Source organism: Pipistrellus kuhlii, unplaced genomic scaffold (assembly GCF_014108245.1).
Source record: "Pipistrellus kuhlii isolate mPipKuh1 unplaced genomic scaffold, mPipKuh1.p scaffold_m20_p_14, whole genome shotgun sequence".
In the NCBI taxonomy this organism is placed as follows: Eukaryota; Metazoa; Chordata; class Mammalia; order Chiroptera; family Vespertilionidae; genus Pipistrellus; species Pipistrellus kuhlii.
The window spans coordinates 42,656,859-42,728,947 of record NW_023425449.1 but is presented as its reverse complement, the minus strand read 5'-3'; the positions used below and the strand labels follow the sequence as shown (position 1 = coordinate 42,728,947).

Sequence of the window (72,089 nt, the reverse complement as noted above, 5' to 3'; positions counted from 1 at the left end):
GGCTTTAAGCTTGAGCTGTATGTCTAAGTATGGGCTGCTAGGTTGGTGACGTTTTAGAGATCAGTGGCTGTGGCTTATTGACTTTTCTCTGTAGAATGCTCCAGAAACTTTCAGTTGAGAGCACCTGGCGTGTGGATATCAGCATTGGGAAGCCAATGCAGAGGTGAGCAGGGCAGGGCAGGGAGATCTGACGCCACTTGGACAATCACAAGCTGGCTTTTGGCTGCAGGAACCCATCGACTTCTGGGTGGATAGACAGTGCTGGCAACCCATCATCTCTCACCACCTGGCCACGCATATGTGGGTGTTCTGCAGGCTCCTTGGTAACCCCAAAGAAGCTGTTGTGGGCTGTTAGAGACACGTAGACACCATACATACCACACAGACACACAGATACACACAGACACACATAGACACACACACAGACAGATGAACACACAGACATACACAGACACACAGTGATACACACAGAGATACATGCACAGAGACATACACAGACACACAAAGCACACAGACATACATAGACACACAGACACACATAGACACACAGACAGACAGATGCACACACACAGACACACAGAGACACAAACACAAACTCACAGACAGACACACAGAGACACACACCCGCCTCAGGGTTTTCGTGGTTGGGTGGGTTCCTTTGGCCTTGCCTGAGCTCTGTCACCTTCTCTCACACAAACGGTGGTGACTAGACCCAGGGTTTCCTCCCCGTTCACCACCCAGCAGCTCCCAGCAGGTGTGCTTTCCGTGTCTGTTTACCCTGGGAACACCGTGGGCAGGCTTCACCACCCGGTGGATCACCTAGCGTTGCCGAGGACCTACTTCTATGGGAGAGGATCACGGCAACCTGTGCAGGACGTCAAACAAGTTCAAAGCTGCTGTAGACAAAGCCCCTGGACTGCAGCACCTGGGGAGGAAAGTGGGGTTTCCTGTTTAAAGGGAGGGAAGCGAGGCACAGGTGAAGTGACTTGATGGAGGTCTTGGCTCCACTGCAGGCAGGAACAGAAGCCTCCTCCAGCCTCTCCTCCCCCTTCCAGGCCCCGCCCTCTGCCTGGGGACAGCAGGGCTGATTTTGACTCAGAGTGGGTTTCCTGATGGAAGGATACCCAACAAGGAGAGTGCGCTCTCCCAAGCAGCCTGCTTCCCTTCCGCGCATTGGGGCTTTTGCAGAACCAATACAGGGGTTTGTATTGCTTCCTGATTCGGTCTTGGAAGGTGATGTGCTTCCAGAAATGCATCCGTTTCTTTTGGATTGTCGACTTTGTTGGCATGTCATTGCTCACAGTATGCTTCACTGAGTCTTTGTATTTCTGTGGTATTCGTTGTAACTTCTCCTTCATTCATGATTTTATTTATTTGGGCTCTCCTCTCTTTTTCTTGATGAGTTTGGCTAAAGTTTGTCCATTTTATTTATCTTTGCAAAGAAACAGCTTACTTTTATTGATCTTTTCTACTTTCCAAAATTTCTACTCTGATCCTAACTTTTTCTTTCCTTCTTACTTTGGGTTTTGTTTGTTCTTTTTTTTCCTGGTTCCTTTCAGTGTAGTTAGATTGCGTATTTGGGCTTTCCTTGTTTCCTGAGGTAAGCCTGTAAGCTAGGATCTTCCCTCTTAGAACTGTTTTGGCTGCATCTCATACATTTTAAAAAGTTGTGTTCTCCTTTTCAGGGTAGTTTTTGATTTCTTGTTTGATTTCCTCTTTGACCCATTGGTTGTTTATTAGGATGTTGTTTAATCTCACATTTGTATACTTTCCCATAGTTGATTATTAGTTTCATGCCATTGTGGTCTGAAAAGATGCTGGATATGATTTCAATTTTCTTGAGTATATTGAGGCTTGTTTTGTGGCCTAATGTGTGGTGTATCCTGAAAGAAGGAACAGAAGGAACGTGGATGTAAGACTGAACTGGGAAGCAATGCAAACCGCTATATTTGGTTTTGCAAAAGCCCCACTGCGAATAGTAAGGTGCTTCCAGGAGTCCATGTGCACTTGAAGAAAAAATGCATTCTGCAGTTTTTGGATGAAAAGTTCTACAAATGTCTACTAAGTTGATCTCATCTACTGTGACATTAAGGCCATTGTTTCATAATTTTCTGTTTGGATGATCTATGCATTGATGTGAGTGGGGTATTAAAATACCCTATTATTGTTGTATTACTGTGGGTTTCTCCCTTTATGTCCATTAATAATTGCTTTATATGCTTAGGTTCTTCTATTTTGGGTGAGCAGATATTTGTGATTGTTATATCCTCTTCTGGGGTTGACCCCTTTATAATTATGTAATGTCCTTTGTCTTTTCTCACATATTTGTTTTAAAGTCCATTTTGTCTCATGTGAATATTGCTACTCCAGCTTTCATTCACTTCTACTTGCATGAAATATCTTTTTTTTTTTTTTTTTTTTTTTTTAATCTCTGCACTTTCAGTCTGGGTGTGTGTTCTGATTTGAAATATCTCTGGGAAGCAGCATTTAGATGCTGCTTTTTAAGCCAGTTATCTACCTATGTCTTTGTTGTTAATCCTCACCTGAGGATATTTTCCCATGGATCTTTTAGAGAGAGTGGAAGAGAGAAACATCAGTGTGAGAGAAACACATCAATTGGTTGCCTCCTGCACATACCTCAACTAGAGCTGAGCAGGAGACGAGCCTGCAGCTAAGTTATGAGCCCTGACCAGAATCAAATCTGGGGCCCTTTAGTCTGCAGGCTGATGCTCTATCCACTAAGGTGGTTCTCAACCTTTCTAATGCCTCGACCCTTTAATACAGTTCCTCATGTTGTGGTGACCCCTAACCATAAAATTATTTTTGTTGCTACTTCCTATCTGTAATTTTGCTACTGTTAATGAATTGTAATGTAAATATCTTTGTTTTCCGATGGTCTTGGGCTCTACAGCAGTGGTTCTCAACCTGTGGGTGTGACAGGATTGCCTAAAACCATCGGAAAACACAGATATTTACATTATGATTCATAACAGTAGCAAAATTACAGATAGGAAGTAGCAACAAAAATAATTTTATGGTTGGGGGTCACCACAACATGAGGAACTGTATTAAAAGACTGCAGCACTAGAAAGGTTGAGAACCACTGCACTAATCCAAACTGGCCAACATTCCACCTATGTCTTTTTATTGGAGTATTTAACCCACTTATATTTAATGTAATTATTGGTAAGTATGTACTTATTGCCAGTTTGTTCACTGTTTTTGGTTATTTTTATACTTGTCCTCTGTTCCTTTCTTCTCTTGATCTCTTTTCTTGTGGTTTGCTGTTTAGTATCTTGTTTACTAGATACTAAATAGAGTGCTTGCTTTCTCTTGGTTCTTTGTGCATCTTTGTAGGTTTTTGCTTTGTGGTTTCCATAAGATTTATATATATAATTCTTTATTTTTGCAGTCGATTTGAAGCTGTGAAGCATTTAAGTTCAAATGTATTCTATAAGGATTACATTTTACCTCCTCCATGCTTTATGTTACTGATGTCAGATTTTAGATCTTTTTGCATTATGTATCTCCTAACTACTTACCATAGTTTAAGTTGAGTTTGATACTTTTTTCTTTTAATCTTCCTAGTAGCTTTGAGTATCTGACTTGTTGTATTTATCAAATATTTGGCTTTACGTGCAAGGCTTTTCTCTTTCTCCTGTTTTCTTATTTCTGGTTATGGCCTTTCCTTTTCTAGTGGAAGACCCTTCACCATCTCTTGTAAAGCTGGTTTAATGGTGATGACGGCTTTTAGTCTTTGCTTGTCTGAGAAGCCCTTTATCTCTTCTTGAATTGCTAGGTGAATTATTCTAGATTGTATTCAACTCTTTGAAGAGGTCATAACCACTCCCTTATGGCCTATAAAGTTGCTGCTGAGAAATCAGCTGGTAGCCCTATAGCGTCTCCTTTGAATGTAACTTGTTTTTCTCTTGCTTTACTCAAGACCATCTCTTTAACTTTTGCCACTTCAACTACAATATGTCCTGGTATGGGTATCTTTGGGCTCATCTTGTTTAGAATGCTATGCTTCTTGTACCTCAATGCCTGTTTCCTTTCCCAGGTTGGGAAAGTTTTCAGCCATTATTTTTTTAAAGTAAAATTTTTGTTCCTTTTAAAAAAATTCTTCTTCTCCTGGGATCCCTATAATGCAAATGTTTGAGTGCTTGGTGTTATTCCAGAAGTCCGTTATGCTCTATCCACTATTTTTGAAACTCTTTTTTCTTCCTGATTGGTTGATTTCACCAGTCTGTCTCCCAATCACTGCTCCGTTCTGTGTTAGCTAACTTACTGTTGATTTCTTATAATGTGTTTTTTATTTTAGTTATTGTATTCTTCAGGTCTGCTTGGTTCTTTTCTATACTTTCTGATTCTTTGTTGAAGTTCTCCCTAAGTTCTTTTATTCCACTCAAGTTTGGTGAGCCACCTTATGACTGATTCTTTGAATTCTTTATTAGGCAAGTTACTATTTCATTTTCCTTAATCTTCCCCACTCCTGGGAATTCTTGTCCCTTCATTTGAGAGATATTCTTCTGTTTTTCCATTTTGTTTGACATTTTGTTGTTTATTTGAATTAGACAAAATAGCTGTCTCTTCCAGTCCTGGAAAATGGTCTTGCATAGAAGCAGGCTGTGTGTAGACCATGTGCTGGGTGGTTTTGGCAGGCTGGTAGAAGCCAGGTGGGTACAATAAGGTGCCTGGGGCACTGGCCCACCCAGTGGAGCCAGAGCAGTGTCAGGTGGGGATAATACTGTCCTACTGATCCTGCCTGCTCCCTTTGTGGGGTTGGAATGGGCCCAGGCAATGTGCCCAGGAACACACTTCAGTGACCCTACAGGCAATCCCACACAACTGGACAGACCCCCCCCCCCCTTCCCCCACCCCGCCCTATGGAGGTGGAGGGGACCTAGCAACGCTGCTCACTACCTTCACAACAGGGATTTCCACAGCCACCAGCCTTCTCTCCCCAGTCTCCCTCCTCCTCTCCAGTGTCCATGTGGAAGCGAGCCCTGTGCCAGCTGTAAGTGCCGGGTGGCTATAGGTGCTGAGCCGAGCATGTGCTCAGGGCACAGGGCAGGGCCTTTGAGTGGGGAGTAGCTATTGGCAAGAAGACCGGGTGAGTGTGCTAACATCTGATGTTCCTGCTGCTCCCGTTGTTCAGAGGCCAAAGCTCCAGCCACGCTGCTGTGAACACAACCTGGTGATACTGCAGGTCGGCCGGAGCCCCCAGCACAGCTCCCACTGCCCCACTGCGGTGGAGGCAACCGTGAGCAATGGCCCAGGGAGTTCCCATGGCCCCGAGGAGCTCCCTCCGCTCCCCAGCCTTTCCCTGTTTGTTGTCAGAGCTGGCCATCCAGTGTTAGGTTGTCTTACAGGAGCAATTGCTACCTACATGTGTGTATTTTTCGTTTTGTTCACAGGAGGGGTGAGCTCAGCATCCCCCTACACTGCTGCCAGCTTGTACTCCCTGGACTTGAAATTTTAAGTTCATCTTCAACTCTTCTAGCAAGACTGTCAAGTCCAGTCCTTTCCTCTCTATGTCCAGAGCTCCCTCCCTGGTCCAACACTTGTAACTTTATGGGGAAATACTTCCATTTTCTAATTCATCCCAGGTGGACACAGCGTTTGGTGTGGTGTATTAGGTAGTGCATGGAAGAGTGAAGACACACTTCAAGGTGAAGGTTGTGGGCATGGGGGTCCTGGGCAGGAGGTATCACTGGTAGAAAAATGTCAGGTGTGATGTCAGTCACCTGGGTAGAGGTGGGTCTGCTGGTAAATGAGTGGAAATGAGGAAGAAGTTTCACTGACAAAGATGTCCTACAAGTTAGATGTCCACATCGCCTTTTTTTATAGACTGGTTTTGCCACCTGGTAAAGGGGAGGGAGTCAGGCAAGAGGCATGTAGGGACGGCAGCCGCCGGACGGAGGGAAGTGTAAAGAACAGGGCAGCCTCACTGTGAAAGCATCAGAGACTTGGGTTTTATTAGTCGGATTAGTTTTCTGAGTGCCCTTCCTGTGTTTCTACTTTATTCTCTTTTATGACTTAGTAAAGGCTTTACAGGTCCTGGCTGGTATCCGTGCTGCAAGGGGGCAGAGCAGACCTCCCTGAATCAGCATGGTGGCGGCCACGGATGGGCTCAAAGGGCAGGACCTGAGTCAGAGCAGCCCAAGAGCTTGGGAGGCAGTGGGGGGAAGTGAGGGAAGATCTGGCTGTTAGCTCAGCATCTGTTCCACCACGTACTACCCATGTGACCGCATCCAGTTACTGGACACCTCTGAGTCTCAGGTTCCTCATCCACAAAATAATAATGATGATAACCACTCACTGTGACAGGAAGATTAAATACAGGGTGGGCAAAAAAAGTAGGTTTGAGGTTGTTGGTTTGGAAAATAATGTCATAATTAATAAACAACAACAACAAGAATAACTGTTTCATGGACTCAAAACTGTAAATCTACTTTTGCCCCACCCTGTACATTAATATATGTCAAGTACTTAAAACAGTGCCAAGTATATAACAAATATTATACCACCCTCTCCTCTTCACCAGGAAACTCTACTTTTGGTACTACATTTTGGAGGTTCTGCCTTTTATTTTGTGAACATAAGTGATAACCTTTTATTCTTCGTGTCCTGAAAAATTTACTAACCTCCATTTGCCTCTCTGATGGAGATTTTCTAGTCTCTAAGCCATATATTGCATCTTATCATCACCAGAATACTTCTCCTCAGGACCCACTTTCACCATGACCTTGGCTGTATTGGCTGTGGAATGTCACCTTTTTACTTACCTCTCCTATGTTCAGGTTGGTCTCATCTACCATCCTTGTTCTCACCTCAGCTTTCAACCATTTTATGGGCCACCTCCATTAGGGGTTTCACCTGTTTCTTGAACTTGACGTAGTTACATCTGAGCTCTTTCTCCTTCACTCCTCTCATCATTATCTTGTATTTCCTATTAAGGTGAGGGCACCTAGTCATGACCCAATAGGAACCAAGAAATCTCAATAGAAATACATAATTGTTGACACTTCCCATCCCTTATATCCAGTATCAATTGGCTACCATGTGGTTTTGGTTCTACATCCTAAATCATTCCACATTCCATCTCTCTTATTAGCTTTTGTCTTGATTATTGAAATAGAGCCCCATTTCCTTGCGTTCTACTTCAAACCACCCTCCACCCAGAAATTATTATAAAATAATCTTACCAAAACACAGATGAAGTTGCCCTGGTCTCCTCTTCATATTTTAATGGCTTCCTATGTGTAAAGTCCCTCCCACTTGCCATTTGGCCCCTGCTACTCTGCTATTCTATCTCCCGTCATTGCTCAGTGTCTACCTTGTGCTTCAGCCATGAATGAACCACCACGCCTTCTGTTGACCCGGTGCCTTTGCATACTGAATTCCTTCTACCTGGGAAACCCTTCACCCATGGGTCTACTTGAAAAACACCCTTTTGGTGATGTCTCTTCCCATTCTCATGCTCATGCTAAGCATTATCTACCTACAAATAGTTCAATCTTCAAAGTAATAATATACTTACGTGTCTTTATACATTCCTATGCACACACATTACATTGAAAGTAAACCATTTGTTTACAGTCTGTGTCCCCTACCAGACTGAATTCCTCCTGGGTGGGATTGTGGGTTAGTTATTTTCCTCTTGCTTCACATGATATTCCAATGTTATAGGTGGTCCATTAATCTTGGCTGAATAAATGAATAAGCAGAATAAATCGTTCTCTTTACAATGAGAGTGCAAGGTCTGTGAGGACAAAACACAGGCCTTTTATACCCACTCTTGCACCTCACTCATAGTTGGAACTTAGGAAGTAATCAACGAATCCTTATTGACATTCTCTGTTGAACTCAGCCACAGAGAAGCAGAGTTTGTTTTATATTTACATTTAGAGTAAGGACACTATTTTATACATCACCAGCCCCACCGTGACTCTCGCAGTGCTGTTTAATGGATGCCTGTTGATTGAATAACCAGGTAGCAAAGTCTGGCTTGTTACCTTCAGCTTTTATGGCTTGCATTTCCTGGAACAGTCTCTGGGCTCTCCCATTAATGGTGCCTGGTGAGGATGTCGCTCAGGCCTCTAGGAACCACCTCCTTCATACCGCCCTGCCATGCTCTGCTGGGAACAGCATCTCTCGGTGTCTCAGGTAATACACCCGGAGAGCACCTGGCCATCCCGGTTCCCCAGGCAATGGCAGTGCTCGGGGCCTGATGGCGGGGCTGGCTCTGCGTCCAGTGAGCGTTGGGAGCCTGTTCACTGGGAGGCCACTTTCAGTTCTGCCCCAGATGGCAGGGCACCCCTTGTGTTTCCTTATCTGCCAACCAGGAATCATCATCGCCTCTTATCTACCCGGATGAGCTGTGAGGAGGGGAAGGTGCAGCGGCTGAAAAGTGCTCAAGCAGCATCAGTGCCGAGCAGAAGCCGAAGACACCTGTCACAGGGTTAGCACCTGCTGCACCGACGGCTGAGTGGTGAGAGTGGTGACCAGCTGGGAAGCGGAGATGTGTTCCACTAGATAAGGATAATGATAGAATTATGGATATGAAGCACATTTCTTTTTTTTTTTCTCTCGTCCGTTTTAATACATTTTAATCCAATGACAGTATGTGTCATCATGTATTTAATTAGTAACATCAAAGGAATGAGTAGTATTTTATGTCCATGTCTTTTATTTCTTAGATGAGGGGATGGGGGGTGCTTTCCTGTAAAACAATTGTAGGGTTAAAGCATTGTCAGCACATGTGATCAGACACTGCCCTCTGGTGGTTGGAGAGATGACAACACAGGTTTTGGTTGAGCAATTAGAAGGGCGAAAATGAAGATGAGGGAGCCTTGGGAGGGAATGCCGGGAGCTTTGCCGTGACCACGCTAAATGGAGGTGCCCCTTGTCCAAAACATACAAATGCAGATGGTGAGTGGTCAGCTGGCTCTACGAGACCGAAGTCCAGGCGATGAGTGCAGAGATGAAGGTTTGGGAGCTGTCCGTACGTAGAGGATGTTTATGTTTGGGGCGGTGATGGCCTGGGAAGGAAGATATCACGGAGAGGCCCTGGCTGGGTGGCTCAGTTGGTTGGAGTGTTGTCCTGTACACCAAAAGGTTGTGGGTTCAATTCCCAATCAGGGCACATACCTAGGTTGTGGGTTTGGTCCCCAGTCAGGATGCATATGGGAGGCGGCCCATCGTCTCTCTCTCTCAATCTCTCTCTATCAAAACAAACAAACAAACAAATAAATAAAATAAATCAATACAAACATGTCCTTAAATGAGGATTTAAAAAAAGAAAGAGACAAAGAACGATATCATAGAGGAGGCAGTCATCAGTTATGCCAAATAATGTCCAACAACATGAGGCCTGAGAATTCACTTGGACCCAGCAGCAGGAGGTCATGGGGAACCCGACAAGCCTCGTAAGTACAGCCCGGCGGTGGGCCGAGGCCTTGTTGGAGCTGGTTCACGAGAGACGAAGAGGAAAGACATGACAGTGAGGGAGACAAGGCTGCACAGCAGAATTGGGGAATGTGTCAGCAGTTGGTGGGAAAAATGCAATAGAATTTTTCTAAGGTGGAAGAAGTCATAGCATGTTTTAATGCCGGTGCTGTAGAAAGAAATATGAAATAGGAGGGAGTGGGGAGGATTCCTGGGGAGATCCATCTGGGCTGGTGAGAGGAGTTGGGCCTCGCGTAGAAATGACTCAGCCCTGACTACAGTGGAAAAGGAAACGGCGGCGCTGAGGTGTGAGGGGCGGGGGATGCGTTGCTGGGTCCAGGCACAGCGTGTCCTCAGCTGAGAGTGAGGGTGGGGAGGAGAGGTTGGGAGCTGAGGAGGTTTAAGAGAATACAGAGCACTCAGGCATGGTTGCTGGAAAATGTGAAGGCTTGCATGAGGTTTATGTTCATGAATTTAAAGGCGGGTCAGTCAGGAGAGCCGTGCTCCTCTGCAGGGGAACAGGCCTGAGCTCGATGGAGAGTTCGTTTAGTAGGTCATGGGTGTGGCTGATTGGAAACGGCACTGAGGGAGGCAGTTGTCTGGATACAGAAGAGAGATTGCAATGATTGCCCAGGGAAAAGAAGCTGGTAAGGTGGTGGTGGTCGTGGTGGGGTGATGACCTTGGAGGGAAGGGACACAAAAGGAACTACCCAGAGATTGGGGTCTTGAAGGACAGGTATTCGGCTGGAAAGAGGGGAGGTGGAGGCCAAAGAGGGGGTGCCTGGCATGGAGAGGGTGGAGGGATTGTGACTCCTGACAATGACACAGTCTAGGGCATAACCCGGAGTATGGCGGCTTAGAGAAAGCTGAGGGGGAGGCTCACTAGGGAGGGATGTCAGGGGACTCAGAGCAGAGCGTGGAGGCGGCCTCTGTGTGGTATGAAAGTGGCCAGTGGTCAGGACAGGGATGGGATGGAAGCAGGTAACAGTGACCGGGAACTACAAATTTCAGGAGACCTGGGGCTGGTAGTGACCTTAACAATGAAGAGAAGAGGTTGAGTCGTCTGGCAACATGGGAGTCCGGAGTGGGTGTTTCGGGCAGAGGGAGAATGATCTGGCCACTAAGAGCCAGGCAGAGACTCAGATTACAGCCGGGGCAGCCGTGTCCTGGGTTGCCATTGGGAACGGTGTTTTTGTTTTTAAATATATTTTATTGATTTTGTACAGAGAAGAAGGGAGAGAGATAGAGAGCCAGAAACATCGATGAGAGAGAGTCATCTATCAGCTGCCTCTTGCACACCCCCTACCGGGGATATGCCTACAGCCAAGGTACATGCCCTTGACCGGAATCGAACCCGGGACACTTCAGTCCCCAAGCCTATCCATTGAGCCAAACGGGTCTCGGCCGGAATGGTATTGTTGCCAGAGAGAACTGGAGGCTGAAAGGGGACAAGGTGCGCACAGTGCTCAGGACAGCGGTGTCTGCCAGTGAGTTCTCCCACACGACTTATTTTTTATTTATTTTTTCTCATTTTTTTATTAAGGTATTATATGTGTACATACCTTACCAATCCCCACCCCACCTCCACTCCCTTACATGCCCTCCCTCCCCAGAGTTTTTCGTCCATTGGTTATGCATATAAGCATGCATCCAAGCGACTTAAATCTGTTTTCCTTTGTGGTGAGGTGTTAGCAAGTTTTCCAGTTTTCACAGAAGTGTTGTTTTCTGATCGTCTAAACTGGTCCTTTGTAGGACTTAAAGCTGGATTTCCAATCATCTGAAACCAAGCAGACACTGTCGGACTACGGAGGAAGGAAGCCTGATGGAAACGAATATTTAAGAAGTGCCTACCGAGGCCAAGCCCTGCACTATGTATTTCTCAGTGGGCTGCATTAATTCATTTTGTTCCTGCATTGTGTGTGTGTGTATGTGTGTGTGTGTGTGTGTGTGTGTGTGTGTGTGTGTGTAACACTTGCTAAACACTAGGGATTCAACAATAAACTTAGAGACTCTGCCTTAGAGGAAGTAATGGTTAAATGAGAGAAACAGTAAGCAAGCAGGAAGGAAAGCGCAGTGTGGCCTGTGCTGATGGTGAATAACCGCTGGTTTCTCACCGCACACGGGTGCCTGTGAAGGTATCTAACCGCAGCTCTTCTCGGGCGTCACATGGACCCTTTCAGAGTAACGCTGTGTCACAACCACCTCAGGCCTCGGGGGCTCAGGACAACACACTTACTTTTCCTTTCCCGTTTCAGGCTGGTGCCAGCTGGGCATGGGGACAGCCTGGTGTTTGAGGGGTTCAGGCCACTCCCCCGTCCCAGCACCCCTGGGTGGCATGTCCTCGCGACAGGCTGGGAGGGGAAGCTGGCAAGCCGCTGCACATTTCTAGCCTCAACTCGGGTCAAGTCCACGGTCATTGCAGGGGTCAGTGTGTCCCGTGGCCACATCCTAGGGCCTCCTTTGAGGGGAGGTACTGCAGAGTCACATGGTGCGTGGAGAGTGAGGAGGTGAGAACACTGAGTCCAGCAACCACCCCCAACTTCCGGGTGAGGACATTTAAAGGACGTACGCACCTGCCCAGGGTCCGAAAGCTAGGCACCTTCACCTCCACCTTCATCACAGTCCTTGCCGCTTCCAGCATTTACAGTGCTTGGGAGCACGTCGGAGGGGTGGGTGGCTCACCAGCTGTGGGGTGGGAGAGGTTCAAGGAAGACTCTGAGGGCAGGTAGGACCTGGGGCTGATCTGAGTAGTATTGGCCAGATGGAGTTTCTATTTGGTTTAGCAGCAAAGAGGCCATTGGTACTGGTGGGAGTGGTTTCGCTGGAGACTGAGAGCAGAAACAGATGGTGGTAGGTGAAGGGGTGCATACGAGGTGAAGGAAGGGAAACAACTTCCAGAAGCTTGGTCCATATGGGTAGAAAAAAGACGGCAGTAGGACTGGAATAGGATAGTATATAGTATTTATTTTTCTTCGAAGACCTGAATGCTTGCTGCTAACCTGCAAGTTAGTAGGAAGGCCCACTGTTGGCTGTAGAAATGGCCTCTAAAATGTCCATTGTGCCCTGGCTGGATGTTCAGTGGGTTAGTGTTGTGTCCCAATACGCCAAGATTATGGGTTCAACCCCTAGTCAGGGCACATTCAAGAGTCAACCAATGATCATTGGTATATGTACAAAAATAATAATTTAATAAAAAAAATTAAAAAAAGAGTCAACCAATGAATGCATGAATAAGTGGGACAGTAAACTCATGTGTCTCTCTCCCTTCCTTTTTTTCTCTAAAAATAAAAAATATATATATATCCATCACATCCTTGTACCTTGGCACAGATGGACTCCACTGGACTGTAGGGGGCGAGGAAGAGAAGAGTTGGGTACGACTCAAGAAGAGGGAGAGAAGACAACTCAATGACCGTGTGTACCATTGCAGACTCACATGGTCCGGCTCACTGTCCGTCAGAGAGCTTGCAGAACCGAATTAATACATTTATTTAACTAGGATTTAGGGAGTGAGGTACCATACTTATCACAAGCAGGTCTGAAGAGACTTTGGGGGTACCAATGGATTTAAATGAAATATTCATAAACCTTGCTCCTACCTTGAATACACGAAGGGCCTGCGGGAGCCTCAGCCATGGGTGTGTCAGGGAATTATAACCCGCAGAGGTGGTTGACACCAACAAGCATAGGACGTTTTCTTTTTTACCCTTTTGTTTTCTTACCCTTGAAAATAATGCCTGTGACTCTAGTTACCACCAAAGCAAGCCAATCAGGAACGGATCGATATTCCAAAGAAGGGGGCATGGAGCTCACATTTTTAAGCATTTGCAGGGCTAGCTTTCCCCACAAAATACTCAAGGTGGAGACCAGATGGCCTCAACCTTCAACTTGGCTTGTTAGCACTGCCAAGGATGGCAGCCCAGCTTATTTTTTCCGTCAATCCACGGGGTTTCAATTATTCATGATTTCCTGCTGAACTGGACGCGGTTCCGCTGGTCCTGTAGGGCCATCTGGGCTGAGAGCAGGACCCGCTGTCCCATGTGGTTGGCAGTGCGGATGCTGCGGGAGGGCAGGGAGCCGCACTGTCACAGGCTGGGGAGGTGGCCTGGGGCCCAGGGAGTCTGAGGGGGTGCCCGGGACCTTCCAGGGCTTCTGAAAGGGGCTCTCACCCCCAGAATGATCCGTCCGAACCTGTGGTACTTCCATCCGTCCTGAAGGTGGTTAAGGGGACCAGATCAAACACAACTCCCACCGTGCAGGCCTGGCAGAGGGACCGAGAAGGGAGAGGGGCCGCCTGCTGCTCCCAAAGGGAAGGGAGCCAGGGCAGCACTGGCTTCCTCAAGCTCTCATTACCGTCTCTTCGCTCATTTATCGTTTGTTTATTTTAGATCCTTTTTGTGAGTTTGAGCCAAACTGACAGCATATGCTGGGAAGCAAGGTCTCCAGTGCTCCAGGTCTTTGCTGCTGAGACGGTCTAATCCACTGACCGTTTGCAGGTCTGGACTCTGGGCTCAGACCCGTGAAGGGGGCAAGAGAACAGACCAACCCTTTATTAGTTCACAGAACTCCGATTCTTTATTCATCACAGCTTGCTCACAATGACATACAGGAAAGAGCACTAATGAGGAGTAAATATGCAGGCAGCAACCTTTGGGAGTTGGGAGTTGGGGAGAAACGACTTCAAAACTGTGACCGGTACCGACGGGGGGATCTGGTGAGTCTCGGCTGGCACAGGGCCCTGCCAGCCCCTCACTGCGTCAGCCCCGCAGATGGAGTGAGATGTAGCTTTTTAACCGGCAGCATAGCCGCACACTGGGAAGAAAGACCAGCTTGTGTGAAAGTCCGCAGTGTTTCTGACTGTGTTTCTGACTGTGTGTGTGTGTGTGTGTGTGTGTGTGTGTGTGTGTGTGTATCTCAACGCAACGACCAGCTCACAGTTTCCAAGTGAAAACTATTCAGTAGCATCATGTACTTGTACTATAGGTAAGAGCTTAAAATGAACATCGTCCATCATGGCATCCACAAATAAGCCACCCGACACGTCAATTAATTCATTCCACCAACAGAACTTAAAGGAGAGAACTAAGCCCACTTCATGAAGAGCGATGTCACGGCTGCTGGAACCATTTAACACGTAGCGCTTTAAAGGGTCATTTTTTTTTTTTTGCTTCCACCCAGATTGATCTCAGGCCTGTCTTCTCATCCATCCCTTTCTAAAACCGAAGCACACAGCAGCCCACCATCCAGTAGAAGTGATGTCAGTGCTATGGTTGGGGGTTGTTCCTAGCCTGGCTTTGCTGCTTCTAGGCAGTCAGTAGGCTATGAATGAACAAATGTAGAGCTAGGAGTGGAGTCATAACACCTGTGGTCTAGGGCTGGGCTCAGTCAAGCTCAGGGATGACAGAGCAGTCTAGGTCATTAGGCAATGGTGGATCTCTAGCACCATAGGCTGTCTACTGACCTCGTTTTTCTGTTGGAATGAGAGAGGGAGGGAAGGTAGCCAGACGTGGGGAGCTTCGGAAAGAACAGACCCAGCGGTTTCATTTGCGTGGAAAGACACAACATCAAAAGCCTGTTACAGGACATGTAAGGTTATGAAATAACTTGCATAATGCAATACTTGTATTTTTTAACAAAAATGTAAGTATTTACAAAATAAGAACCAAGGTATTTTTTTAAACATCAAGCAAAACATTCTGCAAAGAGACCGCATTGACTTTTTTTTTTATTTTTGATTCTGTTTCTGTGTGTGTGTTTTTTTTAAATAGTGAGTTCTTTTTAAACCATGTCACACATTTCTCATACTGATATCGCAAGATCCCTTAAGATATAGGCAGGGGGACTTCCTAGTGGCAGGCAGTGCCATACCCTCGGTCGCCTCAGCCGGACAGCTCCACCTGCAGCTCCTTGTTCCTGCGCACCTCCGCAGCGTGCCTCTCCTGCAAGACACCAGGGGACAAGCTGTGTCACGGAGCCCGCAGTCTGCTCCACGCAGAACCGCGAGGGCCCGCCCGCTCCTTTGCATGCTGTGTGCATGACTGGAAGTAACCTGGTGTGACATCTACCCTCAGGACATGTTCTCATTTCCCAAGAAAGGAACACATGGAACCCAAGACATGTCACAAAGCAGAAGCTCTTAGGAGACTTGTGGCATCTTAAAAAAACAACCACCACCATTGTATTCAACAGAGACTATGACCAACAGAGAATGTTAACTATAATATTATGGCCACTGTATAAAACCAGTGACCACTGCTCAGGATTCCTGATGTATCAGGAGGGGAACTTTCTGCAAGGCGAATTGAGCATCCTGGTGAGGAGAGGAGTGTGCCTGTTTCTAGCAATGCCACGTAGGATTTCTTAGGGCCTAGGATGTGAGGTAAAGGTGGAGTCACAATGATCCTGAATGGAACACAGTGGTTCTCTGCTGTCCTCGGTACCAGAACCTGTCCGCAGATATCTCACCAGTTATGTGGGAAAGTGGGGGCTGAGGGTACAGGGAGAAAGGTTCAAGGTCATGGGTGTAAATTTCAGCCAATGCAGCTTTGCTCTCCCTTGCATCTCAGTCAAGCACTCACTATGGAACCACCTGCAGCAGGCTGGTTTCTGGTGCCTCCTCCAAATGCTGACCTGGCCCATGTGGGTGAAATGGTTGTGAGAGTGTGAAGGGACTGGGCTTACGCAGGAAGTTAAATCTCAATGTTAGGGTTTGACTGAGGCACCCAGTGGCTGTTCTGGCTCCTGCTCAGGTCACCCTGAACGTCACACACCCTCAGAGCCTTCCCCGCACAGCTTCCGGGCATCCCTTAGAGTTCAGGTGCCCGTGAAAATCTCCATGGAAGTCAGTGTATATATCTTAGGTTTTATGTCTGATTTCCTTTGGTTCTGGCCTGATATGTAGTCAGAGAATGGGAGTGAAGAAACAAAGAATCACTAGAATGTCAGGCTGAGACTACCCGATTCTTAAAAGAAATGGGCCAACTCTAACAGATGACACAAAGCTTCCTAAGCAATACTCAGAAAACAGGGCTGCAAGTGTCCGAACTCTCTCTCAGTGTTCTGGTGGCCGGGACAGTCCCACATCGCCCTGTGTCTCCAGTGCCTACCATGCGATAGCACCCAGGACAGGAGGGAGGGTGGCTGCTCAGAAAGGACTGAGGCAGCCTATCCTAAAGGCCCTCTCTCACAATGCTTAATCTGATTTTTGAAAAAGGATAGCTATACCATCCATTTTGGAAGGAAGGCTTTGAGGGGTGGTGGTAGTGATGGTGGTAGTGGTGGTGGTGGTGGTGGTGGTGCTGGTAGTAATTATGGTGGTGCTGGTAATTATGGTGATGGTGGTAATGGTGGTGGTGGTCATAATAGTAGTGGTGGTGGTGGTAGTGATGTGATGGCGGTGGCTGGTGATGGTGGAAATGGTGGTGGTGGTGGTGGTGGTGGTAGTGGTGGTGGTGGTGGTGGTGGTGATGGTGGTGGTGGTGATGGTGGTAATGGTGGTGATGATGGTGATGATGATGATGGTTGTGGGGGTGATGGTGGTGGTGATGGTCATGGCGATGGTCATGGCCCTGTTTGTGGATGGCACAGAGCCTACAGAAGGGCAAGAAAGAACATTTTGGGGAGGTTCTGCAGCGACACTCATCCTGACTGGGGGGACTGAGTGCACATTTGGTGGAGGGAAAGGCACCAGGTATGGACGGGAGGAAATGAACACCCCTTGGCTCCCCCTCACTTGGGCTCCATGCAGTGTTACCGCAGCTGAGCTTTCCACGCAGAGGCTCCTGGGTGGAGAGAACAGGTTCCCACCATTGGTGAATGCTCTGTCCTTTTCTGACAAATATACTTTTACAACAAAATATTGATGTATTTAACATTACACATTAATCAGTGGTTAAACTAAAATTAAGCATTATGTATTATATATGTATGAAGTATTGCGTGGTTCTAATTTAATATTTCCAACAGGTTGGCTCTGAAGGTTAGTACATCAGTCTTTCCTACATTGGAAAAGAATGAATCAGCCTCCCTTAACCATGCCCCTGGAAGTCTGGCACAATTCCAGCTTCCCGATAGGGCCCAAGGCCCAGCCCATGTTACAGCCCCACTAGGTCTGTCTACCCTGAGGCCTGAGCAGGGCGAGAGCTGTGCTGGCATGCGCAGGCTCTGTCCCGGTCTCTGGGGCCCGATTTGCAGTTCGCCCAGCTGTGTCTGAGGAATGCGCCTGCTCAGGACCTGAGAGGATTACCTTCTCTTGCAGACGTTCAATGATGGCGGCCAGGTTAGCCTCACGGTTTTCCTTAATCTGTTCCATCTTCAGGATCAGCTTCTCCTCGGCCATTTTGCTGAAATTGTTGTTTTCCTCCAGTGCCTTCTGCAGGACTTCCCGCTCATGCTCTCGCTTCTCCGCCAGCTGTTTCAGCACCTGGGCCTCCTGAGACTGGGGAGAGAAACACGTCCTCTGAGAGAAGGAGTGGCCTGGCAAAGAAGCAGCATGTCTGGCCAGAGCACGGCTGGTCCCTGGGCCCTCCCCTCCATGCCTCAGGGCTTCCTACGGGCGGGGAGCTGGGAGCTGTCGTTAGCTGGATTTCAGATGTGAGTTTTCTGGAGAGGCTGTCTTAGAGAAAACACATAATCCTCACTGAGGAGTTCATGTTTCTGTTTTTTATTGAGTTGCTGCTGTGCATTTATGCGACAGGGGATGCTGCAGTTAATCACTGGGTAGCAGCATCTACTGAAGCCAGATGACCGTAAGTAGAATTGGAGCAAGTTCGGTCTTTTTTCTGCCTCATTCTTATAGATCAGCTGTAGGTTGAGGGCTGCAATGAACGTCCCAGTTTCGCCAATCTAACCACCACATTCACTTTCTGGTTTAATTCCATGCTCCCCTTCCCCTCCCTGACCCCCCCCCCCCCTTTTTGTTTCCTCATGACAAATTAGCCTTGGAGACTTGTCAATAGTGCAAACTTAATGTCCACGTGGCCGCCGACTACAGGAAGCCCTTGTGCTGGCCTCTCTGTACCATTCCGAGGTCACCTAGGTCATTTTTGAAACCCTGTGGTTGCTAAGTGATCCGAGCAGAAACACCAGGAGCAGACACCCCTCACCCCTGCATTTTCTCGACTGTCATTCACCTGCAGCAGCAGGGGGCAGCATAGTTCTGCACATGAATGTTAACGGCAGTCAGGGAGCTTGGTAAACAAGCAGAGGCCTGGTAGCCACCACCAGAGATTTCGGTTCTGTGGCTATTTGGTGAGACTCAGGAATCTATATTTTTGATCAGCATCCCCAATGATTATAATGCTGGCAGTTCTCAGTCTATGTGTGAAACGTACACTGGCATGGGCTTCGACACCAGGCCTGTGTTCACCTTTTAGCTGTGTTGGTGATCCTGATGTGTTAACTCCTTCCCACCTGCCTTTGCTCCTCCACAATTACACAGCTGCTCAATACTGGCCTTTCCGGGGGTAAGACTAAATTACTACACACTCCTTGTTCCTGGGTAATTACTTGGGATTGGCTGGTCCTCTGAGATGCATTAAATGTGAGTATCTACACAATGGTAGGTTAAAAAATATATTCCACTAAAAGCATCAATAGGAAAACATTTTAGTTGATGGTAGTGGTCATGGGGTCTTACTAAATAAATCTTGATGTATAAACCGTATGAGATCTGACAGGGGTAGAGACTCAGATAAAATTTTACAGGCATGGTAAAATGGTGATACCCTGCAGAAAGCCTAATGAGGCCCGTGGATGTATTTATTCTGACCTTTATCTGGAACATGTTGATGATTCACTGGAGATTAGAAAATCCCGGGAACTGAGCCCACTTCCAGTTTAGCCCCATATGGTTTCCCTGGCATCTCAGAGGACCCGCCGCATCCCTGCTCTGTGACAGCCATGAAACGGAGATGGAAAACCGGGAGGAAATGTTAAAACAAGTTCAAAATCAAAGGGAGCTTTTCTGGAGAAGCATGAAAAGCACTTTCTAGCTGGCTCCTCCTCCTGCCTGCAGGTGGACTACTGGTAAAGCTTCCTGTGTGGACTTCGCTTCTTCCCTGCTATCAGGGCTACCGAATTGTTCCAGAGAGAGAGACTGACTGATTGAAGGTGTGTGTGTGTGTGTGTGAAGTTTTACTCTGAGAACACTCTTCATGCAGTTACTACCTTTTGGCATATGGATAAAGACAGTGCCTATCTCATAGGATTGTTTATAAGCATCAAATTAAATGTTTGCAAGGTACTCAGCTAGTGTCCAATACAGAGAAAGTTAGTACTGGGCAAAGAGTAGCCATTATTATTGAAACCCAAACTCAAAACCCGGCGACTGGGAGATGATGGCAATTAACCTCTTGGCACAGCTACACTCAGTGGGAAATGCTGGTTGCCTCCTGAGTGCAGGGTATTTGTTCAGACATCTTCGTTATTGACACCAGTGGGCTCAGGGGTCCTCATGGTGATGGTAACCCTTTCCCACTCCCCCCTCTGCACCAGCCCATTCGCTGCATGGGCTACAGTGATAGAAAAGGTCACACTCAGTGAGCACCTCAAAAAATTGGGGGAAACCACTGATCCTTCATCTCAGAACACGCAGTTCAACCTGTAACCCCCAGACTGGAAAACTTCCAGATGGAGAGAAGTCTAGGTTCTCACAAAATGAGGGTGCCACGTGCCCCAGAACTAGAGGTAAGTCTGGAATTGAGGTTTCTCTTTAATGGACAGGAAACCCCGAGGCAGTGCCAGGAAAGAAAACCAAATAGATAAAAACAAAGCCCAACAAAATGTGACTTCAAACCCTCTCAGTGGGCAGTGCTTCTGGGCAGTTCTTCTCCAGTCAGGGTATTAGCAGGCTCTTCCCTCTCTTCTTAGCGCACCCAGCCTGGCGGCCCCAGATAGGAGCTCCCTGGCTACATAGGAGCCACCTGGCTAGGTGGGAGCCAGCTGGATTTTTTTTTTTTTATATCAATCTTTATTGTTCACCAGCTGGATTTTTTAAGGCCAATTTTTTCCGTGGAGAGAGTTACCCTGGGTAGTTATCAGGGGTAACTGCGGAATTGTTAATTTCCAGAAGCTCAGATTAACGTTGGATCTTGCATTCTTAATTTTCTTCTGCGAAAGAGCTGATGGCAATCAGGAGACAGCACGAGGGAAAGGCCTGAGAAAGGAATCCCTTGGAACTAAAAGACTAAAATAGCAACACGCACCTTTGCCCACTTCTCGCCTTGGTGGGACACCCTGGGTCTGTGGGAGCGCCCACAGGCCCCCTGTCAGTGGAGAGAGGCCTGCTGCATCCTAGAGCGGCCTTTGGCTTATCTGAAATGCCCCGCTTCATGGTGTCAGCATTTCTGCAGCCACTGAGGCTACAAGAGACCCCCCAGGTTGGGTGCGAGGTGTTTCATTCCTCAGCTCGTGGGGTGAGACAGAAACGAAGGCGGCAGTGCTGTGAGCGCTAGCGCACGGCCACCCCTGCACCGCACAGACCCGCACTGAGAGGGCCGGCCAGCCACCGGGTCTCAGCGAGTGCGTTGCGAGGACCTGATGCTCACCTTGTCTCTGAGAAACTGCAGGCCGAGCCAGTGAGTATGGAATGAATGCCTCGCCGAGAAGATAGCCATGGCTCCCTATTTCTTCCTTCCTCACATGCACTCAGCTCTCACACAGCTTCTCAAGGGGTCTGGGGGCCTTTCCGTGGGCCCCAAGTCTCTGTCACTCCCCCGCTGCAGAAAATCACACTTCTTCTTCCCTCTTTCATAGCCTGGCGCCCAGATACCACTGCCAAAACCTTAACTCCCTTCCTGGGAGCAATCCATTCCCTCTTGAACCTTGGGGCTCTCCCAGGTCACAACCTCCAGGAAGAAAGCTGGCTCCGATCCCACTGTTCCTATCAATGAGCAAATGGGCATGCCATCCAGAAAAGTGCGTGAAAACATGACACCCAAGTGAGTGTGGGGCGCAGGGTGAAGGCCTGACCTACAGGGTGGAAGCATTTGCTGTCACTTTTGCAGAAGTAGGGCTCCTGACATGGTCACACAGGCCCTCTTGCCTGGCCCTTCGCTTGCGTAGATTAGCAGAGAGCAAGGGCCTGGCTGACGCAGGTGGGATTTGCTGAAAGCTGTTAAAAACAAATCGTCCAATGGCATGTGCCTAACGTACAAGGTCACGGCAATACTGAAATAGGAAATTAGGGCAAGGGCATGACCAGCTGTTATTGAGGCAAACGTATTTATAGACCCGAGACCTCCAGTGGGGCGTCCTGGGAGACTGGGGAGCCCTCTCCGTCCGCTGTGGGGATGACAGGCATGTGATGGCGAAACGCCTTTTCCAGGCATCACGCTGAGCTCCGTGTCACTGGAGGAAGTGCCCGGGAGGCGCGCGGAGGGAGAGATAAGGAGTCTGGGAGCAGCTGACTGTACACGTGGGGACACTGCAGCATTGTGCTGAGAGCTCATTACCATTTCTTACATTACTGAGCCCAAGACTTAATTACTGTGCAAATAAATGGAAGATGCATTTGAGTTAAGTGGTATATAAAGCTCACTTTATGTTAGGTACACAAAGGAGATTTAAGACTGCATGTAAAAAGGGCTAGTGTTCATTCACTTCTGAGGTAAAATATTTTTCTGTCCCATTATTTTCTTGTCCCTTCTCATCATTTGAGAATGTTACTTTCCATCTAGAAGCATGTGTCAGACACTTAAAAATATCTAATGATTGATTTTACTGTTAGCAGTGAAGAAAACATTAACCCAATTGAAGTTATAAATAATGTCTTGTTAAAACACGACACCTGGATGGGAGTGTGTGAAACGAAAGGGTTGTGTTGAAGGACCGGAAGCAGAATAAGAAATTTAAAATGATTAAAATAAAAGGTCTTTCTGTGGAAGCCGTACTCATTCACTGGGTCAACTCCTCGGACACAGCCCCGGGGAGCTGGTCCCTCATGAGGAGTCTGGCCACGGGAATTGCGAATAATCTGCCCTTCAGTTCAGGACCCACTGCTATACAGCCCACCCCCTCTTTTCCTGGGTTTGACGTTAATTGCATCTACAACGTGAGGCGCCAACAAATAAAAAAGGCAAGTTTATCAAGTTTGGTGACTAACGCCCCACTTTTATGCCATTTTATGGAAACAAGCAACGCATCTTTCTTTCAGCAGTCTACTGACTTGGGGGTTCGTTGTGCTGCCATTGTCAGGATGCCAATTATATGTCACTGGGCTGGTTTGATTGGCACTTCTTATAATTTAATCAGTTTTAACAGGAGATTTTGTCAATGTCATTTAAATCCTTCAGCTTTCATCATTTTCTCATAACACTAAAATTTTCAAGCCACTTATATCTGTTACCTATCAAACTGTCTATTTTTCTTTATAATTAGACAGATAATATTAGTATTTAAAAACATTTATGAATCACATTGTATGGTAACAGTTCAGTATCTGCCTTGATGAGGAGCTTCTTTTCTTTTCTAAGTTATGAGTTTGCTAGAGCATGAGGTCTGTGAGGGCAGGAACTGGGTGTGTTTTTGCTCAATGACAGCTACCATGCTTTCCCGGTGCCGGTTCTATGTCTTTATGTGGAGGAACTAACTCCTTTAACTCTCACAGTGACTCCATGATGCAGGCCCTATTTTTTGTCTCATTTCACAGACGACTAGAACAGGACAGAGAGTTTAGTGATGTGCTCAGAGTCACACAGCAATTAAGTGGTGGAACCAGGCTTTGAATCATAGACATGCTCTTAACATATGTTCTTAACCACTACGCTTTAAGAAGCACTTGTAAACGCTGTGCTTGGCTTAGGATGTCCATATAATTTGCTGTCCAAACCAGGACACTTAAGATATTATCAGAATAGCAGGAGGAAAGCAGACATTGTCCTGAGCCAACAGGATGTATGGCTAGCTTGGCTCTTCTGTCTCTTGCTAATAATGTTTGTTGAATGAATAAAAGGGTAGGTAGAAGGATGGATGACTCAGCATTCCTACCATTTTGCCCAAGTAGGTCAGCTACAGTATGGAAATTTTGATTTCAAAATATGAGCTTCAAGCTGACCTCATGAGAGAATATGGTCTCACAGAGATGAAAATAAATCCCCAGAGATAATTAAAAAAAGGGGGAGAAAAAGCAGGAAAGGTCTTATTTTTTAAAATAATAAACTGCCATTAGCTAATCAACGGAGCATTAATTCTGGTTCAAGGTGGTCCAACATAGTAACCAGATGGTCAGAGCAGCAGTCGGGTCAGCAGGTGAGGTGAGGACGTGGGGAAAAGGTCAGAACATTTAACACAGGGAATTCCTGGCACGAGGAGGTGTCTCCGGGGCAGCCTCCAGCTATGGATCCAGAGGCCCCGCAGCACAGACGTGGTCCCTGGACTCTCAGGAGCAGGGACCTTGGAGGGGGAACGCGTATGTTTTTATGCTTTAAAAGCCCTACCAGAAGTCATAGTTCACACCTATGTCTACACCTATCTCTATATTTACTTTGAGTTAGAATTATATCAATTTAGTGAGAAAATGTTTATTATTTTATGATGATCAGAATTATTGGCAGTTACAGATTCCTTTGACTATAGCCACGACAAAAGGTACTTAATACAATAATACTTATTTAAATGTAGTATGTTTGATAGGCCGAATCTTTAAAAATGTGTACCATATGGGAAAGGCAATGGTCCAGAGCAGTGGAAATATTGCTGAGCCCTGGGCGAGGCTGGACCCTGTGGTTGTGAAAGCCTTTGGTGACTCCTGTTTCGTACATAACGGAATGTGCGCACCTGACTTGTCATTCCAGGCTCCCCACAATCTCAGCTCACTGCTCACCCACTCCCCACCCAGACCTACTGGTTTGAACTGCTGGTCTACCCACTGTCCTGAAGACACTTCCTCATCTTCTCTGGGCATCCGCAGTTCTGGCATCATTCATGCCTTCTCTAGTTATCTAACACTCTTCATTTTTCTAGTCACCCAGCTTTTTAAAGCAGGTATTTCTGTGAAAAGAAGTTGCAGTTCATATCAAGGAGTGAAATGGTTTTATCTTCCTCAGTGACCTCCCATGCACTTGAAAGTCAAATTCCTTACAATGCTCAGTTCCTACCAGTCTGCCCTTGCTCTTTCTGCTCCAGCCACACCGTCCTCATTATTTCTCAAACAATCCTAGCATCCTCCTCCCTCAGGGCTTTTGCACGCATCATTCTCTTTACTTCAGATGTTCTACCCTTCATGCTGCTTTTCCAATGTTCTCATATTCAAGAGGCCTTTTCCGACCACCCCCTGTGAACAAAGCTTTTCACTCCAGTACTACCAATTCCATTTGTCCTGCTTTACTTAGTACCATCTGATAAAATAGAGAATGCTCAGTACATATCTGTTGATTGAGTGATTTTTCCCAGACTAAGAATTCTTTAGATTATAGAGTTTATTTAGTGCAACTTCGGAAGGTGTCATTTGGAAACTTACTTGTTATTTTGTTTTATGATGGAGGATGAAACAAAAACAAGTTACATATTGCCACCTTAGCATTTGGTCTGCAAGTTACCACTTAAAAATATTTGTAGTACTAACTATGGCCAAGCACTATTAAATAGAAGGCATAACCTCTACCTTCATGGAGTTTATAATCTAACTAGAGGTCTGGTGCACAAATTTGTGCATGGGTGGGGTCTCTCAGCCTGGTCAGCAATTGGGGCCTAGTGGGGCCACCTTGCTCAGTCCTGATTGGGGCCTATTGGGACCAGCTGGCTGGGGGCAGGGACAAAGGGAGATTGGCTGTGGGAGTGCACTGACCTCCAGGGGGCAGCTCCTGTATTGAGTGTCCTGCCCCCTGGTGATCAGTGCATGTCTTGGCGAATGATTGACTGTTCAGTCACTTAGGCTTTTATATATATATAGATGGGGGATATAGGGCTAAGTAAATATGCAGATAAACATATGCTTACCAATTGTGTGCACCAACTGTGTTGAGGATTGCAAAGGAAAAACAGTCCTGAGTGCCATGAGAGAGAATAACAATAAAAAGGGGCTTGGAGGAGCCCCCTCCCCAAGGTGAGGAACTGACACATAACCTGAGGCCTAAGTGGGCAAGGATGGAAGTGTGAGATTGAGAAGAGCCCACCCCTTCCTGTAGGTCCTAAACTCTGCCTGTGTTGGTTTGGATGATGCAGATTGCAATCATAGTGTGGAAGTATCTATTTTACTTTATATCAATTAATTATTAGAGAATATGTAAGGAAAAATACAAAGTGAAGTTGAATCTGAATAATTATCCGGTACCACTTCGAAAATGTTAGGCCTAAAGTTCCGCCATTGTTCACTAAGAGTTTCCAGGTCTAATCAGCTGTATCTGTGCCATCCAGCTGGGTAGCCACACGTGGCTAGTTTCATGATTCCTTTTTATCTTTTTAAATGTGTCTGCTAGAAGAATTTAAAATACCTCTGTGATTCACATTATATTTCTGTTGGACAGTGCTGGTCTAGATAGCTGCATAGCTGGATTTTTTGTTTGTTTTGTTTTGTTCTTTTTATATGAAAATATCCACACAGAATGTCAGCAGGGCTAAAGAAGAGAATTACACATTGAATAGTGCATGAGCAAAGTAATTATTCTAATGGTCATCTAACATTTGCAGATAAAAGCTGGATGCTTGTAATTTTTCTTGTCAACATTCATTTCCCTTTCTTCAGGTAAGAGCATATCAGTAGTATTTTGGGGCATCACTCCTCCTCACTTCTAACCTCAGAGATCTTAGCGACATCTCTCTCTTCAGGTCACGTGATCCAGGCTAGCCAATCAAGGTGCTGCCTCTCTTGGGTTGGGCATGTGATCCTGGACAGACTATCAATTCCAGGGCTTTTGTCAGAGCTCTTAGGAAACAGAAGCTCTTTCTGCAGGGGTTGCTAATTTTTGAGGTCAATAATTTGGGGTGACTCTTTGAAAGACATACTATTGAAACCAATTGGAAGCAGATGAAAAGAACATTTTCTGACAATGTTGCTCTGACTCCTGAATCCAGCTGTTTTTGAAGCTGCAACCCCTCCCATACTTTCTAGTCACACACCCTGCTCCTGTGTTAGCTAGCTGAGCCAGATTTTGGTTTTAGGCATGTTCTTGTTTAGATATATGCACTTGCTTTTTAAAGAAAATGAACAGTTCTCCAAATGAACACTAATTAAGTCAGGACAACCCAACAGAATAAAATCAATTAATGATTTTTTTGGTTGATACTTTCTGTTAATTAGTTGTATTTTCTTCTAATTAAAGCCCTACTGCCAGGACATAGTCCATATAATGGACTTTTTGCCTTGAAAACTGTAACAAGAAGCCATACCAAGGGAATACTGATTTTAAAGGGTTCTGAAGGACATTTTTCTTGGGATTCATAATGCGGATGGTCATGTGTGTAGATGTCTGTTAGCCACGAGGCCAATTTCTAGTCCAATTCAATTGTATAAATGTCTCATTGCTGGAAACTTATTATTGTTAGGGGGCAGGAATTTTACCAGAACCAGTAAGTAGTTAACTCTGGGAGTTTAATGAAACTCCCAGTTAATATTGATCATCTTTGTGTTGTTCTTCCTTTTCCTTTGATGATTTCCTTCCATTAAATATCTGACCTACAAACACAAGCAACATCCTGAACCAGCTGCAGGATTTTCATTTCTAAGTTTCCATTTTAGCTCAGTCACTGGGTTTGTATTCTAACCAAGTGGCAGACCCTGCCTGTGTGAACCTAGGACCGATACCCGTGCCCTCTGATGCCAGTGCCTGGGAGAGGACTAAACAGCCTGTGTGCAGCGTGCTCACTGCTGTGACAGTTCATTATTAATATCCGTCAGCAGCCAAGTCTTGGTGGATGGTCATGGATGAAATTAACTTAGCTCTGCTGTGCAAGGAAAGCTATAATTAACAACCCCAAAAGTGAAAAAAATATTTTTAAAGCAACTTTCTATACATATACTCAGGTTAGTAGCTAGTTTCCTCCTTTTAAAATTCTGACTTAGGGCAGCAGTGAGTGGGAAAATTCAATAAATATGTATGTAATAAATAAAGAAGTCCTTCTCAGACATTCGAGAACGTCACTCTGCAGTGAAAAGTGAAATCGCAATCAGCATATTACAGGACACAGCAAGATGGTTTTCAACCACAGGAAGATTGTATTGTTTCTCACCTTACGCAAAAAGTATTTTCTGGTTCAGAAAAATTAGGACTTCTAATATTTGAGCCTTGCTATTTGATACTACATACATATGTATATATCTGCATGTATATGTATAAGCACACACATATATACATACTAGAGGCCTGGTGCACAAAATTCATGTAGGGGGGGAGTGTCCCTCAGCCTGGTCTGCACCTTCTCCAATCCGGGACTCCTCAGGGGATGTCTGACTGCCGGACATCCTGGAAGGCTTGGGCCTAAACCAGCAGTCAGACATCCCTCTCACAATTCGGACCACTGGCTCCTTACCATCTCTGTCTGCCTGCTTGGTCACCCCTAACCACTCTCCCCTGACAGCTTGATCACCCCTAACCATTCTCCCCTTATGGCCTGCTTGCCCCTAACCACTCTGCCTGCCTGCCTGATCACCCTTAACTGCCTCTGCCTTGGTCCCTGCCACCATGGCTTTGTCCAGAAGGACATCCAGAAGATGTCCGGTCTATCCGGTCTAATTAGCATATTACCCTTCTATTAGTATAGATGTGCGCACGCACACATAGACACAACACACACACACGTATTTGTCCTGCACTCCTTGTTAGAAACTTCAGTTTTTAGAAGGACTGTCTTCATTCTCTTTATACCTATCACATAGAAGTGTTTACTGGGTTGGCTTTTTATAGACAGCATCTTAATAAAATTAAAAATTATTACAAATGCAGAGTGTCCATTCAAATCACAAGATTGGATATGGAGTATATTCTTAGTAACTAAACAATCCTAGAAATAGATGGTGCTAATGTCAGTGGAAAATACAATGTAGATGTGAATTAGCTAAAGTAATTCCTCTTGGGCTGATTAAAGGTATCTTCGTGGGATGGATGCCCATATTCACATCATCGGTACATATACATGCGGACAGAACTTCTGTCGCTGTGTGCACAGTCCTTGGGGTTTCTGAGTGCCCTCTGTTTTTAATACCCTTGGCTTTTCTTGGCCACCTGATTGTGGCAAAAGAAAAGGGCTGTAACACAAAGCAGCGGAAAAGAGAAAAAATGCCATCAAGGAGAAGAGAGCACAGGACGACACTCAGATCCCAGGGCAGCTCCCGACCGTGGGACCGTGGGAGTGGCAACTTCTCCGGCTGGCAGCTCAGCTGGGGAGGGCAGGGCAAGCACCTGGCACTCATCCTGGGGGAGCATCTGGGCAGGGGAAATCTCAGAGGGCGGAGGGGTGGTTCCTGGTTCCAAGGAAAACCATGCACTGCACTGGGGGTGGGACGCAGGCCTGAGAGGGAGGAGCACCGACCTGCACACCTCCCACCAGCAGCTCTGGAGGAAGGTTACCTGAGGCTGTGCCTTCTCCCTGAGGGGGAGGGCCTGGGGCGGGGGCTGTTACAACGAGGGACCCACGATGGGGGCAGGGCACCAGGGCACGGAGCTCTTTGAGTGACCGAGGCCTCTAGCTCTAGCTAGTCTAAAAGCAGCAACTTTTACTGTTAGTGGTCACCTGACTCCGGGTCTACTGAGGACCCTCACGTATCCAGATACTGTCCTCTGGAACCTCAGCCAGGGGTGTGTGTGTGTGTGTGTGTGTGCATGAGAGAGAGAGAGAGAGAGAGAGAGAGAGAGAGAGAGAGAGAGAGAGAGAGAGAGAGAGAGAGAGAGAGGCACTATTTTAATGTCTGTCAACCACAATTAAACATGCATTTAAAAAAAATGTCCGGGAAAGTTACCTTTCTTCTCTCCTCAGCGGCCTCCAGCTTCTTCTGAATCTCCTCCAGGGACAGGTCTTTCTTCTTGGGAGAAGCTAAAGTGCGCGGGGCTTCTGAGACGGGAGATGGTGGCTTTAAGATCAGCTCGAAAGCCTGGCCAGAGGCACGTTTGTTGATCTGCTTCACTTCCATGTCTGGGAAAGGAACGGGTGAGGATGGTGAGGCAGGCCTCGCTCTAACCATCTGAGTCTCAGCGGTGGGAAGCTGCATAAATGTGGGCTTCACAGGAAAACCAAGCAGCACAGACTTGGATGGTTTTGTGTGGGAATTACTAGGCCGGAGGCACTTTCAGGCTAAACGATGAGACATAACGAAGTCTTCCAGTTCCCACACACAGTTCTGTTATTGACCCCAAATCTGAACTGTTTTGAGCCATAGACAAGTAATAAGGCCTGGTAGCTGGGCCCAGCACCTGAGGACCAAGCTCCCCCAGACGTGGATTCGATCAGAAGAGGAGCTGGGAGGGAGAGAGGACAGCCCCCCCCCCCCCCCGCCGGGGGCAGCCTCTCTGGGGGAACTCACCGTCGTAGGTGTAGATGCTGATGTTGCGGGGCTCGGGGTAGAAGCAGGAGCAGATGAGCGAGAGCATGGACAGCTCCTTCATTTTCTCCTTGTAGGCTGGAACAGAGGACACGGTCAGCATCCCTCCTCCCTCAGCTTCCTCTTTTTTATTTATTTATTTTTTTAATTTTTTAAATTGATTTTTAGAGAGAGAGGAAAGGAACAGAAGAGAGAAAAACATCGATGTGAGAGTGGAACAGCGACCAGCCGGGAACTGAGCCATAACCCAGGCCTGTGCCCTGGCCGTGGGAGTCCAACGGGCAACATTTTGGTGTTTGGGATGCCAACCAACCAACCGAGCTCCCCTGGCCAGGGCCTCGTTTCCCTCTTAATGCTTCATTTACGTTAAGCAGAAATAGCCTTCTCCAGAATGTATACAGCCGGGGCCCCGCTCAGCTCTCTTCCACAAAATATAAACGGATGAAAGATTAAGACAGAACGCTGACATGCATTTTCTTACACAGGACATAAATGTGTGCTCCAGCCGGTTAGGTGAGATGGTGGAGAAAGGGGATTAAAGGAAGGAAGGTGGAGGAATGAGATCCCGCAGGACAGGAGGAGGCGATGGGGAAGATCTGGAGCACATGTGTCAAACACAAGGCCCTCGGGCCAAATCCGTCCCGCCAGGCCTTGCAATGTGGCCCGCACCGCGCTGTCATCACTGCACTCCGCTGCGTTTCCATCACAATGACAGTTTATGACTGTTCAGTAAACCATTCAGCCCGCGATTTAGGCTGGATTTTAGATTTTGGCCCCTTCTCTGATTGAGTTCGACACCCCTAATCTGGAGGAAGCAGGAGCAGAGTGAGCAGAGATGGGCGGTGCAGCTCACGCGCAGGCCTGTGGCATGCAAGTGAGACTCAGGAGGGGCCCTGAGCTGGCTCAGCCTGCAAGGCGCTCACTGGAGACGGCAGAGAACTCATCGGGTAGCGAGTGAGCAGACACAGCCTCCAGGGACCCAGGTTGCTGCTTTCCCTTCATTCCCCTGGGCACTTGCTTCCTGTTCCCTCTTTCAGCACTAACCGAAAACCTGGCTGAGACCCGGCATGGATCTCCTCTGCTCTCTGTGGAACCCAGTTTGGGTGCCCACCTGGCCAGGTGGCCTCAGGAGCTCAGATGGGCACCTCCTCCCTCCAAATCCCCCCTTTCCATTTAATTTCCCCCTTTGTCCTAGGGATGCCCTGCCCAGGTGACCTTGAAGGCATTTTTCTACTGTTAGTGGTCACCAGGACAAGTGATGGCCAGATGATAATTCTTTAATTAGTAAGATTAATAAATTAAGAAAAATGGGAGAAAAACGATAGGCATATGGATCTCATCCATAGAAGAGATCCATGCCAGGTCTCACAGTCAAAAGTTCAGATTAATTAATTAATCCAGTTTGCATTCATCCTACACACCTTCCCCACAAGAATTACCGTCTCCTAAGCTGTGATGACCAGGAAGGTTTCCGAAGATTAATTAATAAGTGCCTAACTTATAATACAACATGGAAGAATGTACTGAACTTCCTAGGTAACACCCGCCTCTTGGCAGGGTCCTCCGATCACCACTGTAACCCAAGGGAGAGCGAGCATCTTGGGGAGATGCAAACCCTCAGAGGATAACTGTGGGGTCTAGAGACAGGTGCACCTTTGTTGGCCAGCAACGAACAGATGCAACACCCGGATGCTTTAGAGCTACAGAATGTTAGATGGGGAAGGTCCCAAGAGAGCATTTAGTCAACTGTCATCTCGCCTCACCACCCACAGAGGGCAAAGCCATCTGTGGCCAATGACATAGCTGGGCCTCTGGATAAAATGCAGTAACTCAAGGTCAAGGTTGCCAACAGGCCTTCGTCTAGCTCAGTTTTCAGGAGGAGGTTCAATGTGCCCGGAGAGCTGGGCCCGCCTGGTCAGAGGAGGGATGGGGGGGATAATGGTGGTCAGGAATGGTTCCACAGCCAGGGTTGCTAGATTTAGCAAATACACACAGAGGACATGGAGTTAAGTTTAATCCAAATACTCCATGAGACATACGAACAATCTCCCTTTGCTTTTCTGAAATTCACCTTGAACTGGGTGTGCTGAATTTATGCGGTGGCCGGAGGAAATGGAGAGGAAGGGGCACTGCTCACTGACATGGAGTTGGGGTCTAAAGAGTCCGAATGGGAGACGTTTATGGACTCGGGGTTCCCAGAGGGGTTGGAAACTCCAGGGGGTATCACCCAGTTCCCAGTATTTGTGAATGGGGTCCTCTGCGCCCCGGAGACAGCGTGGCCACAGGCTGTGCTCCCCGGCGGGAAGTCCTCCTGGGAGTCAGTTCTGCTCCAGGGTTTCGGGGAAGATGCTTGGAAATTTCGCTCATGGGAACAGATTGTGAGTTACAACGTCACACTTGCCTGGAGACAAGCATGGGTAGGTTTTATCTAGGAATGTTAGAATATCATGGATTTTAAATGTAATCTTAAAAGAAACGTAAGCTTGGGAGCTTGGTTTTGCATCAACCCTTAGGAATATTTTTGTGAAAACTCTGAGAAGCAGAGGTGGCAGTGGGCTGGTTTAAGCCCACCAGTAACATCCCCTTTCACTGTCAAAGTCTGGCCGTGACATTCATCCTACGAACAGGGAGCCATTAAATATTTCCAAGCCATGGATGGGGGGAGAGGGGAGGGCGGGGAGGAGGTACCCCATAAAAGCCTCTTCTTACATTGATTTGGCCACTTTACGCCGGAAAGGCCTGCCCCGGGAGACACGCTTAAGAAACAGCTGAATGAAGTGTGAGGGCACATGGTTTGGCGTTGGAAGTGGTAGTGCCAGGGAAAAGGAAGGGGAATGCAAAAGAGAGTGTGAAAGAAGCACCTTGACAGGAAACAATATCTGAATGTGGGCCCAGGGCAGAGGGGAGGGGAGCTCGTGGGCGGGGTCAAGGGGAGCTTTCCAGAGAAAGTGTCCTCAAAACGAAGACCGTGGGCGAGTGGTTCTTGCAGAAAGCAGGGCATGGGTGGAGGTGCTGAAATGCACATGATTTGGATAACCTTTGGTATGGACAATAACAAAATCTCAGCAAGTGCAAAAGCTATTAGAAACACGCTAATAATAAAATCACTATTGATATTTCCTACTTTTAATTCACAATTGTTCTTATCAGCTTTTAAAAACAAGCCTCCATTAATCTTTTCACAGACCCCAGCGCATGCAAGCAGAGCTGGATGCACAGGTGCAGGGATGTGGGAGGTGACCGGTAACGCCATGTCATGTTCTTCATAGTTGGTTGCACTTGCAATTAACTACTAATGTTTGCAAGGAGGTGTATTTCTCCAGTGAATTCATGTAACATTCAGCCCACATGACACACGGTGATTCTATAGCAATGTCCACACAGCCTAGTGACGTACGCACAGGGATAGCTTGCCATTCTCCGAAAGGCCACATGAGCTGCGGGTGCTGGTGACAGCTGCCGTTGGCTGAGCACAAAGATGCAGCGGGCACGGTGCATAGCCGTTTGCATGCATTTTCTCATTTAGTCCTCTCCACACAACTAACTAGTCTAGACGCACAGATGAAGTGAACACTCAGAGAAGTGGAGGCACTTGTGCAGCGTGCGACAGGTCACAGCGGAGTTCAGTTTGAACGTAACTATTCACTTCCTCCAACCATCTGCTCAGATTTGGAACACACACCTTCACGGTCTACATATGGTTTCTAACCAGCAAGGATTACTTTTTATTTGTTGGTATATTAGGATTTCTGATGCTTAAAATAAAGAATCCAAGGCTTTTTTTTATCTTCTCATTTTCCTTTGGCCTTTGTTGTTTAATAGGCACAAGTAAGTACAGAGGTTTATTGAAAGAAAGAAACCTTTTTTTGAACTTATGGATTTTACTTGGTGCAAATGGTGAGAAAACTCAGCAAGAGTTGCTGAGCAGGAACTCTAAAAAATATAAATATTACATATATATGTATTATATATAACTTATGTTACATATTACATATATTGGTTAATCCTCACTCGGGGGATATTTTCCCATTGACTTCCAGAGAGAGTGGAAGGAGAGGTAGAGGCAGAGACAGAGACACATGGATGTGAGAAAGACACTGTTGCCTCACGCACACATCCTGACCAGGGCTGGGCATTGAGCCTGCACCGAGGTACATGGCCATGACCGGAATAGCACCCTGGACCCTTCAGTTCATAGGCTGACGCTCTATCCACTGAGCCAAACCAGCTAGTGCCCTGAGTGTATATTCTTATTATATGAGTAAGTATATCCTTACATATGCATGTCACAGCCAAGGAGAAAGAGAGAAAGAGGTGTTGTCCAGATATTTTAGGAAAAACACTTTTGCACCAGTTATCCAGATATTTGAGGAACGATTTATGTTGGCAGGCAGTTACCTGAGATTTTTCCGTTTCTTTTTCCTGTGTGTATATAAATTGAGAGAGTTTTTTTTTCTTTGAGGAACAGAGTAGTGGAGAACAAAATAATTGTTCTTGAGATTTAATTATCAGATTAGGTCATGGGGTAGATTAAAATGAAATATTTTGCCTACTTGGTAAAATGTGAAATAGATACACACATTTATATTATAGTTATTTCCCCAGGCTTCTAAGTCTACATCATCAGCTCTAAGGCTTTTGCTTCAACTTTCAACTACCTCTTAATTTTATACACGTTGTGTGTCAGCAAGAAAATATATTATTCATGACAATATGCTCTGCCCCATTATTTTGAAATAAAAATAAAAGTTGTAAACTTTCTACTTCACTTGGCTTGTGTGCGAAGGCACCAACATGAGCTCTCATCCCTACCATCTTGTTGTTACTTGATTTGGAATCAGTAGGGTCATAAAATACTTTCTGTTCATTCATTCTGAGCAACATTTTATTTGTCTCCTCAGTTTTGGCTGCTGCTGAGTGGGGAGTGGCTACATGTGTTAGATTTCCTGTCGCCAGGTGAAAGCTAAGACGAGATGCTCTGGGAATGTTCCTAAGGGGCTACTTTGGGAGAAAACGTCTCATTCTGTCTGAGGAGACACTCTGGGTGACCATAAGGACAGTCCCCTGAGGCCTGGACGTGACTGAGGACGAGTGCCCTGGACGGCTCCCGAAGAGCGAGCGCCCAGGGTCTGTTAGCGATTTTCCTTCCCTTCCTTTCTCATGGTCCCGAGTTTGTCTAGCGAGGGCCGGAGGTTCTTGGCTTCGATACTTCATCTGATTCAACCTGAAAGCCTCTGGGCAGAGTGTCCAGGGCACAGAGAAGACGGAGAATGCAGAAGACGGTGCCTGCTTGGTCTTAATTAAAAAAATATATATATATTTCACTGATTTTTTACAGAGAGGAAGGGAGAGGGATAGAGTGCTAGAAACATCGATGAGAGAGAAACATTGATCAGCTGCCTCCTGCACACCCCCTACTGGGGACATGCCCGCAACCAAGGTACATGCCCTTGACCCGAATGGAACCTGGGGGCCTTCAGTCCGCAGGCCGACGCTCTATCCAATGAGCCAAACCGGTTTCGGCTCCTGCTTGGTCTTACAGCACTCAGATTCGCACTGTCTTCTGAGGGATTTCACTGAAAAAATTTTTTATTTGAAACGTACCAATTTTCATAAACATGGACTAAAGATGGCCCTTTTCTTAGGGGAAAAAAAATCTGTCCTTCTGGGCGGAGGTACTGTTAACTCCTGGGGGTACCGTTAGACTGGGGCGGTAACTGTGGGCCTGGCTGGCTCTCCCCGAATGAACCGCAGGCAATGGCAGAGCGAGGCTCTTGGCTAATTGTTCTGAAGACCGGAACCTTCCACCCATGATCATTAAACTTTGAACCCACACTTTCCACTGCTCTCCTCACTGTACCCCCACGCTTTGCCTCCTGTTGTCCGAGTCTTTACATAGATGGGAACCAGTGGCTCCTCAGCTCTCTCACAGTGCCTTGTTTGAAATCTACAAATTAAGCTTCTGATGCTTATTTTAACTTGACTTTGACCATATAGTATGCGTGCATGTGCATGCATGTGTGGCTGTGAGTGCATATGTGTGCGTGCGATGTGTTTGGTAGTCTGATTGCTCTGAGGTCCTATAGTCTGAGGCAGTTTATTTTCTCAAAGTCAAATCAGTCATCTCGTTTAGTTATGGTTTTGGGACCTCCACTGATTTTCTTCTTCTTCTTCTTCTTCTTCTTCTTCTTCTTCTTCTTCTTCTTCTTCTTCTTCTTCTTTTTTTTTTTTAAATATATTTTTATTGATTTTGTACAGAGAGGAAGGGAGAGAGAGAGTTAGAAACATCGATGAGAGAGAGTCATCGATCAGCTGCCTCTTGCACACCCCTTACTGGGGATATGCCCGCAACCAAGGTACATGCCCTTGACTGGAATTGAACTCGGGACCCTTCAGTCCCCAAGCCGACGCTCTATCCATTGAGCCAAACCGGTCTCGGCATGATTTTCTTCTTGAAAGATGAAATAGACTAAAATGATTTCACTTAAAACACTTACATACTAGATTGGCTTGCATTTGGGCCTTAAAAAAACTTTGGTTGATGAATATGCAATTGAGGATTCAACGCATTTAAATGGGAAATAAACCTCATATTTAAAAAAATCCCAGCAGATCTCTGATACAAGGCAATGTCCTAGATATTTCTGCTACAACGATGTCATGCTATTGGGTTTAGTATAAATATGGATCCAGTTTGCATTCATCCTACACACCTTCCCCCCAAGAATTACCACCTCCTAAGCTGTAAAGACCAGGAAGGTTTCCAAAGATTAATATTTGATCGGCTGAAGCAGCATACTGTTTCCATAGGAATAGATATTGAGACAAATAAAGCGGCCTTTAAGGTCAAAGCCAAACAACCCATCACTGGGTATATGAGGCTCTTACATTTCAATTAGATTGATTCTTGGCGAAGCATCATGAGGAGGAAAAGAATCAGTCCTTGTGATCAAAACTGTGCAGTGGTGCCGACCCGGGACCTCACTCTCCTGGTGCTGCTAAAAGTTCAGAGCACGTTTCTTGAGCAGTTTGTGTAAATGTCTATTTCCTTGAGTGTGGGAAACCTCTATGCATTCTAGAGGTCCGCATTGTTGCTGTAGTTCTGAGTGTGTCTTTCAAAATTGTATCTACAACTTACAATAGATACTAGCATCAACTGAGACTGAGAGAAGTATTTTAATTTGGTGTTTGTGCCGAATAATACTCATACGGTTCCATGCCATGGGATAGAATCCTTATCTGGGTAAGTCTGTCGTCTGAGGTGTGCAGGTTCTCCCCAAATGCTCCCTTAGGAAATAAAGGATATGTTGTAATTCTTAGACTAACTATTTCAGACAAAGGCCACGGAAGCCTCAGGTAGGTTTCACATGTTTCCAAAACCCCAAGAATTCTAGACTCATTCAATTAAACTTTGTACAATGCACGTTATGGAATATTTACTCAATAGTGTCCTAAAAAAATCGTATTTTCAAATCACATTCATTGAAGATCTATTTCAGTCATCCATTCAAAAACTGTGCAGTGCCCGGCTGGCGCGGCTCAGTGGCTGAGCGTAGACCTATGGACCAGGAAGTCACAGTTCAATTCCCGTCAAGGCACATGCCTGGGTTGTGGGCTCCAACCCAGTGGGGTGTGTGCAGGAGGCAGCCAATCAGTGATTCTCTCTCATCACTGATGTTTCTATCTCTCTCTTCCTTTCAGAACCAATAAAAAATATATTTTTAAAAAACCAAACAAACTGTGCAGTAATGCTTATGTAATTGGTGTAGTGGGCAAAAGCAAACAGCCAGATAATATTTTTCTGCTGAAAGAAAACAAGTTTCCGCACTTTGTGAGCCCTCCTTAGGTGACATGTCCTATAGCTGCCTTGTCTCAAGGAGAATAGGATGAAAAAATATACATTAGCCCTAACCAGTTTGGCTCAGTGGATAGAGTGTTGGCCTGTGGACTGAAGGGTCCCAGGTTCAATTCTGGTCAAGGGCATGTACAATACCTTGGTTGTGGGCACATCTCCATGGAAGGTGTACAAGAGGCAGATGATCGATATTTCAACCTCTCAATCCCTCTCCCTTCTTTTCTGTAAAAAATCAATAAAATATATTTAAAAATAAAAATAATAAAATAGTAAAACATAAATATTGTCAAGGCTTAGAACTACTAGGAATTTAAGAATGATTGCAGTGCTATTATTTCTGAGTGTCTCTGGGAGGAGGTGAGAGTAACTTGGCACCGAGTGTCCAGCATCGGATGTCACAGCTCCCATGTGTCATTACCGTCAGTGACCATCTTTGAGGCGGTGAATAGTGTGAAAGAGGCCCTTCAGGCTAACCTAGACACGCCACGGAAATGGTCCTTTTTGTTCTGGAAATCAGATGGGACTTCCTCAGGCTTTGGTAGGTAGTCTTGTTTTCTGAAATAGGATTCCTCAGAGCCCACACCAGAGCTCTCAATGGGCATAATCTTCTGCAAGGAACGAAAAGCCACATGCAAAGCAGGTCACGGCTTTGCCTCGGAGTCCCACCATGCGTTTCCCGTCACCACGTAACAGCGAATCCAAATGTACAAGACAATCTCGTCCAGGGGACGCTGCCTGCACTTGCTTTCTTTACACTTCCTGTCTCCTCCGGATGTTTGGGAATAAAAGGCCTCCCAAGAAATGGTAAACAAAGGTTCTTCATGCTCACCCTGGGGGAGGTGCAGTTTTGTTGAATTGCTATTTTTTTCCATGCCAAAATAGCATTTTGTTTCTTTTTGTAATAAAACAAATGGTTACAGAGAAAACAAAGAAATAGAAAATTGGGTTTTGATTTACTTGAAATAAATAATTACATGGCACAAAAACTCAGAAAGATTTAAAAAGTAACCTTGTGTTCTCGTGCAGGTAGATTTCTCAATATACGGAAGCCATAACACACAAACAAGAATCCCTGAGACCAGTAGAGTTTGCTCAGACTTTGGGGAAATACAGGAAGGGGCAAAGGTAGGTTTACAGTTGTGAGTATGCAGAGTTTATTCTTCTGTTATTTTTATTAATTGTTATTCTCCATATGAACAACTGTAACTCTACTTTTGCCAAACCCTGTATATCATAAAGGATTTTTAGTTTAGTTTGGTTATTGCATTTTGTTTTTCTACTTTTTGAAACCTGATTGATTTGGATTGGTGAGCACCATTAAGTTATTTTAAGTCCATCAATTTATATATTTAAATTATTTATAAATTTTGGCTATTTGTTATTTGTCAAGAAGGACATCTTTCCTCTCAATTGGTTTAGGCAATTAGTGTATTCTGGTCAGCCATGCCAGCAGGCCTGATAGCCCAGTGTCTCTCCCAGCTTCCATTTGCCTGCATCTCCTCTCTCCAGTGGGTTAACAGCTTGCTACAATACATCATCAATACAGAGCAACTGTTGTGTTTTTCATTAATTTTTTTTTTTTGAGAAAAGGAATCCAATTCTTTCAAAGCTGCTTAACTCAATATTTCTTCAGTGTTAGTCCTAAACTAAGGAAAAAAAATGTTCATCCTAAAGCCTGAATTTCATTTTCTTTTATTTGAACTACTACTAAAAATATTTTTTAAACCAAGTTTTTGGTTGATAGAAGCGATGCCATTCTTTTCTCTCTTCCTTGAGTGTTGGCGAGGCATTTCAAAACCTTCTTAGATTTTGAATTTTCTTTGAGGCTGAGCTCCCCTCCCAGAGCAATATATTATGACCTTGGGAGGATTTAAACTGTATTGATGCCTTAAGAGGAAGCTCCTCTGATGTCCTCATCTCATATTTCTGAGAAAGTGGGCGTCTATCTTATTTGTATTTGATGGCGTAAAATGTGAAACAATATAGAGTATTTTTTATATCTAAATTGTTATCATCCATAATATCAAATTGGAACAAGGACTCTATTGTACTTGTAAATGTAATCACATATTTCTATAATTTCTGCATTTGCCATAAAGGTAATTCCTAGTTTGTGTACCATGCATGTATGTGAATTAATATTTGGAAGCAAAACCAAAGTTACAATGCTCTTTTATATCCGTAGTCAACTGTCCTCTGTTAAGCCTTTGGAAAGTCAGGTGCCAGATGCATGAACACTAATTTGATTTCTCAGAATATCTTTCTTATTCTAACAATTAGATTCTGCTAATATCTTGTAGATTTTTTTTTTATTGGTACCAGACACACTGTCAATTGAAAAGGTGTTACTTTCATGAAAAACTCAGAAATAATACTAAACTCTGAGAATCCATATCCTTCCCCCCACTGTAGTCATCTTAGGAACATTCTATTTGCAGTGTTTGGTTCTAGGATCTTCCTTGTGGGTACTGTATCTACTAATGGGTTGAGGGGAGGGAGCTAAACCAATCTAGATAAGAAAATGCCTGTGAAAGCAATGATGTAGCTGTGGAAAGGTGTTGGAAAGTAGGGGGCAGGAGAGAGCCAGGCCGGGAGGAGACTGGAGAGGCAGGAAGAAGTTGATAACAGCCAAGCAGTGTGGGGTTTGAATGAAATGGATGGTTTAATAAGATTTTAGTAATCAGAGACTCTGTGTGTGTGTGTGTGTGTGTGTGTGTGTGTGTGTGTGTGTGCATGCTGTAATTCCCCCTTTCCTGCTCTTCAGGAGACTTTTACATTTTAATAATTCTGAAATCAGTTTTTATTTCTACTAAATGTGACATTTTATGTTGATGAGCCTTACTGGATAGGTAAAAAGGGTCAGTTTTATGGAAACTGTCAATTATATATGTACTAGAGGTTATTCGGCTGCCCAGTCTAATTAGCATATTATAATTTTATTAATATAGATGTACATACTTAAATGGGATGACATATGAAATATGACAGAAAAACGTAAGATGAGAAATAAATGCAGGAGAAATGCACTTTTAATTCTGGCATTACCCAGAGTGGATTCGTCTTAGAGATACACTATATTGGTAGCTACATCATAAATATAATATTAGCCCAGCCAGTGTGGCTTAGCGGTTGAACATCGCTAAGCGGTTGAACCATGAGATCATGTTTCAATTTCCAGTCGGGGCACATGCCTGTGTTCCAGGTTCAGTCCCCAGTGTGGGGCACGCAGGACACAGCCAATCAATGATTCTCTCTCATCGGTGATGCTTGTATCTCTCTTTCCCTCTCCCTTCCTCTCTGAAATCAATAAAAAATATATTTAAAAAATAAATGTAATAGCAGTTCTCCCTCTATCACAAGGAATTATTGAGTAATGACCAGTTCCTAAATCCTAAGTAATTTCTAGTAGATTTGTTATTACATGTGGAAATTCAAAGTATTATAATTTATTAAAACATATACAAATATCAATCATGTTATATACATGAAACCAATATAATGTTATATGTCAAAAATATCTGAAATAATTTAAAATTTTACCTTACTTAGGAAAACATTTTTTAAAAGATGGTTTATTTATTTTAGAAAGAGAAGGGAGAGGGAAGGAGAGAAATCTGAATGTGAGAACAAAACATACTAGTTGCCTCGAGTATACACCCCAATCGGGGCTTGAACCCACAACCCAGGCATATGCCCTGACTGGGAATTGAACCCCCAACATTTCAGTGCACAAGATGACGCCAAACCAATGGAGCCTCACTGGCCAGGGCTAGATTTTTCCTTTAAATTGATATTTTTATTTAGTGTTTCCATCACTCATATAAAGCGTCTAGAAAGGGGATTAATATTTTTATTACAAAGTGTTTATCATTTAGTTGTTACTTAATCCTCTTAACAGCTGAGTGATTTAGGGGGTATTATTTCCCCCTTTCAGAACGAGACACTAGTGGTCCAGAAAGGACAATTGGCTCAAGGATTATCGGGTAGTGAATAGGGAAGCAGGGTAACTCTCTCTGACACAGAATAGTAATGTTCCCTGACCTGGCCAGTTTTTGGTGGGATTTATTAGTACTGATTTAAAAAAAAACAATAACAATCTTTATTGTTGAAAGTGTCTCCTCATTACCGAGCTTTTCCTTGTTTGTAACTTCTGGATGAGCTTCAAACCAAGCTTCCCGCGCACCTGACCGTCCGTCTGGTCCTGGTTGCTTTGCTTGGCTAGAGCAGTTACTCAGAGAGCAGAGGCTGCCAAGGTGATGTGGGCAGCGGGCAAATGTGGAGCCAGAAGAAAACAACTGAGTTTTACCTCTGGCTTGTCTGCCTTCTTCCGTTTTCTGTGTCCGCTTGCTGAGGCTTTCCCCAGCAACACTCTCCACTTGGCTGGGCCACCTTCCCTTAAAGAAGGTTGGTTTGCGGGAAAGTTAGTGGGGACTGACTGTAACGGAACTTCTCACCTGAGGACATTGATTTTTAGGGAGAATGGAAGAGAGAGGGAAAAACAGAGAAACATCGATGTGAGAGAAACACATTGATTGGTTGTCTCCTGCAACTGTGATGTGTGCCCTTGGCTGGAATTGAACCTGGGACCCTTTGGTCCACAAGCCGACATTTTGGCTAGGGTTGTAATAGAACTTTAGGTGAGTTATTGCTTCTTCTCAGCCAATGTTCATTTTTTCTTTTCTTTTTTTTTTAAAGAAGAATTTTAAGTTGAATCTAAGCATTCAAAATATCAGACACTCTTGTCTGAACAAGCCACTCAACTTTTATTTCAATTTTATTTATTTATGATTTTTTGTTAATCATCACCAGAGGATATTTTTTCCATTGATTTTAAGAGAGAGTGGAGCCCTAACTGGTTTGGCTCAGTGGAAAGAGCATTGGCCTGTGGACTGAAAGGTCCCAGGTTCGATTCTGGTAAAGGGCATGTTCCTTGGTTGTGAGCACATCCCCAGAAGGAAGTGTGCAGGAGGCAGCTGATCGATGTTTCTCTCTATCCCTTTCTCTTCCTCTCTGTAAAAAAAAAAAAAATCAATAAAATATATCTTTAAAAACAAAGATAGAGAGTGGAAGGGAAGGGGAAAGAGAGAGAAAAGAAACATCTATGACAGTAATTGGTTGCCTCCCACACACACCCTGACTGGGGCCAACGACAGAGCCTGCGACTCTCTGGTTGGAAGGCCAAAGCCCTGACCACTGAGCACACATGCCAGAGCTCAATTTTTACTATTTGGGAAGTATTTTTCAAAAAGCAAACAACTCAGTTTCTGACTGTGCTCCTTGCTCCCTGATACTCATTCTGAATGCATGGCCTTGGGGCTTTCATGAATAAAGTATCCAGTCATTCCATCTAACTGATGATGAAAAATGAACCCCTGGAATTTATGTGGTGCCTGGAAGATTTGAATCACTTCCATGTTTGTTTCATTTTAACACAGAGTAACCTGTGAACTATGCCCATTTCCTAGACATTATGTGACGATTAAAAAGATTTTTTCTAAGAACTACAAGGGCTAATACAGGTAGATCAGGCTATCTAATTTTCCCTTTTGAACATTTTTCAATATTCTGTGTTTGTCTGCTCTTTTAAAAAATATATATTCTATTGATTTTTTACAGAGAGGAAGAGAGGGATTGAGAGGTAGAAACATCGATCAGCTGCCTCCTGCACACCCCCCACTGGGGACATACCCACAACCAAGGCACATGCCCTTGACCGGAATTGAACCTGCATCCTTCCAGTCCGAGGGCCGACGTTCTATCCACTGAGCCAAACTGGTTTCAGCTGTCCTCTCTCTCTCTCTCTCTCTCTCTCTCTCTCTCTCTCTCTCTCTCTCTCTCTCTCTCTCAACTATAAAAGGAAAATGTAGTTCTCAAGTCCAATGAAAAGATGATTTTTAAGGTGATAGGAGTCTTAGATCATGTATATTGTGCTTCTAAAACCTAGCATTGACTCTGGTAATTTTTTGTGTTTTTGAACAATGATAGTGTGAAGGATGCTAACTGGCACTTCTCAGATAAACTAGAACTTAAATAATAGCAATAGACGCCAATGTTGGGAATAAAAGGCAATAATAAAGACAATTACGTTCTGAAGCATAGGTCCCCGGGGAGGCACCCATCTCCCTAGCTGGGTCCACAGCCTGAGGTGGCGGGGCCCTCCCGATGGTCTGGAGGTGAGCACAATGAGAGCTGCATGATATTCTCTGGGCTCAGCTTTGCAGCAGCCAATATGTTCTAAGTGGAGCTCTGCCTTGGGAGTTTGGTTTCCATCCACCAGGAAGTCCAAAGGGGAAGATGACTCTTTAGGTTTACAATGAGTCGGTTTGTTGAGTGAAATTAATATGGCTGCAGTTTGTAGGGGGAGCAAACTTCCAGAAGAGGGAGTAGGAGGCTAAAATGTCAATGTCAATGCTCTCCTGTACAAGTGTTTGTGGGACTGGGTTTGAATACATTCATCCATGTCTTTTAGTACTGCTGTAAAGACAGACAGCTAGCAGACAGACAGATTGTTATTACTGGTTGCAACAGGAAGTCCTTGTTGCAATGGTGACTTACAAATTGACATCAAAAGCACAGCTGGCTGCTCCGGACCAGTAACTGCCACATAAGCCCTCTAACCAGGGGTGCTGTCCCAATCATTTTGCTTAAAAAAAAAAAAAATCACTCCAGGGAACATTCTTCTTAATGTACCTTCCTGGATCATGTAAGAACCGTAATGATCTACTCCGATCACAAAGTAAATTTTTGGAATCTTGTACTTTTTTTTGAAGCAGTAAATATTTTTACCTAGAGGTCAGCAAAATGACCAATAAAAAAAATCTCAAATGTTTTTGCTGTGGTTGGATAGTATAGCACGTGCCCTTCCATTCCATAGGCTGAGAGCCCCTCAGCCTATGGAATGGAAGGGCAGCCTCATAGGTTTGACCTTCTGTGGGTCACCCCGCCAGGAAGCAGGTCTGTGTTGGTTAAAGGCACAGGTTCTGGGGCCGATGGTCTGAGCCCAAATTCTGGATCTGACAAACTATGGTAGCTTGGCAGTCAAATCAACGCATCTCTCTGTGCCTCAGTTTCCCCACCTGTAAAATGATCTACTTTTAAGGATAATTGGGTGGTTCACATAGGTCATATGTGTAAGTGATTAGTGCCTAGCAAGTTATGGGAGGGTTAAATCAATCAGTAAAAGTCACTTGTTATAGGAATCTTTGTGCCAGAAAAGCGATTTTGGAAGAAAGCAGTGTCACAAGTAAAATTGCTGGGTAAAGGGCCAGTCAAGACGTTTAGGCTCAGCCTTCGAGGTCATCAGGATGAGACTTGCTCTCTCGGAATGAGGTGCCCTGCAGCCTCACAGGTCAGGGCCCACTGTCGGAAGCACATGTTCCTTTAGTAATGCTGTGTCAGCGAGTTTTCTTCTTTCTTTAATGGACTGGAAGTCGCAAAATGGAAAGTTTCCTAGCTTTTGAGAGACCCTGAAATAAACAGTTAACAGCAATAACAGAGGATGGAGGAGGCTTAATCCAGTTTGTTGAATAACAGTATATCCTCCCCACTCCACGGCCAGTTTTAGCTGGGATGCTTTTGGCACCCTCTTTGGGAAACACTGAACTTCTCATTTGAGATATTTCACGTGTTGGATTGTTCTTCCGGATAATGTTTCCAGGAATGTGGCCATGTTTGCAGGGCAGCCACACTGCAGGCGAGGACAGACACGCGATGTCTCTGCTGATGGTCCTCGCAGACCCGTTTCCTCTCTGGCCTGACTTCCCCAGGAAGTATTAGGAGAAAAGAGGGCTCCTCGCCTGGCTTAGAGGCAGAAAGCCCCAGACAATCTGCGCTCTGATCTGCAGCCCCACTCAGCTGTCGGCTTCCTCACACGACGTAAGGAAGACGTGCGGCTGGGAGCTTTGTCAGCAGGGAGCATGGGGCACAATGAGAGGCAGCGTTAGTGCAGCTCACCCTCTGCTTCTTATTTTTTTAAATATATTTTACTGATATTTTTACAGAGAGGAGGAAGGGAGAGGGATAGAGCGCTAGAAATGTCGATGAGAGAGAAACATCGACCAGCTGCCTCCTGCACACTCCCTACTGGGGATGTGCCCGCAACCAAGGTACATGCCCTTGACCGAAATCGAACCTGGGACCTTTCAGTCTGCAGACCGATGCTCTACCACTGAGCCAAACCGGTTTCGGCCTCTGCTTCTTTTTTATTGTTGTTAATCCTCACCCAAGGATATTTTTCCATTGATTTTTAGGGAGAGTAGACGAGAGAGGGAAAGACAGAGAGAAACACTGCTGTGACAGAAACATACATTAGTTGCCTCCTGAATGCGCCCTGACCAGGGTCTGGGCCAGAGAGGACCCTGATACCTTGTCGGAATTGAACCCAGGACCCTTTGGTCCACAGGCCAACATTCTATCCACTGAGCAAACCAGCTAGGATGCACCCTCTGTTTTATCAATAGTTGCTTAGGTAGGAGGATTTGCAATGAATTAGTTGTAGGGCAAATGGAGTTTCAGACTTTTGTATATTAATCCACACCTAAAAAATGCCAAGTTGAATTCATTATTTGGTAAATAATAGTAAGCTAGTGATGCTGGATATTGATTTATCAGTCTTTCTCAACTGTGCCACAAGACACATTAATTTTTTCTTAGACACATGTGTGTGCACATGCTCACACACACATGCACACATAGAGTCAAATGCTCCTTTTGACATTTCTCCTGAAGGTCTGTTGCTGAATCCTACATCCCGCAACAGGAATATATTTTAAAAATCCAATGAAGAGAAATTGATGGCACAAAACATGTAACTCCAGAAGAATGAACTTCCTAAGCATGTGGGTTTGGAAGTGAAATATTTTGTAGAGTTGGCCATGGATTTGAAAATGGGAAGGCATCATACTAGAGCTGCTTATGAAAGGGGCATGGAGAGCACACATTTTCTGTTCCTAAAACTCACGCATTTGGTGGTTAGAATCAGCATCTGGAGAGCTTGTTAGGAATGTAGAATGTCTGGTTTCAACCAGATCTCCTATCAGCATTCACATATTAGTGAAAAATCACAGGTGATTCATATTCACATTAAAGCTTGAGGAACACAGCCACATGAAACTATCAAATACTCTAAAGTGGATTATAATTACATGAAATATAAGATAAATAAATTCCCTACCAATGCAAAGGTGTCCACTGACATTCAGGTATGTCCCAAACATCAAGTACACTGTAAATAAATGAATAAGTAAACAATGTTTTTGTTTAATTTATTCTTTTGTTTAAACATTAATATGTTCTTTTTCCTAGTAATTTTTTTTATTGTTATGGACCATTTTCCACTTTTTATCCACCTCCCCTCAAATTAATATAAATGATTTATAGTAACAATGTAGTGAAACTAGAAAGTAAAATTGTAAGAGAATACATTGTAATTGACCAGGCTCACAACCATTTTTATTCCTCTTTGGTAAAGCATAACACTAAAACAGCAAATAAGCAATCGAATAAGCCAATTAAAAATATTTCATTAAAAAAAGTATTTGAAGGTGGGTTAATCTACCTCTTTAGAGAACTCGAATGCCCTCTAGTGGGAAGAAAAGTTAATGCAGACTCCCAAGTTTCCATTTGAGAGAACAAGGAAAGGGAACTGGCCTTGGTCCTGGAACATCTGGGTCAGTGGCTAGCTGGGTATTTTTCCTCTTGTCTGGCAAATTTCTTACATTATACATCCTGGGACCACAGAATAACGTGTGTTTTTCTAAAACCAAAGAGGAAATTGGAGCTGGAGTGAGCTTGAGGTGGCCACGCCCAGAGCCGGCAGCCACCTTTGGGGAGGCCACGGTACCATCCTTAAGTGAGGAGCTGGCCACAGGGGTGGGCGAGGTCCATAGTAAGCCCCATACCGTTGGAGTGAGAAACAAGGGTGATGGATAAATCAGGATTTTTTTCTAAAGATGGTCTGGATTTATCAATGAGAAATATCCCCAATTAAATATGTAATTGATTCATCTTTCATTTACACTTTAATTGTACAGATTTAACTTAAAATTATTATTAATAGCAACTACTGAATATTCACAGAATTCAGAAACTATTTTGATCCTAAATTATAGGGAGGAAAAGTATTTTATTGTGTGACTCAGCTTTCTGGCACGCTGAGAGCAATTCTTGAACCGGAGTGAAATGCTGCATGCATACTGGGCCAAATGATAAAATGTTTATTCCAAATCTATCCATTAATAATGGGAGGGGGGAACCCATAGTAATTAAAAGTGTGTGTAATGCCACAGATAAACCCTGCTAACAATGTTAGTGACTAAGGGCAGAAGCAATTTCTCTAGCAGTAAACATACCCCCCTCCCTCAGGCTAGAATAACTCACCACAAACCTGCAAATTGCATCACAAAACCATTGCGAGTTTCGGCTAAACAAAATTCTAGATCTCAGTATTACAAATCATCCCATCTTTATTTACTATTTTAAAAATATACCGGACTTCCTTTCAGAGAATGCTAACACGCACACACTCAAAGGCAAACACCATCAGTGCATTAATTTTTACCATCACAGGAGTGAACTGCGTTAGGCTAACAGAGGTTGCATAATGCTTGCTCAGGCTCAGCGTATTCACCTGATATACATACATACATACGTACATACATGGGCAAAAATAGGCTTACAGTAGTTGTTCATATGGAAAATAATATTCACAAATAATAAAAGAATAACTGTTTTGCTTACTCACAACTGTAAGCCCATTTCTGTCCACCCCTGTATATATTTCTATAAGATTAATTGATAAACTGGTGCTACTCAATTCAATTTCATCCTGAAATCCTACCAAACCCTGACCTTCTCACTTCTATTACTTATCTACTCATGTCGAAGGCACTGCTTCCTTAAGAAGGCATGGGGAGTATTCTGTGTGCCTGGAGCCGCCACGCTGAATACAGCAATTGTTCCATCCATCAGGACAGAGCACCCGCCCTGGCGATGGATCGATGATGCTTTGCAACGGGAATGAGTTCCAAACCCACTCTTTCACCATTGCGGAGGCTCTGCCTCCTCCTGGTCTGCGGACGCAGCCTGCCGATGGCAGAAGGACAGAGCTGGGTGTTTGGGTGGGGCTCTATTAATGACTCGCTGGCTACCGTTTCACCAACCGCGTTTCTGCGCAGAATTGATAGTGTATCAAGAATCAGCAATGGGAAGAACAGATTTGGGGGAGGGGGAGTTAAGGTTTTGTGCAAAACCTGTATTTATGCATTTTTTAGATGTAATCTTAGGGGATGCATGCCAAAGATCCTGTCTCAGGGATCCATGCACATGCTCACCGCTGCAGCCCCAGCGCTCTGGGGAGAATCTTCCAGCAGCCTCTAGCACACAGCCCTGCCTTTAGCAAGCACCCGCGCCTACATCCGACCCACAGGCACACACATCATTTCGAGAAAACCCGAAAACACGTTTGCTCCGAAAACACGTTTGCTTTCTAACAGAAAATGAGCAATGCGGACAGAATTTCTTTTGGGGGCGGGGCCGGGGTCAGGGGTGGGGAAGGGAAGAGTGGGCGGAAGAAGAGTGAGTGCGACCAGGGTTAATCCTTAACCCAGTTGCAGTCATTCAAACCTTCCGAACAAGGCCACGGAATCAGGAAATACTAATGGCGAGGATGTGAAATAGCCCTGACACTGAAGGCAGGGGTACCAGCCGCATCCCCTGCAGCAAAACCGCAGAGCTGGCGTCCCCTCCCCCGTCCTCAGGCCCGGCCGGGACTTGCGGGGAACCTGGGTTGGGGCGAGGGGGTAGCTCAGGACACTGCAGACCCGGTCTGGGGCGGCACCCCGGGCCGGGGGGGCGGGGGGAGGCAGGGCGGGGCGCGGCGGGGCTCTGCAGCGCGGCTCCGCTCCCCGGCCGGCTCGCCACGCGCGCCCCCTCCCGGCGGCCGGCGGTGCAGCCCAGCAGGGAGGGGTGGGGCCGAGCCGCGCCCGGAGCGGGTCCCTCCGGTGGAGCCTGCCCCAGAGGTCCCCACCCCGGGGGTCCGGGAGACCGGAGCGTGGGCCGTGGGCTTGGGCGGTGGAGAGAGCCCCCAGCTCCGCGGGCCGCGCCAGCCCAGGCGAGAAGACGCTCCCCGCGCCCGGGGCAGGGTCACCCCGTGTCTCCCGCCGGCGGGCGGGGCCGCGCCTTTGTGCGCCCTGCGGCTCCCGGCCGGGGGTGGGGGGGTGTGGGAGGGAGAGGGGCCCTGGGACTGCAGAGCCTCACCTCCCCCCACCCCTTCCCCTCCGCCTCCCTCCAGCCGGGACTCAGGCAGAGTTCGCCCAGGCTCCCCGCCGAGGGTGGGGCCAGGGCGGGGCTTCCCGGGCACACCCGCCGCCTCTCCCCGCGCCTCACCCCCGGGCCCCGGGAGGGCAGCTGCCAGCCGCCGACCCCGGACCCCGGGCCCCTCCCCGCTGTCACCGGGCCCCTCCCCGCTGTCACAGGGCCGCCCAGCCCGGGCCAGGCACGGGGCCCGCCGGGACTCGGTCTCCAGCAGCCTGGGGTCTGGGCTGCGCCGTGAAACCTGCCGGGTTTGGCCCCGTCCGGCCTGCGGGACGGACATTCACGTGGCCCAGCCGGAGCCCTGACCCCTTTTGTGTCCGTTATTCAGACCCACGTCTGTGGGCTCCAGGAGCTGCTCCCCAAAAGCGCCCACAGGAGGTTACAGAAGCCGTTCTCCGCTGCTTGCCCAGTCCCCTCTGCAGCGCGGCTCGGAGAAGATGCTAACCCACTTTCCTCCTCTCCTGCAGCCGAACAATGAGGCCAGGGCGGGAGGGCGGGGGCCGCGGCCCGGCCGCACCCCCAGCCCGGGCTCGGAGCCGGGGGCCAGGGCGGGCGTGGCTCCGGGGTCCCGCTGCCTGAGCCCGAGAGGACGCCCCGCTGGGGGGCGGGGGGGATAGGGAGGCGGCTCCGCGCAGGGTGGGGCCGTCCGCATTGTGCTCCAGCCCAGCCCGCAGGTGCCTCCCCCGGGGACCTGCCTCCTCACACAAAGAAACCCCACCCCGGGGCCCCCTCAGCTGCCCACCGGCCCTCCCAGCCCTCCCGGCTCCCACCGTCCCCTCCCTCCCCCCAAAACAAAGGAGCCGCTCCCCGTCCCTCCCGGCGCCGCACCAGGGCTAGCGGTCCTCCGGCCGCGGAGACAATACCGCACCCCCTGCCCGCTGGTTCCCCACCCGCCCTCCTCGCCACCCAGCTTTCCCAGCCTGGAAGGGACCCTTTGACTTTGCATTTTCTTTCTCCCACCCCTTTCTCCTCCCCAATGTCTCCCTTTCCCCCCCTCTCTCTCCCTTCCCTTCTCTTTCTTTCCTGCCAGAGGAGAGATAAAGGGCGTTACGAAGCACTTTCCAAAATCTCCCTTCACCTCGTTTAAGGTAAATGTTAAAGGTAGCTGAGCCTTAATTTTAAACACAGCAACATAACGATCCCCCACCCCTGGGAAGGCAGCTGACCTGCGGCTACTTCTAAAAAGGAAGCTTAGCTTTGGATGCCCAAGGACCCTCCCTTCCTCCTGGTTCTCCCCGGACCCCCACCCCGCACAGGGGTTCTCGGTTTCCGTGCAGCCCCGCGTGCCTTTCTATGAAACGTCCCCCTCTGGGTGCCTTCCAGGCTGGGCTCCGAGGCGGGGGGTGAGGGTGAGGGTGGCCCCGGGGCCGCCTTACCCATCGCGGTCTTTGCCATCGCGGGGCTGGGCAGAGCGGAGCTGCGGCGGGAGGATGAGGGGTCCGGCGGCGGCAGCGGCGAGCGAGAGGAGCCTGGGTAAGGCACTGAGTCTGCGGCGGGGCCGAGCGAGGGAAAGAGCGAGGGGCAGGAGCCCGTGAATAATCACCGCCCCGAAGCTCGCGCAGATTGGCTCCCTGGGTCCCCTGACAGGGCTCGCGCAGAGTCAGAACCGCCGAGCATTCAGTATTGATTGGCCGGCGGTGCTGGAGTGCCCAGCACCAGGATGCGGTTTGGACTGGAAATCAGCCCTGCCCTGGCGGCTCCCCCCGTTCGGGGGGCCTGGTAGTACAGTCCAAGGAGAGTGGCGCCTCAGCCCAGGGGCCCCCTCCCAGGAGCTGAGAACTGGGCCGTGCCTACCTGGGAACCAGCACGCTTGACCCCATTCACACATGTTCCTTTAGCACAAATAGTCCTGCACCAGGGAAAGGCTCTCTGAGGCGGAGAAGCCTTCCCAGCATTCTGCCTGCTGGAAACATGTGTTTTAAAGGCCGCTTTCACTCCTTCGTCTCTTCTCTCCGCCTTTGGCCCTGTCTTTGGCAGATTCTAGCCTCCCAGGGTGACCCATGTCCTCTCTGGTGGCCACTCAGAGCAGAACAGCAGCCTTGTCATTCGTCTCTGGCCCAGCTGGGCTCAGCTGTCTCTGGACTCCTGAGGGTCCCTCACAGAGCAAGGCCTGGTGCTTTCTGCTGTTGGCACAGAAGGAAGGGGCTGTGTGGGAACAGGGACAGGAAGCCATGGTCTTCCTGGCAGCCTGGTGGAAGGGGATGGGGATTCGCCTTCTGGGCCTGTGTCTTGTCCATCTGGTGACCAGGCAGAACCAGGCAGACTGGACGCCCTGACCTGAGCATTGGAGGAGGCAGAGGTGGGCGGATGCCGTGCTGCCTGGAGAGGGTGGATTGCAAGGGTTGACCCCTGAGCGACACGTCCAGGTCTCTAAGGAGAACCCTCTCCGCTGAAGGCCGAGGAAGCAGGAAAGGCGTGGTCTGAGATCCAGACTCCATCGCTATCGGCCACATGTTCAAGTTTCTCATTGAGTAGCTTGGTATTTGAGGTTCTCTGAGACTACTCACAAAAAATGACCTTTCATTGCAAATAAGACACTTATTCCTTCACACCTTGTCACTCACCTGATGTCATTCAGTAAGTCATTTGTTCCCACTGGACTCACAGATATTCCCTTAGCACTTACCAAGCCCTCAGGAAGCTTACAGCCGTGAGAAGGGCAGTAAGACTTGTTGTCATGGAGCTTTGAATATCTGCTTGTGTAACGTTGCTGTGACTTTACTGAGCCTCCTCTAGGCTAGATCCACTCAGAAACCGTGGTTTTGACAATAGACAAAAGATTCACTAATCCCATTGCATTGGAAGCTAAGAGAAATAGGATAGCATAGAAATCATGAACATGTACGAAACCCTGGCAAGTTTTTATTTTATATTGTAGAAATTATTAGAATTTTTCTCATGAGTGAAGTGAGTTCATCGCCGCCGCTGTTTATCAAACTCCATTTCAAAATTTCTTTCTAGCCTCATGAATAATGTGTGTTGAATGCCCAAACACCTTTGAAAACAGCAGGGAACTCTCCTTGGTGCTGAAACGCAGTTCCTCACCTCCTGTTAACGTTAACGTGTAACACATTTTAATCCCATGGACATCTTGGAACTAACTGAGGCTGCTCTGACCTGCTGAGTCACAGGAAAAACAAAAGATAAAGTGCAGATCAATAACATTATTCCTTGAAGAGGAAGAGTAGAAATTATTTTTCCTGTCACTGTATAGATCTCTGACTATGATACAGCAGGAGCACAGTATGGAAGTTGGCAGGATCTGGAAATAGATAACCATTTTCTCCCTCTCTATAGTCATTTCCCACTTTCAATGGGAGAGCTGATTTCCTCTCAGTGGAGCGGTTGCCAGTCAGGAGGCGAGGGATCTTCAACAGATCTGTATGACTAATGAAAATACCCATCCTTCTTCTACTCACCACGCCCTTTCCCCTCAGGGTTAGATGTCATCTCTACACTTTCTTGAGCCTCCTTGGAGAGAAAGGTCCCTAAGTCATGGCACTGATGTCTTCAACAGCTACCATTGGCAGTTGAGCAAGATTTATTGCACTTTTTACCCCTATGAGTAAAACAAAACAAAACAAAACAAAACAAAGCACACATTCTTCTGTCCTATCTCACATTCTCTAGTGATGTTGCTTACTGATGGATCGGACTGTGAGAGAAGGTCAATATATGCAAGGACAGTGTCTGATGTGGGACTCTTCTGTTTCTGACTTCCAGGTGCTAGGCACCTACACTCAGATAAGTATGATTTTCAAATAATGTCAAACAGGGGAGAGGGTAGGTTAGTAGGACTTACTATAGATTGTAAAGGTAGCAGGCTGCCCTGGTCAGAGTAGCTCAACTGGTTGGGCACTGTCCTGTGCAAAAAAAGGTTTTGGGTTTGATTCCCGGTCAGGTTTCTGATTCAATCCCTCACTGGCTGGGGCGTTTTAGGGAAGCAATGGATCTCTCTCTCTCTCTCTCTCTCTCTCTCTCTCTCTCTCTCTCTCTCTTTCCTCTTAAAAATCATATCCTTGGATGAGGATTAAAAAAAAGATATCAGACTAACATCAATGGGCTAAGAAAACTTAAATGTACTCAAAGATCTGAGTTATAATCAATTATTATTTTTTCTTTTCTTCTCATTGTCAATCATGTGTCTCAGCCTGAGAGAATGGGGGCAAAATAGGAAGAAAAACATTATCTCAAATTTAATCATTTATTCATTATTCATACATTTGTTCAGCTAATTCATTTATCAAACAAATCCATATTTAATAAAACTTAGGACTTTAATATTATGAAATCAGCTAAGTTTTTCCTTAATGGTTAAAAAATATAAAATGAAGAAAATCAGAAACCACAACTCTTTAAGAAGATAATACTTTTGGAGGGTTGAATATCATCCTGTTTATCAGTTAGGGTCCTCTGGTTGCAAAGAATAGGGAAAACCAACAAACAAACAACACCCCAAGCTGACTCCTTTAATTAGCCGTAGAGTGGATTCCAGGGATCAGGATCTGAGAGACCACTTTCCCTGAAGGTAACAGTCTTCATGGGGACAGGTGGATCCCAAATAAGAGAAAATGCATTATATCTATACCTTGTAAACTAAGGAGAACCATCCTCTTTGGGTAGACTGAAGGGCTAGGTTATAAAATAGAAACTGCCTATGGCTCCATAAATATTCAATAAGTTGTGCTATAATGTTTATGATTGTCAATATATTTAAACTTTGTAAGGATGGGGACTGAGTAATGTATATATTTCTATCTTTTTCGGTGTTTGGCTTCATGATACAAGGTTAGATAAATGCTTGTGAAACAATAACAAAACATAATGGAAACTAATTCAAGGTGATTGAACCCAGTGCAGCCACAGAAATGCTCCCATCGTCCTCTCTGCTCTGAGCACATTGGGAGTGGGCACGAGGCTGCTCACTGTCATTTCTCTATCTCCTGCTCCTTCACAAAGGCACATGGGTGGACAGAGCTCCTGTCAGCAGAAGACCCTTGTGAATTTTTAAAAATGTTAACAGCAGTGAGAGGAGGTGGTGGAGATCAGAGCCATGCTAACAGATTTTAATTACTGCGGGTCACAGCCTGTTATGTATTCTCTCTGCATGGAGGCCCGAGGTGTTGATTTCTTTCCAAATTAGAGAGGAGCAGTCGCTTTGGAGGATTAGCTGATGTCATCTAATGTAGTCCTCTGGTTTTCTGCTCATAGTCATCATGCACCTGGAAAACAATCCTAAAGGAATTATTAAAAGTTACTAAGATATGAAAACTACTGTTAGAGTTGAATTAATTATTTTGACCTGATCTCAATTGATGACAAAGGAAGTTTGTGAAAAATGAAAAGCCACTGAATTTTTTAGGTGGCTGGAAGTGCAGTTACAGTTAAAGATATCTAGAGATATATCAAAAGTAGCAACACAGGAGAAGTAGTTAATTGACTGGCAGTTTGATGATTTTGCCATATTTAAATCTCTATAGAGTAACACACACACACACACAAAAATTAAGAGGGTTGGACATGTCTTAATTGAGCCATCAAATGTGGTTTAGTTAAAAGGAAAGTTATTCCAAGAAGGCATGCATGTCCCTTACTAACAATGGGGTCTGTGGGTCAGAGTTGTTTCTGCAATGCGGAATGAAGATGTCTTATTACTTCCCTTTTAGGCCAGTTATTAAAAAATGAAGAATGCTTAATCATTGTCTCCTTATTTGTGCCTAGGGTTTTCTTTATGCCAAATGGAACTTGTACATATTACTAAGCAGTATCATTTACCCTGAAGCAAAGTGACTTATTTGAAATGAGCAGGTCTTATTGATGGTTTCATAATTGAGCTTTTCTGGAAATGAACTCGCTCTAGTCATAAGAAGGGCTTGATAGGAACTTAATAAATCAAATCTCTATGCTAAATTGGTAATTTTGAACAAGTGTTTGCTGTCTTGGTGCCACCACTGTAACCCTTTCCTTCTCTCTGCGAGTTGATTTCCAGCCGAGTCCAAGGAGGACATCAGTGGGACACCATCAGGGTTCGCTCAGCGCTTCAGTCCACAGCACTGGTGAGACCTCGCTGAGTGCCTTGAAGGGAAGCCCAGGAGAAGAGGGACTCTCTTGTGCGGTATCCCGCGGTGCCTATTCTATCTTATATTTCAAAAGAAGCCCCTCTGTGACACTGCAGTCACCATTCATTGCCTAGGAACTTTGTTTATCTTAGATCGCAGCTGGAAGGAGGTGGAATCAGGGCAGAGAAAAGCCAAAGCACTGCATTAGACTGCCTTCCCAGATATTTCCTATTGTTTATCCACTGATCTTCTGACCCTCTGAACTTCCTCCACCCAATCCTGTTTTATTATCAAATAGTACATGTAGGTAGTGCTTTATAAAATTAACTTTTTATTAACATAATACAGATGTCCCCCCTTCCTTTCCCACCTTTACTTCCCTCCATTCAGCCCTACCCCACCCCAGGCCTTCACCATACTACAGTCTGTGACCATGGCCTATGCATATATGCATATATGTTCTTTGGTTAATCTCTTTCTGTCCCCTTCTCCTCTGAGATCTGTCCGTCTGTTCCATGCATTCATGCCTCTGGACCTATTTTATTCGTCAGTTTATTTTGTTCATTAGACTACACATCTGAGTGAGATCATGTGATCTTTGTCTCTCTCTGACTGGCTTATTTTTGCTTAGCATAATAATCTCCAAAAAGCTATTTCATAAAAAATACAATTTGACAGAAACATTAACCTTGAGTTCAACTATAAGACAATAGAATCTCATTCTACTTTTTCTCATCTTGATGGACTCTTCCTTTTTTAACAAAACTGCTTCCTAACTCCCAGGCTAAGCAATTCCACCTACTTTTTCAGGAATTCAGTTCAGCAAGCAGAGAGCAATATGCAGATGGGGAGGAATTACCCACAGATTCCACTACTTGGGTTTATTTAGAATGTGCAGGAAATGGTCTCTTTGGAAAGAGGATTCCAAAAGTGAGTGCGTACATATGTATTAATTCATACAACAAAATGTAAAAAAAATCTTGGTGACGAACTGTTTCAGATGGACATGAAGAGAGAGCAAATAGTGAACTTGTATCAATGAAGTAAAAAATTATCAGGATTTTCTTCTATTCCTTTTTTTCATCTTTGCTGAAATCTTTAAGAGGAAATCTCAGTTATCATTTAAGTTCTTTTTACATACTCATTTCAAAAAGCTTTCCTGCCATAAGTACAATTCTATGGTTACACTTAATTTTAATAACAGTGTATTGGTATCATCTAATACGTGGTCCATAGTCACATTTTTATGATTGTCTCAAATCTGCCTTTTTACAGCATCTTTGTTTGCAGCGGGACTCAGACATGGTCCACACAGTCTGTTCAGTTTTATGTGCTCAAATCTCTTGATCGGGGGCAGACCTCCCTACTTTATTTTAAATTCCCACCATTGAGCCCCTGCAGTCACTGGACCAATTGTCCTGTGACCTTTCTTATATTCTGATGTGGCTGCTTCCATGTGATCAATTGTTTCTGTCTTTCCTATAAATGGAAGTCAACTTTCTTGATTATATCCAGGATAATCACCTCAAAGAATAATCCGTATATATTCAGTTGAATTAAAAGCACAGCTGAATTTACTCATATGCGGTGGAGATCAGTTGTGAAACCAAGACAAGGAAGAATTTATAAAAGCAAACTCCATAGCAGCCCAAAGAACAATGAAATATTATTATTATTATTATTATTATTATTATTATTATTTTGCCCATGGACAAGCCAATTAGTTAAAATGTATCAGGAGGAACAATTTCTTTGAAGAAAACAGGCATTTATCAGGGACTGGCCATTGTCAGGGAAGGCAACTTCAGTTACTTATGAGATTTCTTTGCCTGGAAGTGATGCGTTTTGTTTCTGGGTATGGCGATTGCTGAACTCTACACCTTGGATAAGCTAAGACTGCACCATTTCTAAGTGATGGTGAGTTTGCCCTCAGCTGAGTGATCCAGGATGACTTCATCTCTTTGATGTTGAAGCATCAGCTGCTGTCAACCTAGCATAGTGGCCCTGCAGTGGTTTTTAGGCGCTTGCATATTATTCAGTAGAAAAGGCAAGAGATCTGAGGACAATCATAAATATAAAAAGAAATATTTAGAATACCACCTTAGTTTTTCACTGGTTTAGAACCAGCAAGAGTACAAGTCCCCTGGATCAGTTTGGTCAACATTCAAAACTATATCCACCCCAATCAACAAGCCTACCTTTCCCAAAGTGTTCTCACAGGATGAGTTATTGTATTGACTCAGGACTTGGCTAGCTGGTAAATAGTGAGGGACACTTTTATTAGCCGGGGCTACTGCAGGCAACAAATGTTTGTGGGTTGGGTAGGCTTCTAAAGTTTAATCTTTTTATTACATTGGGTTATGGTCAGCTCTAAATTGTAGGTCATGTTTCAGTCGGAGGAAGAAATCCTCCAGATAGCTGGTGTCTTGGATCTTTTCTGGTAAGTTACCATGTCAGGCTCCCCACCAAAAATGTGAGATGGGGAGGAAGGAATTCCAGTCCTTGGAAAGGCAGTATGATCTTGTCAAAGCAGAGGCCTTATTTTGAAGTCATTAGCATGCCTGTAGCCCATCTAATTGTACAGGAAAATTCCTCCCTTGGGTGTATATTGACAGGACATAAAGATAATCAGGTGGTACCAGTTACTGCCCAACTGTAGTCAGTCTAATTGAGGAGAACAGATATTCTCCATTGATTTAACAAATCACATAATGGTTCTCAATTGATTTATGACAAAATAGTTGAGTTATAACTTTCATTATTAGTCACCTGACCCTTTCTATCCTTGCCATCCCATGGAGGACCTTGAACCTCTGCATATATAACTAATGGCAGTAATTGTGGAAGGCCTAGAGTTCAATTGAGTCATGTGCCATTAGTTAATACTTTTTTAGAAGAGTCTGGGCCAGGTAAGAAATTCCACAACCGGCATGTGGGCAGCTATGGCAATTTACAATATATAATTGTTTGCTTTATTTCTGTGAATTTCCTGCTTCTGGGAGGTTTTAGGGACCCCAGGATTGGATATGCAATGGGGAGAGGTATTCAGTATGTTTGCATTGGGAAGTATCAATCCATGTTCTGGAGTTTAAGAGCAACATTCCTGGTTAGAAACACTTGAAATGGTCTTTTTCAATGTAGTTCTAAGGCTGACCTTCATTGGCATATCGATATTTCTGTGACCAAGTGTGTATTGTTCACACTTGATCTGTTCTCTGGAATCTCTTTAGAATATGTGCTTTGTACCTGCTGGACTCAGTATGTGATACTAAGCTTTGAAAACACCTGGCAGGATCAGAATGTAATAAGGGTAATCTGATCAGCAAGAAAAGTGAGTGTATGGGCATTCTGTGATGTAGACCACATCATAATTAAGATTGGAGAAGAATTTTAGGATAAGAAAACTTGAATTGTTTGGTAAATATTAACTGTCCTGATTTTAAATATCATTAGTATTTAACTTTCAAACATAGTGTTTTTATTATATATCCCTCGTTTAAAGACAACAAGCTACAAAAACAAAAACAAAAACAAAAACAAAAAACAAAACAAAAAAAAGAACCCCCAAACCCAACACAAAACAAAATAAAATCAACAACCTAGAAAGTGAAACCTTGAGTCTTGAATACTTCTCAATTGTTTCTTGTTGGTACAGCACAAGTGTGGAAATTCTGGAACCATTTCGTATATGCAGCAGGATTGAGAAACTGAGTACATATAATCTTATTGTTGGGAGCTAGGAGGTGCAAATATGTATTGTAGAAGGTAGGAAAGAACATATGGGAAAAGATTGGAATTATAGATATAAGAAATTGTACACATTCCCAATTCTTGACTTAAACACATACTATATTTATAATACAAGTCTGTATTTCTTAGTTCTGTCCACTAAATAGAAGCAATTACACCCTGATACAGTGAGCACAGCTAGCATCCATGTTCTGGTTTTGAAATAAAATTTTTCATTAAATTCTTGAGTAGGATGATCTTGTCAAAGTATAGGCCACATTTATATATGATCATCATGGGGCGACCATCTATAATAATAAAAGCATAATGTGCTAATTAGACTGGATGTCCTTCTAGACATCCTTCCTTCTGGACAAAGCCACAGCAGGCACCGGGCCTCTAGTCTAATTATAAGATTCCCTAAGATTACATATGTGTGTGTGTGTGTGGGGGGGGGGCATAACTTTAGTGATATAATGGTAGAGATCACACAGTCTGGATAGCTTTAAGAAAACCATTCCATGGTTTCTGAATAGTTTAGAGACACAGTTGACTTCTGGGCTGGTATAGAGAGAAGTCAAGATAAGTCTGAGCACCTGATTGTGTAAAAACCTAAGGAAGTCCTAAAAAAAAAAAAAAGTCATTGTGAAAAGGACACAGGAGCCAGCTTGAAGGGGCTCTGATGGCCAAATCTGGGACACTGTAATCTTCAGCACACATATAGCAGTAATGACTGAGAACTCACTAAAGAAAATAAGAATCCCTGGGTCTCTAGTGATGCTAAATAAATAAACAAAAAAAGGAAAAGTTTTTAAAAAATATTTATTGATTTCACAGAGGAAGGAAGAGGGAGAGAGAGATAGAACATCAATGATGACAATGATGAGAGAGAATTGTTCAGCTGTCTCCTGTGCACCCCCCACTGGGGATCAAACCTGAAACCCGCAATCAGGGCATATACCCTTGACCAGAATCAAACCTAGGACCCTTCAGTTCACAGGTTGATGCTTTATCCACTAAGCCAAACCAGCTAGGGCAAACTCTTTTTTTTATTTTTATTTATTTAAAAAAAATATATTTTATTGATTTTGTACAGAGAGGAAGGGAGAGAGATAGAGAGCTAGAAACATTGATGAGAGAGAGTCATCGATCAGCTGCCTCTTGCACACCCCCTACTGGGGATATGCCCGCAACCAGGGTACATGCCCTTGACCAGAATCAAACCCGGGTCCCTTCAGTCCCCAAGCTGACGCTCTATCCATTGAGCCAAACCGCTTTCAGTGGCAAACTCTTTTTTAAAAAAATCATAGGATGTTATATAATAAATGTAGAAGGAGAGAGAAGGTGGGGGAAAATCACCATTCTTCAACTACTATAGTGGTAATTGACTTAGGCAAGAATCAATAAATGCTAAAAGCTCTTAGGTGAAAGTTTGATGAAGAACAGAGAACTAACCTGTCGCAGAGTATTTCTCCCCAGATTACTTATTCATTACAAAGGGGATATTGATGATTTTACATGGAGAAAACTTGCAGAAGCCACCGAGCCAAGTGATGGAAGTTAACATCACTAACAATACGATGAACTAACAGCATGTGCCTCTTGATGGACATCCCTGAGGAAACAAACCAGCAACTTGTTTTCCTGCAGAACAACTGTGACAAAACACCAAAAAGCCCATATGGATAGACAGTCCATAAAACAACTAGCTGGTATCCTATATAATAAAAGGCCAATATGCAAAATGCCCCCTTGATGGAGAGTTCAACCAGGAGTTCTACCAGGGGGCGGCGCTGGTCAGCCAACCACCCCTTCCCCCTCCCCCGGGCCAGTCCCACCCCAGATCTGCCCCCCTCACCCAAACATGAATTTGTGCACCAAGCTTCTGGTTCTTAAATAATATCAGTGTCATCGGAGCAGCGACAGGTAAGAAACTACTCCAGATACTAGTAAACTAGAGAGACATCACAACTGATTGTAGTGAGTGATCCTGGATTGGATTCTGAATAAAAGAAAAGACTATATAAAGGACATATATGGAATGATGACCTTATTATGATATTATATTAATATTGGGTTTCTGAATTTGGTGACTATACTGTAGTTATGTAACAAGAATGTTTCTACTTTTAGGAGATAAACATGGAAATGTTTAGGAATAAAGGGTCATGATATCTGTAACTTTCACGTGTTCAACATCAGTGATAATAATTTTATTATTTATTGTATATGAATATAATATACATAAAGAGTGTGAGGGAAAGGGAGAGATAGAAAGCGAAAGCATAAAATGGTAATTAGTGAATGGAGGTGAACAGTATACAGGAGTTAATTTAACTGGTCTGTGACTTTTCAGTAAACTTGGTTTTATAAAAGTAAAGATTAAAAACATCATGAATTCATTTAACTTCTCCATTTGCCTTGGGGCTGAGGTCACTGGAGGTTGTTTTAAAGGAAGAATCTTGTAGAGCTTCTGAACCATTTCACCGGGTAAGAGAGCAATAAAACGAAGCGCACAACATTTTCCCCTAAAAGTTATCGTGTGGGACTTTCAGCAAGGTCAGCATCAATCTTACCAGACAGTTTAAAAATTAGAATGAAAACCTACTTACAGCTTTGTCATTTGGGCAACTAAATGAAACCCACTTGTAAGTGCTCAGATTGTCCTGGGGTGGGTGTGAGGCACGCCTCACCTCTGTAGTTTCACCTGGGTTAAGCTCATTACAGGGAAGGCACTGTTTGGTCTGCTGTTAGGTTTCTCTGGTGGTGTTTCCCCACCAAAGTTTTTGGAAAGTTTGGACCAATCTGTCTTCACCATTTTGAGTGACTGTGTAGCATGTGCTGGACCCGGCGTGGGTGCCATGGAGTGAATATCTCGGGAATGTCCAAATTCCTTGCTGGGTACGAGACAGTGCTGGGATATCATTTCTCTTCTGTAGGGTCAGATTGTTAGATTTAAATAAATACTTCTAATTCTAACATGGGTTCATGAAACCAGAGGGGAAACTTTCCTTCAACAACCAGAGAAGCACAATTACTAACGGTGACTGCTGTGCTTGGTGGTTCATTGAGGGAGTCACCCCCCTGTCTTTGGAAGTGTGGGCTTTAATTCACAGATGAGGTTGCCTTTGCACGTTGGACAGCCGCTAAGAAGCCATTTGTTCCTTCATGTTGGAGTGTCACAGGGAGTTAGAAAGCCTCTTGCTTTCATACCAGGCCTGTCATGGAAGTGATGCCTCTGTCCCCTGACAGGATGGAAGGACCTCGTCTCCCAGCTGTCACTCTTACTGGACACTGCTTCCTCAGATGTTTCAGCCAAGGGTATGTTCTCTTCCGAGGGCAGCAGGCTCCAATCTGGTAGATTCAGAGTAAATGCCGAGTTTTCCTGATGATGGAGAACAGTGCTGCTGGGCCACCGTCAGAGCTCTCCGTGCGGTTGCCTGAGGTCTTGGTGGAGACTGTGTCACAGCCCAGCCTTAGCCTCTGCCCAGTCCCGGGTCCTCCCCTTTCCCGGTCTCACTAGTAGATGCTAATTCTGGGGCAAACATCGCCTGAAGTAGTGAGTGATCCTGGATTGGATTCTGAACAACTTCCAAGGCATATCTGTCATCATCAAAGATGTTCTTAAGACTTTAAATAAGGTATCTTTTGTAAAGAAAGTGTCCAGTACAAAAACATACATTGATTGTTTTTGAGATCTTGGTCATCAACAAATAATATATTGGGCTTTCTAGCCAAATGTTAGTCAAGTCAGGACAGGCCTTATGGGCATTATGTTAATTCTAATTTCTTCCTTTTCTCCGGCTTACTAACAGGGACTGCTAGTACAGTACAGTTGACAAATAACATGGTATAAGTTGAAAGTGTATAACTTCAGTACATGTGTATATATTGCAAAAATTACCACCATAGCTGTAACTAACACCTCTATCACATCACATAAATCAGCTGACAGTCCTATGGGTATTCCCTGTAGGTAACTGTTTTCCTCTTGCTGCTTTTACAATTCTCTCTTTGTCATTTGCCCTTGCATTTTAATTTCTCAACAGATACTTTGCAGGCCAGAAGGGAGTGCCTAGAAATATTCAAAGTGATGAATAGAAAGAACCCACAACCAAGAATACTCTACCCAGCAAAGCTATCATTCAGAATTAAAGGTCAGATAAAGAGCTTCACAGGCAAGGAAAAGCTAAAGGAGTTCATCACCACCAAACCAGTATTATTTGAAATGTTGAGGGTATTCTTTAAGAAGAGGAAGAATAAGAAAAAGGTAAAGATAAAAAAATATCAACAACAAAGTGACAACAAGTGAATCTAATAATCAAACGAATAAAAAATCTGATGAACAGAATAAACTGGTGAATGGAATAGAATAAGGGGCATAGAAATGGAACAGATTGATGATTCTAAGAGGGAAGGGGATGTGGGAAGTGTGAGAAGAGATTAGGCAAAGATTTTATATGCATGTATGCATTATCTATGAACACACAATAAGGTAGCCAGGGCCTGGGATGGGGTGGGAACTGGGTGGATGGAAGCTATGGAATGAAAAGAGGGACATCTGTAATAATCTCAACAATCAAGATTAATTTAAAAATTAACTATAAAATGATTTAAATTATATGCACTTTATTGCAATTGTATACAAATAAAAATTTAAAAATTATTTATGATCATGACAAAAGCATAAAAATTATACTCAGATCAACCTTTTTATAAATGATGATTTAGCCGAAACCTGTTTGGCTCAATGGATAGAGCATTGGCCTGCGGACTGAAAGGTCCCAGGTTTGATTCCGGTCAAGAGCATGTACCTTGGTTGTGGGCACATCCCCAGTAGGGGGTGTGCAAGAGGCAGCTAATAGATGTTTTTTTCTCATCTATGTTTCTAGCTCTCTATCCCTCTCTCTTCCTCTCTGTAAAAATCAATAAAATATAAAAAAATAAAAATAAATAAATGATAATTTATAAGCTCCTTTACTTACCAATAGAAATAGCTTTGTATGTCTGCATTTAAGCATACACAAATATACATATAATAAAATTAGGTAGTTGTTTAACATTTAAAAAACATTAGCCGCACCACATGACCAGGTCAGCTGTATCATCGCATTCACCATTTGGTATAACAATATGTTTTTGCAACTACCGTATCATCTCCATTAGCTTAGAAATGTTATCCAAACTTATGAAGTTTTTCTGCATTTATACATTTAATATTAAAAGCTCCTCAAATTTTACTTGAAAGGACTGAAGTTCTACTTAAAGAAAGACAAATTTGCAAGCCTGGTATAAAGTGACCTTTATTTGCTTTTTATCTTGTAACTTAGCAACCAAATCTGCTAATATGATTCACGGTTAAACTTGCTCTCTTTTTATTTTTTATTTTTTACAAGTTAAATTTTTGGGGGTGACATTGCTAATAAAACTATGTAGGTTCCAAGTATACAATTGTGTGCCCACCAACCAAGGTCAAACAAACTTGTTCTTTTTCTTTCTTGCCTTATACATTTCCGCTTTCTCAAGTTCTTAAAGGGCCAGCATTTTTTACTTTCCTTTCTTAATTAGAGTTTTTTCCCCCCTAGGCTAGTTTAGTTAAGGACTTACCAGTCTTTATGAACTAATCATAATAGGAGTTCCCTTCAAAATAAGCCAATCAGTGAAAGAGAAATACTACATGATCTCACTCATTTATGGATAATAAAGATCATTATAACCTGATGAACCAAAAGATTGATACAGAGGCAGAGAAGCATCTAACAGACTGTCACATTACAGCGGGAAGGCTAGGGAGGGGGGAGGGAGGTAAGAGATCAACTGAAGGACTTGTATGCATGCATATAGGCACAACCAATGGACACAAAACACTGGGGGGTGAGAGCATGTATAGGAGTGGGGTGGGGTGGGGGGGCTTTGGGGGAATATGGATACATGTAATACCTTAATTAATAAAACAATGGAAAAAAAAACCACCAAAAAATGAATTGAGAAAATTTAGACCATAGTTTGTTAATAGTCTCTAGAAAAGACTTAGGTACAACAATATGGTTGTTTAGAACATAGTTCATACTCAATAAAAGAACCTATCACAGCATTGGGAGATATTGGGATCCCTCTCGTACTACACGTTCCTTTCTGTAGAATTTTCCCAGTAGCCTTAGGAAATTCTATGCCTGAAGCTCTTCCTTATTTTGAACTTTTAAGGGTCAGGCCCCAATCTGCTCCCAGGATCCCCACCCATGCTCACTTCCTGTGGCAGGCCCTGCCTCACTTCAGGGCGGATTCCCTCCCAGGGCCGTGCCTGTCCTGGTGCTGGCCCAGTACAGCAATCCTGCCCTGTCCCCTCACAACCTTCTCAGGACTGGGCGCAGGCCCTGAATCATAACCACCGTGGCCTTGAACTTCCTTTCTACTGGCCAGTCACACCTCCACCCTGGGGCCACCTCTCTTGTCCTCTGAGTCCTGTACCACCGAGCTGGGCCATCTCTCCTGCCCCATGACCATGAAGGCATCGTTTTCGTCTTGGTCCCTGGCACATAGTAGGTGCTCAATAAGTTGTCTTTTTGAGGCTAAGATCTGGTCTAGTTGTCTTGCCCTGACTGGTCCATCTCCTCTGATTCTGGCTGTCTGAGCTCTGACCTCGCTCCGCTCATGGATCCCCAGTGCTGGTGTATAATTTAGTTGGAGCACCACACAATAAAAATTATGCATTATTGTTATTCAGAGAAGTACCGAGCACTTTTCACCTGCAAAATGTCTCCCAACTTCAGTTAATTAATCAACCACAGATTTGTGTGGAGGCGACTGTAAAATCTGAGGCATGATGATAAATCATTGCAAAGAAGCAAACAGGAGAAGATAAATGTGAGGGTCCTTTCAGATAGACTGTCTGAGGAAGTCAGCTCAGGGGCAAGCGGTGCCCCCACAGTCCCACCGCTTAGCTTTGCCCAACATGTCGGGATGCCTGGGCTCCGGCTTGAGCCCACCAATGAGTGTCCGAGGGGCAGGTTCACTGACCTGTCATCTCAGTTTCCCCGGATGCAGAATGGGGGCTAGGATCACATCTACATCAGAGCGTCCTGAAGATCCAATGACACGGAGAACACGTGTGCTTGGCACGTGGTAAGCACAGGGATTGCATACTGAAATGGTAATATTTTGCATATATGGGGTAAATAAAATATGTTATTGAAATAAAAAAATAAGTCACATGCACAGCATTCACTTCACATAACATTTTTGAAAGCTTGATCTGAGAAAAACTTTTCACTGTCTATTATTTATTTACTAGAGGCCCGATGCACAAAATTCATGCAAGAGTAGCTTTCTTTCTCGCCACTGCCGGCACCGGCTTCCCTCTGGCAGCCCGGACCCAGGCTGCCCTTGCTGCCCGGGCTTCAGCTGGAAGGACATCTGGTCTAATTAGCATATTATAATTTATTTATTTATTTATTTATAATTTATCTTTATTGCTTAAAGCATTACAGATACCCTCCCTTTTTTCTCCATTTTACTCCCTCCACCTCCCCCCCCCCCCCCCCCCCCCAGCCCAGGTCTTCCCCACACTATTGTCTGTGTCCATGGGTTATGCATTTATGCATATAAATTCTTTGGTTAATCTCTCCCCATCTGCTGACCCCCACCTTGCCTTTGTCAGTATGTTCCATGCTTCTATGTCTCTGAATCTATTTTGTTCATCAGTTTATTTTGTTCATTAGATTCCACATATGAGTGAGATCATGTGCTACTTTTCTTCTCTGTCTGGCTTATTTCACTTAGCATGATACTCTCCAGGTCCCTCCATGCTGTCTCCAAGAGTGAGAGAGCCTTCTTTTTTACTATTTTAAATATTCAAACTCTTTTTCCTCTAGTGCATGAGTCCATCACTTTCAAGTTTTCATCTTGATCATTATAACCTCAATAAATGAGCCTATTTCATTACCATCAAAAGAAAAAACACACCCTTATTACACTATAGAATTAAAAGGCGATCCTAATAATTATTCATGCAAGCTAGGTCTGCAAGGCAATTAGAAAAGCAATCCACTTTCATTTTTACTGTGTCTGCAAAATCCCTCCTCCGTCTCTGCTGTGTTAGCTCTGTGCTCCCAAATATGAAAAATGGAAATAATCTAACTTTCAAAAGAAAATGAGAGGAAGAGCTGCCTATAAAAATTGAATATGTCTAAAATCAAGTGCATTATTCTGCATATCTTACTTCAGTCTTTCCCTCCTAACCTGTCTCATCATTTGAGCATCAAATGAACTCACTAGACCGTTTTGATTTGGGGTCATTTGTTGAGCAATTGAGGCTAAATTGTGAAGTTTATGATGCTGGCCTCTAGCCTCCCCCCCCCCCCCCCTTTTGTCCTCTCCTATTGCCTCATGGGGAGGAGCCCCCATCAGGGTGAAACACTCATTCCCTCCTCCGCCCCCTACCTCAGAGTGACCCTCCACCCTCCACAAATCCAAAGTTACCTATGTCTTTAATCCTCATCCTTTTAGTAAGTACTACACTAGCAATTCAAATAAGTTAAGTTTGTTCTGAGAAGTCAATGGCTTTTTCCTATTGAAGGGCAGTAATTCCTTATTTTAGATGGCATTTTAGACAGTGAAAATACTTTTTTATGCGCTATTTGTCACCCATGGGAAATTAGTGAGCAGAGAGTTTGTTCCTTATATTTCAGAGGAAGAAACTGAGAAGTTAAATGACTTTATCAAGGTTAGGTACATAATTAGGAGATAATCTTAATTTTTATTCTAGATCTTTCCCTGATACTATAATTGCCCTGGCCACAGTAATATAGTATCTCCTGCCAAAGAAGAGAGTGTGATTTCAGAAACTATATTAGGTCCATGGAGGGTTGTAATATTGAAAAATCTTCTCGTGGCCACAACTCTCAAATCATATCACATTGTTAATGTCTTTTGCTTTTACTGGTTATTCTTATTTAGCAGTGTGCGCAGCAATTACCTGTGATGTTGAAATAAAGCAGAAACTTGCAATCCATCTTGGACAGAATAAACACAAGCTTCCAGTAGATGGGAAAATTGATAGTTTAAAAAAATCTACTGGTTACTATGGGGTCTAGTAATACTTAATGTCGTTTTTAAACATTCGTTTAAAATCTTGCTTGGCGTTGACTTGTATTGACATAACCTTCAAACACGTGGTATCTACAGAACATGTGAAGTGCAATTAACAAGTTTTGCTTGAAAAAGTTTGTGTTTGGTTTGATTTTTGTTGCAAAACTAGGGCTAAGAAGATGGCGGATGAAGAGCATATTCAGCACTGCATGCTTTACGAGTTCCAATTAGGAAGAAAAGCAAGTGAGGCTGCAAAAAACATCTGTAGTGCTCTTGGTCAAGATGCAGTTAGCGCCAGAAAATGCCAGCGTTGGTTTGAGAAATTTCGCGAGGGAAATTTTTTGTTAGATGACAAGAGTGGTCGAGGCCGTGTGTCCAATTTTGATCAAGAAGCTCTTCAAGCTCTTTTGGTGCAAAATCCTCAAATTACCCAACAAGAGCTTGCGACAACTTTAAATTGTTCACAAAAAACAATTTCCAATCAATTGCATGCACTTGGCAAAGTCCAAAAGTTTGGAAAATGGGTTCCTCATGAGTTGACCGACAACAACCGTAATCAAAGAGTCACATTTGCAGTTCGCTCCTCTCTCGTCAAAACCGTTTGCCATTTTTAGAGCAAATTGTTACCGGAGATGAAAAATGGGTGCTGTATGTTAATTTGAAAAGGCGGCCTCAATGGTTGGACAAAAATGAGGCTCCGCAGCCCACGCCAAAAGCTGACTTGCATGTGAAAAAAGTGATGTTGTGTGTTTGGTGGAATTTTAAAGGAATTCTTCATTATGAACTTTTACCATCTACCCAAACCATTACAAGTGCAGTGTATAGTGCCCAATTGGAAAGGTTAGCCCAAGCTTTAAGAGAAAAAGAACCCGTGCTGATTAATCGGAAGGGCGTAATTCTTCACCACGATAATGCACGACCGCATACTGCAAGAATCACTGCTGAAAAACTGCGCCAGTTGGAATGGGAAGTTCTCCCTCAACCTGCATATTCTCCTGATATTGCCCCTTCCGATTACCATTTGTTTTGTTCTTTGCAAAACTTTCTTCTTGGAAAAAAATTTAATAATGAAGAATGCCTCAAAAATGCATTGACCGAATTTTTTGCATCAAAATCACAAGAATTTTACAACAGAGGGATTAAAATGCTTCCTGAGCGTTGGGCACAAGTAGTAGAAAACAACAGCAACTCTATTGTTGATTAAATTTTGTTGTATTATTTAAATAAATTCGATTTTAAAAAAGTATTAGAAAACGACATTAATTATTACTAGACCTAATATTAGGTCCATCCCCAGTTAAAAAACATTAGCGCAGCCGAAACCAGTTTGGCTCAGTAGATAGAGCGTCGGTCTGTGGACTGAAGGGTCCCCGGTTCAATTCCGGACAAGGGCATGTACATTGGCTGTGGGCACATCCCCGGTGGGGGGATGTGCAGGAGGCAGCTGGTCCATGTTTCTCTCTCATCGATGTTTCTAGCTCTCCATCCCTCTCTCTTCCTCTCTGTAAAAAAATCAATAAAATATATTAAAAAAACACATATTGGCGCAGACCAGTAAGTAATTTTTTCCTCATCTGTGGCACAGTGCTTAGGTAACCTTCACCTAACCTCGGTCAGAGTCATGGTAGAGCCAGATACTCCAGTACCTTTCCTAGGTATGATACAATGTGAATGACAGTGGACCAGGTGTTTTGTAATCAATCCAGGCATGTACCTCATCCAACACCAAGGCTGCCTCCCAGCATCCCACTATTAACAAGTTAGGGATGGGATTTACTCTATGGATTTCTAGGACTGCAGGACAGCTCCCATGGAAACAATTTGGGAGTTACATATTTCTATAGTTTTAGAACACCGATCTAATATAGAAGACTAAGGAAATGTTAGACAGAGGCCAGGGTGCTAAAAACTATAATTCGATGAGACTCAAAATTAATATAACACCATGTTTTCATTTCCTTTGCTTTCCCCAATGAAGGCATTGCTCTTTATTACTCCTCTTTAAATGAATGAATGCTACTTTTTTCAGAAAATAATAGTGTGTTATTGTATCAGTTATCTAATGCCATGTAACAAATTAGAAAACGTTTATTGGCTTAAAACAACAACTTTATTTGCTTATGATTCAGAGAGTTGTCAATTTGGGAAGTTCTTCTAATGGTCTTTCCATCTCCTGGCGGCTTACCTGGACTGGTTGTCTAAGGTGGCCTTACCACAAGCAAGCTGTCGAGGGGTGCTCTGCTCCACCCCAATGTGCTCCTCAGTGGGCCGCATTCACACTGTGATCTGAAGGGTCCAGTTGGAGTCAAAAGCGAGCAGGCCTCAATGTGCAAGTGCTTTTTTCATACTTGCTAATATCCCACTAATAAGCAAGTCAAGTGGCCATGCCCACATGCACAGGGTGAAGAAAATTTCACCTTTTGATCCAAGGTGAAGCGAAGTGACATTGCAAGGGTGCACGCAGTCAGGAGTGGTTGGGATTTTTGAGGTCGTCTTTGCCAATGACCTACCACAGAGAGTAAAAATTGTGTTTATTGAAAACACAGAGAACTTAAAATTATGTCCTAATAATAATAATAATAATAATAATAAAACAAGCACAGAGGAACAGAGTAGATTATGAAATGAGTTGAAACATTTATTCTAAGCATCAAGATAATAAAAAATTCTTTATTATTTTATTTATTTACTTATTTTTAGAGAGAGAGAAGAAGGGAGAGAGAGTCTTCGATTTGTTGTTCCACTTAGTTATGCATCCATTAGTTGCTTCTTGTATGTGCCCTGACTGGGGATTGAATCTACAACTTTGGCATATCAGAGCTACCATGCCACAGCCACACATACAAATTTAAATAAACATTTTTAAGTTATCATATGTAACTCTATCCAAATCTTGCTTCCCCCCCCCCCCCCCAAAGTGGTTTTCTCTACTGAGAAACATTATGTTAAACATCAATTTAAATATGTAAGCCCTAAGGCACACAGGTCATGAATTGTATTAATTTGCTCAAAGTGAGAGTTTGCATAAATGCCCAAACATAATTTCCATCTTTGTCATAATTATGAAACAATTAGAGGCCCAGTGCATGAAATTCATGCACTGGTAGAATCCCTAGCAATTGCTGGC

At 44.7% G+C, this 72,089-nt stretch overlaps 1 protein-coding gene across 1 annotated transcript; it reads right to left on the bottom strand.

Moving 5' to 3' along the window:
- Positions 1–14,002: 14,002 nt before the first annotated feature.
- On the bottom strand, positions 14,003–51,655 carry STMN2 (stathmin 2). The gene is made up of 5 exons (XM_036437290.2): positions 51,464–51,655; positions 29,903–29,998; positions 29,342–29,514; positions 17,696–17,887; positions 14,003–15,389 (listed from the first exon to the last, which is right to left on the bottom strand). The coding sequence occupies exons 1-5, from the start codon at positions 51,480–51,482 to the stop codon at positions 15,330–15,332; spliced, it is 540 nt and encodes a 179-aa protein (XP_036293183.1). The 5' UTR covers positions 51,483–51,655; the 3' UTR covers positions 14,003–15,329.
- Positions 51,656–72,089: the final 20,434 nt, after the last annotated feature.

Coding starts and splice junctions, on each gene's coding strand:
- STMN2 (XM_036437290.2), bottom strand. Junction 29,515..29,902: donor CAGCATCTACACCTACGACG/GTGAGTTCCCCC, acceptor TTCCTTTCCCAG/ACATGGAAGTGAAGCAGATC. Junction 17,888..29,341: donor CCGCTGAGGAGAGAAGAAAG/GTAACTTTCCCG, acceptor TTCTCTCCCCAG/TCTCAGGAGGCCCAGGTGCT.